The following is a 60,948-nucleotide window of genomic DNA, read 5'->3' on the forward strand; positions in this document are numbered from 1 at the left end:
TAAGATTTTCAGGTTCCATTTATTCCTGCAGACAAGTATGTGCTGGTGAAGAATGCAACATGATTGGGGCGCAGTTGCACACATTGTGATTTTTTTTCTCTTTTACCATAAAAAGACTTCCCTTACTGCACTTCTCTTTCCATGATAAAGATTCTAAACTTGAAAGAGAATCAACAAAACATGCATGCCTTCAATTAAGAAAGGAAGACAGGTTAAAATTCTCCTTCCTTATCAGAAGAGAACTAAAACAATTTTCAGGGTTAAAAACTGGAGATAATGCCTGATGGAGCGAACCATCCAAGACTCTACCTCTGATTCAAAGAAGCAAGTACAACCCTGACAATAGGTGAAGCAGAATGGCAAAAGACAGGAGTTGACAAATGTTTTCTGTAGAAGGCCTGATAATTAAATATTGTTCATATTGGGGGCCATAGTCAACTCTGTGGCTGCAGAATGAAAGCAGTTATGGGCAAAATGAACATGAATGTGCATGGATGTGTCTCCAAGCAAACTTTACTTATGGACACGGAAATCTAGATTTTATATAATTTTAACTTGTCACCAAATATTAATCTTTTGATTATTTTATATTATTTATTATTTTTTGTGGTACTGGGGGTGGAACCCAGGGGCTTTTCTACTTTCGGGCTATACTCCCAGACCTATTTTATATTTTATTTGGAAACAGGGTCTCACTAGGTTGCTGAGAGCCTCACTAAGTAGCTGAGGCGGCTTCGAACCTGTGTGATCCTCCTGTCTCAGGCTCCCAAACGCTGGGATTACAAACGTGCGCCACCACGCCCGACTCTTTTGATAATTTTAAACAACTTAAAAATATAAGAACAGGCCGTGGGTCCAGTTTAGCCTGTAGCTGACCTCTGACAGCTCACTAAACACTTTTGGTTCTTAAATAATTAATGTTAAATCAAAGTAGGAATTAACAAGGTAGAAATTAACATTAACTGTTGTGGGGTGGTTACTTTATGAGGAATGTTTTTAACTAATAAGAAAGGAAGGACACAAGTCAATATAACAACAATATTTATAAGTAGTAGTTTGTACCATATTTTTTTTTAATATACTTTGCCCCTATTCAGATTAGATGGAAGAATGTGGTTTCTCTGAGGATTGTCACAACCAGAAATACCAGAAACAAAAGGTAGAAATTCAGACATTAAAAAAAAAAAGTTTAAAATCAGTCAGAACAGTTCCTACTCCTCACAGTTTGCTGTAGTGGAAAGAGAATGTATTGGTGGGAAATCAAAAGAAGGTGATGTTTTAACATGCATCTCTGAAAGTGAAGATGAGGAAAATGTGTATTAATGACTGAGGTCTCATTGACAGCATGTAGAGTAGATGAGGCCCTCACCCCATCCCCAGAAATCCTATTGCTCTGGAGAGGCTCCAAATTGTCTGATATGAGGCTGAAGTAAGGGAGATTAAGTTCCTCCACATCTATAGAATGGATCCTTTAGGAATCATGTAAATTTGTGCATGAGAAACCTACCCACTTTACTAACTCAGCTCAAATGTCTGCTGCCTGACTGTCCTGAAACTCTCAAAGTTGTCGGGGTTACCATGTCTCCATCACATATGCAGAAGAAAACCTCACCACACTTAATGACATCGTCTAGGATCCTCCAAGGATCACGTGAAATAGAATCGTGTTTTTCAGTTATTTCCTGCTGGTTGAATTCTTCAAGAATTCACCTTGAGACTTCTCTTAATTCTAGCCTCTTTGGGACTGTTCTTTTTCTCATCCTATGTTACTCCCCAAGCACAACATGGCCTCTTTCTCATTATTTTTCTCAAACTCCTATAGACAGAAGACACCTATGTATGGTCAATTTTCACTGAAGATTTTGTTCCCAGGGGAAGGTAGGAGATGAGAAAAAGAAATTAAGCTTCAGTAAACATCTACAAAGTAAATCTTTTTCTCTAAAGATCTTTGACCTAGAACCCTGTCATCTCCACAGATTCTTTCTTCATACCCAATTCTCCATTCATGTGTCTTTTTTTTTTTTTTGTCCCTTTTGCTCTTGGATTGCCCTTGGAAACCCCAAGTTCTTCATTCATTTTTCATTAACAGGACAATTTTGTCCTGTTGATCTCACTTCTTGCCTTTTCCAGGCAGACTCACTAAGTAGTGAAAATAATCACTGTTCACCCACTGCTATACTAATTAGTATGACCTATTTTCCCAGCACGGAATTCTAAGAAGTTATGTCCTCTTTGAATGCTAGAAGTAATTGCATAAGACCATCAGTTATTCTGATTCACAGATGTTGTGAGAAGAAACTCCATATCCTGATATCACCTCCTTCAAAATTCCAGAATAGGGTAGGGGAGAGCTAACTCAGTTATTAGGGGACAGTCTTTAGTTCAAACCATGGTGGAGAGAAAAATTAAAGACTGTCCAGTTCTTTAGATGGGGTCCATTTTTGTTTGTTGGTTATATTCCTCTCATCTTGTCATTTTTTGTGTGTGTGTGGTACTGGGGTTCCTGGAAGCCCTTCTATCTCCGGGCTACACTCCCAGACCTATTTTTTATATTTTTGAAACAGGGTCTCTTAAACCAGTGCGGCTGGCTTCGAACCTGCGCGATCCTCCTGTCTCTGCCTCCCAAGCACGGGGATTACAAGCGTGCACCACCACGCCTGGCCATTGTCATTTTATTTAAAAAAAAAGTCTTACATGGTCTGGGGTCATCATTACCCTCCACATCAGCAATTTCTATTCTGATCTGATTAAAACAGCTCAGGGAAGGAAAAAGGGAGGGACTGTGTTCTGGGTGGAGCAGTTACACAGGATTGGGAAGATATGGAGAAAAGGATTCTCTAGCCGGGCCTGGTGGGCACGCTTATAATCCCAGCACTGGGGAGGCTGAAACAGGAGGCTTCCAGTTAGCGGCTAGCCTCAGCTACTTAATGAATCCCTTTGCAACTCAGTGAGACTCTGTTTCAAAATAAAAAATAGGGCTGGGGGTGTCGCTCAAAGCTAGAATGCCTCTTAATGCTATGCACCAAGCTCATCTCATGCTATTCTCAGCCACCACTGGCTTAGGCTTCCATCTGCCTCTGACACCACCCAAGGAGGCATTCACAAGAGCCAGTGAAACTGTGCTCTGCTTTTTATTTTTTTTATGATGACAAAAGAGATTGTCAAATATTTTTATACTTACCATGGGCCAAGCTCAGAGTAAACAAACAAATTGTGGTCAATATCTTCTTTGTTTTTACATCTAATTGGGAGGATTTCTTAAACTGGGTAGGACTGACACTGTGGGCAAAACCACTCTTTGTTGTGGTGGCTCTCTTGTGCCACTACCAACTGAGCCACATTCCCAGCCCTGTGTTTAAGATATCTTAAAAAATAAAGACAAAAGTGGTGACACGCACCTGTAATCCCAGTACTTGAGAGGCTGAGACAAGAGGATCAAGGCCAGCCTTAGCAACTTAGTGAGACTCTTTGTCAAAATAAAAAGGGCTGGGGTGTAACTTGGAGGTAGAATGCCTGTGGGTAATCTTTGGTACCAAAAAAGGGCAAATTTTAAATTCAAATGTGCAAATACATTTTTGTCAAATGTATATATATATATATATATATATATATATATACATGCATAATATAATAATTGTATATATGTCATATGCATAATTTTTTAGATAGAATCTCACTATCTTGTCCAGATTGGCCTCTAGCTCCTGGGATTAAGCAAACATTTTGCCTCAGCTTCCCAAGTATTTGTGACATTAGGCAGTCAACTGAGTATCTGGCTCAAATGTATATTTCAAAATTTTCTGCTAGAGCCAGGCATGGTAAGTACATGTCTGTAATCCCAGGATATGGGAGGCTGAGACAAGAAGATCACAGACTAGAGGTCAGTCACAGATACTTAGTAAAACCCTGTTTCAAAAGAAAAAATAAAATAGGGTTTGGGTCTAGCATAGAGGTAGAATGTCCTTGGGTTCAATCTCTAGCATCTATAAATTAATTAATTCACTATTTAATTTCTGCTAGAGTCCAGAAATTTTGCCAGAATGGCTAACAACCCTGGGGATTCTACCTTGAGATATGATCATAACCTTGATTAATCATTCTACCTTGAGGTATGAATCATCATGTGTTTTCCAGTTAATTGAATAAAATCTAATGCAAAGATAATGACTTAAGAATCTAAAAACTGCCGGGCATGGTGGCGTACACTTGTAATCCCAGCATTCAGGAGGCTGAGACTGGAGGATCGTGGTGCACAGACAGCCTCAGCTACTTAGTGATACTCTCTGAAACTTAGTGAGACCCTGTTTCAAATAAAGAATAAAAAATAGGGCAGGGGATGTAGCTTGGAGGTCAAATACCTCTGGGTTCCATTCCCAGACCTGAATAATATCTCTTAATGTCAAAGGACTTAACTCACCAATCAAAAGACATAGACTGGCAATGTGGATTAGGAAACATAATCCAAATATATACTGTCTGCAAGAAACTCACCTTACAGCCAAAGACATTCACAGGCTGAACGTGAAAGGATGGAAAAAGATATACCATGCCACCAGTGACCAAAAAAGAGCAGGGGTAGCAACCCTGATATCCAACAAAACAGACTTTAAACTAAAACACATCAAAAGAGACAAATCAGGGCACTTCCTTTTATTAAAAGGAACAATACACCAAGAAGATATAATGATAGCAAATATTTATGCCCCAAATATGGGTGCAACCACATTTGTAAAACAAACCCTTCTGGACATAAGATCCCAAGTAGACCCAAATACAATAATTCTGGGAGACTTTAATACGCCTCTCACACCACTGGATCGATCTTTAAGGCAAAAGATGAGAAAAGACGCTTTAGAACTAAAGGAAACCATAAACCAAATGGACCTAATAGACGTTTTCAGAGTATTTCAACCAGGAACTACAGAATACACTTTTTTCTCAGCAGCCCATGGAACCTTCTCCAAAATCGATCACATCCTGGGACACAAAGAAAATACCAGCAAATTCAAAAAATGTAATATAATTCCATGCATCTTTTCAGACCACAATAGAATAAAAGTAGAAATCAACAACAGGAAACTCGAAAGAAAGTATTCAAATTCATGGAGAATGAATGATACACTATTGAATGACGAATGGGTAAGAGCAGAAATTAGGGAAGAAATAAAGAAATTTATGGAAACAAACGAAAACAGAGACACAACCGACCAAAACCTATGGGACACCATGAAGGCAGTACTAAGAGGAAAGTTTATTGCATTGAGTGCCCACATAAAAAGGACAGAGAACCACCAAGTAAAGAACCTAATGACACAACTCAAGGATCTAGAAATTCTGCAACAGTGTATTCCCAAAGCCAGCAGAAGACAAGAAATCATCAAAATTAGAGCAGAAATAAATGAAATAGAGAACAAAAAAACAATTCAAAGAATCAATAAAACAAAAAGTTGGTTCTTTGAAAAGATTAATAGAATTGATAAACCCCTGGCCAACCTAACCAAAAGAAAAAGAGAATCAACTCAAATTATCAAAATTAGAAATGAAAAAGGAGATATCACCACAGATAGTGAAGAAATCCAAAATATTATCAGAAACTACTTTAAAAATTTATACTCCAATAGACTTGAAAACCTGGAAGAAATGGATAGATTTCTAAGCACGGTTAACCTTCCTACACTCAACCAAGAGGACATAGCAAGCCTAAACCAACCAATAACAACCAAAGAAATAGAAATGGCAATAAATTCTTCCACCAAAGAAAAGCCCAGGCCCAGATGGGTTCCCAGCTGAATTCTACAAAACCTTCAGTGAACAACTAATACCAATACTTCATAACATGTTCTGGGAAATTGAAAGAGATGGAACTCTTCCAAATTCCTTCTATGAGGCCAGTATCACATTAGTCCCCAAACCAAATAAAGATACCTCAAGAAAGGAAAACTACAGACCAATATCCTTAATGAACATAGATGCAAAAATTCTAAACAAAATACTAGCTATACGTATTCAAAACTATATCAAGAGAATAATACATCATGACCAAGTCGGTTTCATCCCAGAAAAACAAGGCTGGTTCAACATACGCAAATCAATACATGTTATTCACCACATAAATAGAACCAAGAACAAAAACCACATCATCATAGCAATAGATGCTGAAAAAACATTCGACAAAATCCAACACCCATTTATGTTAAAAACACTGCAAAAAATTGGGATAGAAGGAAAGTACTTCAATATCATCAAGGCAATATACTGCAAACCCAAAGCCAACATTATATTGAATGGGGAAAAACTGCAAGAATTTCCGCTACAGTCAGGAACAAGACAAGGATGCCCAATATATAGTCCTTGAGACTCTTGCTGCAGCAATCAGACAAGAGAAGGAAATCAAAGGAATTCACATAGGAAGAGAGGAAGTAAAATTATCCTTATTCGCAGATGACATGATCCTTTATCTGGAAGACCCAAAGAACTCAACCAAAAGACTTCTGGAGCTGATTGACAAATTCAGCAAAGTCGTAGGTTACAAAATCAACCTAAAGAAATCAGTGGCTTTTCTTTATGCCAACAACGAATCCACAATGAAAGAAACAAAAACAACAATTCCATTCACTATAACCTCAAAACCAATAAAATACCTAGGAATAAACCTAACCCAAGATGTAAAAGACCTCTACAACAAAAACTATAAAACATTAAAGAAAGAAATTGAAGAAGACCTTGGAAGATGGAAAGATCTCCCATGCTCATGGATAGGCATAATAAATATCATCAAAATGGCCATTCTGCCAAAACTGATCTATAGGTTCAATGCAATTCCCATTAAAATACCAGTGACATTCTTCAGAGACCTAGAAAAATCAATCATGAACTTCATATGGAGAAAGAAAAGACCTAGAATAGCCAAAGCAATTCTCAATAAGAAGAAACACGCAGGAGGCATTACAATCCCAGACTTCAAACTATACTATAGAGCAATAGTAGTAAAAACAGCATGGTACTGGCACAAAAACAGATATACTGACCAGTGGATTAGAATAGAAGATACAGAAACAAACCCACACATCTTTAGTCAATTAATCTTTGACAAAGGGGCCAAACACATACGCTGGAGAAAAGACAGCCTTTTCAACAAGTGGTGCTGGGAGAACTGGCTAACCATTTGTAAAAAGATGAATCTAAACCCCTATATCTCACCAAACACAGGAATCAACTCAAGATGGATCAAAGACTTAGAAATTATACCTGAGACTGTGAAGTTAGTAGAGGAGAGCATAGGTTCAACACTACAACATATTGGCACAGGCAGTAAGTTTCTCAACAAAACCTCCAAAGCTCAGGAAATTAAAGCAAGAATAAACAAGTGGGATAACATCAAACTAAAAAGTTTTTTCTCATCAAAGGAAACTATCATTAACCTAAAGAGGAAGCCTACAGAATGGGAAAGGATCTTTACCAGCCACCATTCTGATAGGGGGCTAATATCCAGAGTATACAAAGAGCTCAAAAGGCTCAACACTAGCAAAACAAACAACCCAATCAAGAAATGGGCAAATGAACTAAATAGTCTCTTCACAAAAGAAGAGATACAAAGGGCTAATAGATACATGAAAAGATGTTCTTCATCACTGGCCATCAGGGAGATGCAAATCAAAACTACACTGAGATTCCATCTAACCCCAGTCAGAGTAGCAAGCATAAAGAAATCAAACAACAACAAATGCTGGCGAGGATGTGGGGAAATAGGAACTCTTTTACACTGTTGGTGGGAATGCAAACTAGTTCAACCACTATGGAGATCTGTGTGGAGATTCCTAAGAAAGGTGGGAATAGATCTACCATATGATCCAGCTATACCACTCCTGGGTATCTTTCCAAAGGAGTTGAATTCAGAGAACTACAGCAACATATGCATACCTATGTTCATAGCAGCACAATTTTTAATAGCCAAAATATGGAACCAACCCAGATCACCATCAACAGATGAATGGATAGCAAAACTGTGGGAAATACACACAATGGAATTCTATTCAGCCATAAAGAAGAACAAAATTATATCATTTGCAAGAAGATGGAAAGCCCTGGAGAACATTATGTTAAGTGAGATCAGCCAAGCACAGAAGAGAAGATACATATGTTTCCTCTAATATGCCCAAACTAGGAAACACAAAGGATACCAGTGGGACTCCAGATATTGAAGGGGAAATACTAGCTAAGTTTGGATGGTAAGAGAGGAGAGGAGGAAGGCCGATCTTGATTAATGAGGGTCTACACCTGAACATGTGTAAAATTATGAATAAGACATGGTTAACCTGGACAACCATTGGTGGGAGGGGGGAAGGGAAAACGGGGGCGGGGGGGAGAGGGCACCAAATATAGTGTAAATGTATACTATTTATGTTCAATAAAAAATTGTTAAAAAATAAATAAATAAAAGAAAAAAATAAAAACTATAGGAAAGAGTAGAGATTGCATTTAGGTATCTGGAAGAAAATGATATATAGAAAAATTATCAAAGAAAGTAGAGACAGCATTACTGAGGGATAGAATGAAAGCAGATGTTTTATGTTACTTGTCATCTTCCTTGTTTCTAAAGATCTATCATCTATTATCTACCTATCTTCTATCCTCTTTATAGAGAAGACCATAAACCAATGATTCCCAACTAAGGATAGTTTTGACCCCCCCAGAACACACTTGACAATATCTGGATTCATCTTTTTTTTTTTCAGGTCTGGGGATGGAACCCAGGGGCATTCGACCTCTGAGCCACACCCCCTGCCCTACTTTTTATTTATTTATTATTATTATTATTATTATTATTATTATTATTATTATTATTTTGGGTGGCACTGGGGATGGAACCCTTCTACTTCCAGTCTACACTCCCAGACCTATTTTTATATTTTATTTGGAAACAGGGTCTCTTAAGCCAGCAAGGCTGGCTTTGAACCTGCACAATCCTCCTGTCTCTGCCTCCCAAGCATGGGGATTACAAGCGTGTGTTACCACGCCTGGCTGGATTCATTCACAGCTGGGGAGGTAGGGGCAGAGATGTCATGGCATAATGTGGATAGATGCCAGGAATGTTGCTAAACACCTCGCCATGCACAAGAGAGTCACCACAACAGAGTGCTTTTGCCCACATTGTTAGTACTACCCAGGTTAAGAAACCCTCCCAATTAGATGTAAAAACAAAGAAGGCATTAACCACAATTTGTTTGTTTACTCTGAGCTTGGCCCATGGTAAGTATAAAAATATTTGACAATCTCCTTTGTCATCATTATTTTTATTTTAAAAGGCATATTTTAAATGTGGTTTTAGTTAACAGGAACTCTTGTCTCTTCCCCCCCCACACACATGTCTTTATACAATATAGCTGAATTTATTCTTTATGTGCTAAGTGTAAAAAATCTGTTTCCTATTAGAATTTGACCTTTATCTGGTGGAAATTTAAAGACAGGCAAGCTTATGGGGTGATTCTTCTTTGATGAGAAAAATGTTATTGTTCAGAAGTATAAAATATATGCAACTCCAAAGTACTTGTATGTACATTAAAAGAAAAACAAACATTCTTTGGCCAGAGTGCTTTGTTAGTCTTTGAAAGAAAAAAATGTAATAAGATAACATGTTTTGCATTTTTCCCTATTAGGGAACCATTATAGACTTGGCTGTATAATCAGGAAAACAAAATCTAGATAGGTGAAAACCCTCTGAAAAGAAGGGTAATTAAGAAGTACATTATTTGGCTAGGAGTTTTGTGGAAGGTGAAGTTCTACATTTTGGGGGATTTGTCAAATGTCTATCAATATTACTTTTTTTTACATGCTTCATATAGTAGGCTTTCAGAGAGAGCTGTTAAGATTGAAGCAAGAACTTCCAGGAAGATGGCTACGGAGAAAAGCGGGGCTTACGAGCCCCGCTAACAACCAATCTGTATTACCACAAAATCAGCGCCTTTCATAGCCAGAAAACACCATCAGCAGAGAAACAAAAAATGTAATTACAAGGGACAGAGAAAAATAGGGCTGGAAAAACAAGACACCAGAAAGAAACCAGACTGCAGTGCTGTGGCTGGAGCCGTGGTGCGGAGCAGCAGGCGCCATCTTCCCTTGCAGCACCAGGCCCCTGAGAGGAGGGGGACTCAGAACGGAGCTCAGAGCCACAGAGGAGATACGCCAGCCTCATGGCCGAGGACACAGCAGCAGCGCCTTACTGCCGGCGGCAGTGGCGAGTTCACCGGATGGCACCAGACCAACGCACTCAACAGCCCACCAGGCTCCAGAGAGGAGCGGCAGACAGCGAGCCGAGGTGAGCTGCTGCGGAACAGCCGGGCGGATTTCGGCAGATTTTTTGTCTCAGGGAGCATCTAAAGCTCCCAGTGACTGGGCTCAGCACACTCTGCAGGAACTCAGAGCGGAGCTCAAAAGCAGAGAAGAAATACGCCAGCCTCACGGCCGACGGCGTAGCAGCAACGCCATATTGCCACTGGTGGCAGCAGCAGTGAATTCACCGAGTCTACTACAGCTCCATCAGTGCTCTCAACAACAGTGAGTCAAATTGCGGCTGCAGCCCCTAGAGAAGAAATCTCAGTACTGCACTCCCAGGGACTTGACCCAGTGCAGGAGTGGCAGTGGCAGAGATATCACACCATAGGAGAACGCCCAACCTGGCACCCCCCCCATGGTCTAAAGCAGCCTCAATTGACTCCCTAGGTCTGAGACTCTGCGATACAACCCAATAAAGGAGTAGTGGGGACTGAGATACCACAGACTCGAGATCCAGAGCACCTTAAGTGAAGTCGTAGTGACCCAAGGGAAGAACCCAGAGAAGGCACAAACTTCCAAAATCATGGGAAAGAGGAATAACAATGGAGCAATGAATGCCCACAACCCCACAACATCAGAACCCGATAAAACAGAAATTCAGAGATTTCTAGAAGATCAAGTCAGGAAAATAACTGTACAAATAATAGAGGTGTTTCAAAAAGAATTGAGAGAGAGCCAAAAAGAGATAAAGGATGCAATTAATGAAGTAAAGGCCTCAATTCAAAGTACAAACAATTGATTAGACCACATGGAGAATAGAATCTCGCTCTTAGAAGATGATCATTCAAAAAATAAACGCATAGTTTCTAATTTAGAAAAAAATATCCAACAGCAGCAATCTGACATTGAAGAAATATGGGCCCTTTTAAGAGAGCTAACCTAAGAATAATTGGAATAGAGGAGGGAAAATAAAGGTGAAACCAAAGGGATCAACAATCTCTTCAAGGAAGTAATAATAGAAAATTTTCCAAACATAGAGGAAGAGGTCGAAACACAGGTCCAGGAAACTTATAGAACTCCCTTTAGACAGGATCAGAGAAGAGGATCCCCACACCACATAATTGTCAAAATGACCAATGTGGAAGCCAAGCAGAGAATCTTAAAGGCAACAAAAACAAAGGGCCAAGTGACATTCAGAGGCAAACCAATTAGAATCACTCCAGACTTCCCAAACCAAGTCATGAGAGCCAGAAGGGCTTGGAGTAACATATTCCAAACTCTGAAAGAAAACAACTTCCAGCCAAAAATTTCCTACCCAGCAAAACTTTCTATCAAATTAGATGGAGAAATAAGAAGCTTCCATGACAAACAGAAACTGAAGGAATTTATGTCTTCAAAACCAGTGCTAGAGAAAATACTCAAAGAGATTAACTACAAAGAAGAAATAGGTAATACACACCAGAACCAGAGAAACAAGATTTTCTATCCAACAGACAACTAAGATTGGTTATCTGTGGAGATTCATTATTTATGTTAGTCTTTTACCTATCTCTAAATTGTATTGTTTGCTTTTATTGTTGCTAATTTTTAGGATTTTTAGGATTTAGGATTTCTAGTTGGAATATTAATATACCTTCAGATATAGCCTTTGGAAATATTTTATCCCATTCTATCAGTAAATTTTAACTCTGTTTACATTGTTTTTGGATATACAATTTTTTTATTTTTTAGGGAGTTTGTTTACCCTTCTGTTGCCTGTGCCATTGAAATCATATCCAAGAAATCACTGCCAATTTTAATGTTGTGAGCTTTTATGACCCAGATTTTCTTCTAAAAGCTTATAGTCTTAAGATTTATATTTAGGTCTTTTATCTATTTTGAGTTAATATTTGTATATGGTGTCAGGTAAGGGTCCAATTTTATTCTTTTTCATGTAATTATTATTTTTCAATAATATTATTTCCTCCACCAAATGTTTGTGGAAACCTTGTCAAAAATAACTTGACAATATATGGAAGAATTCATCTCTAAGCTTTTATTTAACTCCAATGGTTTATACATCTGCCTTTATAACAGTACTACACTGTTTCAATTATTGTAGCTTTATATGGTTTGAAATCAGAAAATATACATCTTCTAGCTTTGTTCTTTTTTGAGATTGTTTTGGGTATCTAGAGTCCATATTCCATATTAGGATAGATTTTTTTCTGAAAAATAAATAAATGTATGATAGTTTCACCAAAAAAAAAGAAAAAATATTTCTCTGGTAAGAAAGAAAACAAAAAGAAATATTGAAATGTTATCTTTAAGTCATCAAAAGCTTGGTATCAGACAAATGAAACTGTTATGTGAGATTATCATTGTTAATTTTGGATAAATTGCTATAATACTAGATGTCAACCACATCTAGAGGGACCCGGGTGGGGATCGGGTAGGGCTAATTGGGCAATGTGTGCATGTATGTCTACTAAAGTTTTTTTTTTAATCCCATTATGATGTATGAATACAATGCACCAATAAAAAAAAATTTAAAAAAAGATTGAAGCAAAAGTCAGAGGACTCTGGGAGGTTGCCAGGATACAAGGGATATTGAGAGAATTTCTTCGCTGGCCTTTAGCTTTTCTATTTGGGTGCCTCAGTTTAAGACTCAGAGTTCAATCAGAGAAGCAGAACCTCTAGGATATATAAGGAATTTGACTGAATGCAATTGTGGGAACTGATTCAATACTCTCAAAAGGCTGCTGTCTTCCCAAATGATGCTGGGCCTTAAAGTTTGCAGGACAGGTAAGTGAGAAGGGTGGATGGACATAGAGAACAAAATGCCAGAACTCATGAGGATAGACTCAAATCTGTGTCAGTTCTATGGCCTTTGGCTTTGGTAATATAGATGTCCTACAGAAGCCAGACTCTGCATGTGCTGAAGGAAGATCCAGGAGAAAATGAAGCCATTGCTAGCTGGCTGAGTCTTATACTATTGACATAAGCAACAGAACCTGTGGGCTACAAAGATGGCAACCACTTAATTTCTGCCCTTCTCATCTGCCACAGGAATCTTTCTTGTGGCTAGCCTAGTGGACAATGTAAAAGACAAGGAATTCTAGGAAATGGAGTTCAGCCCAAGTGACACACAATTAAATACCCCACTTTTTTTTTTTTTTTTTACTGTCTCCTCTTCATGAATCTTTACCCTTATTTTTTTTTAAGTCATACTGTCAGGAGTACATTTTATTTTATTTTGTTTTGTTTATTTATTTATTTATTTATTTGCGGTTCTGGGGATGGAACCCAGGGGCATTTGACCTCTGAGCTACACCCCCTGCCCTATTTTTTTTTTTTTATTCTTTATTTTGAAACCAGGTCTCACCGAGTTGCAGAGGGCCTCACTTAAGTAGCTGAGGCTATCCGTGAACCGCGATCCTCCAGGTCTCAGCCTCCCGAATGCTGGGATTACAAGCGTGCGCCACCACGCCCGGCTCAGGAGTACATTTTAAAATTCTTAAATGCCTGCAATGTCTGTATTTTACTGTCCCACTTGATTGTTAGGTTGGTTGTATGTAGATTTCTCATCAGAAAAATATAAATTCCCTCAGAATATTTGAGGGATTTTTCCTGTGGAAAAGTGTACTGCCACTCTGGTCCTTTTTCTGTGAGTTTATCCAGAAAACTTTTTGAAACTTTTTGCTATCACTGTTGTTTAAATTTTCATCATGATGTGCCTAAAGAGTGTTTTTTTTCTTCTTAATTTATTTTTCTAGGTACTAAATAGGTCCTTTCAACTTCATCTCCTTCAGTTCTGGGAATTATTTTTCTATTATTTCCTCGATAATTTACTCTCCATTGTTTTCAGTGTTCTTTTCTAAAGTTCTATTAGGTGGATTCTTGATTCCCTGAATTAAGCCTCTAATTTTCCTATCTTCTTCTCTCCCGTTTTTCATATCCTTGTCACTTTATTCCACTTTCTGAGAGGTTTCCTTGATTATATATTCTAATCCATTCAGTGATTTTCTTTAAAAAAAAAAGTTTGAACTATAATTTTGAGGGTTTTTTTTTTTCTTCACAAATTGTTACCTTTAAAAATAATAGTATTCTATTCTGGTCTCTTATTCTTCTGATAATATTACTAAGTATAGTTTGAGGAAGAGTTATCTTCTGTAAATAGCTTTCTTTTAAAAAAGAATAAATATAGCCAGACATGATAGTATGCCCCTGTGCTTCCTCCTACTCAGGAGACTGCGCTGTAAGAATTGTTTGAGTGCATGAGTTCAAGACCAGTAAGGGCTACACAGTGAGATTCTCATTCCAAAAAAATTTTTAAATAATAAAAAATTTTAAAAGGAATCCCCCCCCCCTTTGCGGGTCTAGGGATGGAACCCAAGGGCATTTGACTTCCGAGCTACACCCCTTGCCCTGTTTTTTATTCTTTATTTTGAAACAGGGTTTCACTAAGTTGTGGAGGGCCTCACTGAGTAGCTGAGGCTGTCCACAAACCATGATCCTCCGGTCTCAGCCTCCCAAATGCTGGGATTACAAGCATGCACCACCTAGCCTGGCTAAAATGCAACCTCTCTTTACCCCCTCTCCCCCCTTGTAGCAATATGGGTCTTGGACAGCCTCAGCTAATAGTGAGCCTCTCATCAATCTAGTGAGACCTTATTTAAAAACAAAAACCAAAAAATCAAAAAATAGGAGCTGGATGTGGTGGTGCACACTTGTAATCCCAGAATCTGGGAGGCTGAGACAGGAGAAAAGCGGTTCTTGGATAGCCTCAGCTACTTAGTGAGGCCCTTTGCAATTCAGTGAGACCCTGTTTCAAAATAAAGAACAAAACATAGGGCTGAAGGTGTAGCTCAGAGGTAGAATGCCCTTGGGTTCTATCCCCAGTACTGGAAAAAAAAAAAAAAAAAAAAAAAAAAAAGAGCTGGGGAAGTATAGCTCAGAGTCAGAGGTAGAATGTCTCTGGGTTCAATCCTCAGTATTACACACAGACACACACAAGAACCGCGATCCTCCTGTCTCAGCCTCCCAGATGCTGATGCCAGGATTACATGTGTGCACCACCACACTCAGCTCCTATTTTTAGATTTTTTTTTTTAAAAATAAGGTGAGAGGCTCAGTATTTGCTGAGGCTGTCCTTGAACTTGTGATCCTCCTGCCTCAACATCCCAAGTACTGGGATTACAGGTGTGCAACACCATGCCTGGAACCTTTTCTTAAAAAAAAAAAGAAAAAGAAAGTAGGTTACCTCATATTATTCTTTGGTTCAAAGAATAATATTATTCCTTTGTTGGCTTTCCCCATCACTCAAAGTAAAACTCAATTTCCTTTCAACAGATTAGGAGGCCCTCTGTGATCTGGATGCCCATAACCTCTCTGAACTCATGGACTGCCTGCTTCCTAGCTATTCCTTGGATATTCAGGCACTCCTGCCTCACGGCCTGCGCACCAGCTATTCTCTCTACCTGGACTCCTCCCCTCTCCCCTGTCCTTTGATATCCCCATTATTAACTTTATTTTCTTCTTCAAGAATTGACTCAAATGTGACCGAAGTTAAGTTTTTCTTGACCTACTCTATTTGAATTCTTATCTCCTCACTCTCAGCCACTTTATTTTCTTCTCCCTTGTCCTATGTCTTTTCACAGTATATGATATATATCACCTTTTAACATACTGAATATTTTTTTTCTAATATTCACATCCTGCCTCCATTAGAATGTAGGTCCTGAAAGGGATTTTAGATTGATTGTTTATTGCAATTGTCCAAGCAGCATTTAAAACAATAACTTTATCATATCGCAGATATGCAATATTCCATATTCCCTGGATTACCTGACCTTGTTTTCTTCTTCTCCTGTTTTTATCTCTATTTTTAGTTGGAAAAGTTAATCAGAAGTTTGCTGTGTTAGGGCTGTCTTCAAGGGAGATATCTAAAGAGCTAAGTGAAAGATAGTCTTATGTACATGGGTGATTTTGTAGACTGGTGAGCTTCAATGTATGATTTATTTTATTTTTTATTTTGTATTTTTTTGTTTGTTTGTTTGGTGGTACTGGGGGTGGAACCCAGAGGCTTTCTACCTCTGGGCTATACTCCCAGACCTATTTTATATTTTATTTGGAAACAAGGTCTCACTAAGTTGCTGAGAGCCTCACTAAGTAGCTGAGGCTGGCTTTGAACCTGTGTGATCCTCCTGTCTCAGCCTCCCAAGTGCAGGGATTACAAGCCTGCACCACCACGCCCGGCTTCAATGTATGATTTAAATGGTGAGCTTGCATATCTATGGAAGGACCAGTGTATGATTCATGTTATTAATTTTTCCCTTTGGGCCATTCCATTTCTTCAAAGAAGAATCCATAAATCTCCTGCCAGGCAGTATACACCTTCCTGACAGCAATCTGACTTAGAAAACATGGCTTGTCTCAGTCTTTATCAAACATGTTTTCATTTAATTTTCTTGTTTCTGGCTCCTACCTTCTGATGTTCCCCATATCCCCAAATATAAATTCTTTCCAGATCAAACTATTTTGGGAATAAAATAGGGGCAAAGAGTAGGCAGTGTATATGAATAGAATAGGAACACCATGGAGGTAGTGAAGGGGCCTAGGGCCCAACTATACTTTAGCATCTCACCAATGTCCCCATTTCATCCTTGACTAGCACCCTTGAATTTTGTGATTCTTCCAAAAAGTAGCTTCAGCCTCTTGTTTCCTCATGCTTCATTTCTGCTTTCTTTGGCATTGTTTTTCTAGGAGCTGGATGTGGCAGTGCACACCTGTAATTCCAGGGCTTGGGAGGTTGATAGGATTGCAGGTTTGAAACCAGTTTCAGCAACTTACCAGAAAAAAAATGGAAGAAAATAAGGCTGGGGATGTAGTTTGGAGGTAGAATGATTTTTTTTTTAATTTTAATTTTTATTTTTGGTGGTATTGGGGTTCCTGGAAGCCCTTCTACCTCCGGGATACACTCCCAGACCTATTTTTACATTTTTTTTTAAATTTGGAAACAGGGTCTCCTAAGCCAGCGCGCGTGGCTGGCTTCGAACCTGCGCGATCCTTCTTCTCTGCCTCCCAAGTGCGGGGATTACAAGCATGCACTACCACGCCCAGCTGGTAGAATGCTTTTGAGTTCCACCCCTAGCACCACAAAAATCAAATCAACCAATCAATTAAATAAAATGCTTTTCTGTAGTAATTGCCTTTGTATTTCTTTGATGCCATTTTAGAGGGATTTGGGGAGAAAACAAAAAGTGTGTGCTCAGTCCACCATATTTATTAAGAAGTTTTGATTGCAGTTTTAGTTTTCTTTTTAGCTAGGGGCAGACCACATTTATTGTTAGGAGGGAGGTTTTCCTTTTCTTGGAGAGTGACTTTTTTTTTTTTTTTTTTTGCAGGTTTGGGGATGGAGCCCAGGGGCATTCTACTTCCAAGCCATACCCTAAGTTGTGGAGGGCCTCACTAATAGCTGAGGCTGTCCACGAACTGTGATCCTTCGATCTCAGCCTCCTGAATGCTGGGATTACAAACGTGCGCCACCACGCCCAGCTGGAGAGTGACTCTTTAATGAGCTTTTATTGCACCAAAGTAAAGCCCAGATTATATTCTGAAATGCAAACTTTGTAGTAAAAGCAATATTCCTCCACATAATCTTATAAATGTTCATCTTTTGTGGTCATAATGTAGTAATCTCAATACTTGGAAAGCTGAAACAGGAAGATCACAGGTTCATAGCCATCCTCAGAAACTTAGGCCCTCAGCAACTAAGTAAGACCCTGTTTCAAAGAAAAAGATAAAATCGGACAGGGGGGTATCGTTCAGAGGTAGAACACCTCTGGGTTCAACCCCCCAGCACCGCCAATAAATAAATAATAAATAAATCTTTTTTGAAGTTTCCAGAAGTGCTTGTATTCAAGACTGGCTTAGAAGAAGGAAGGAAGAAGTAGCCTTTTCTCCATAAACTCTGCTACCTCTCAAAATCTACCTGACCCCAGCAATAGTACTTTAAGGAGCCAGGATGCTTCTAAAACTCCAGGAGTTGGCCAGGAACAGAGCAAATCAACTAGTGTTTTTAAAAGACAATAACATAGGCCTTTGACTTGATAACTATAACAGCTTTGTCGTTGTCTGCTTAGAGCACTGGGAACCATGAGAGGGATCCTCGACAGACAGTTCCAAGCCTTAGCTTTAGCCTAGATCACCTCCCCATTACACAGATCTGACAGTGTTGCCTACTTCTCCATATCGGTCCCCTTAACTCTGGTATAAAATTTTAATTCTCTTTCACATTATGGTCTAGGATGGTTTCTTATAATAAAACAAGCAAAAGGAATAATTTAGGAGTAGGAGTGTATCTTTGGAGTTATTTGGCTCAGTAACTTTATTTGGTAGATGAGAAAATTGGGGCAGGAAGGGAAATAAGAAGGAGATGGAAACTATGGGTTGGAGGACAGGTGATGACAGACCCTTGAAAGCAACACTGATCCATCCACCGATGGATTATTTGGTTCAGGATCTACTGATTTGACTTAGTATCTATTAACTTAAACTTTCCACTCGTTACATAGACAGAAATAGTTAGCTTGATTCCCTAGTAAGATTAGCTTTATTAGTTTTAAAATGTTTTTCTGGTAGCCAGGTGTGATGACTTACACCTCTAATCCCAGTATTTAGGAGGCTTAAACAGGAGGAATGAAGGTTTGAAACAGCCTCAACAACTAAACGAGGTTTTCAGCAATTTAGCAAGACTTTTCAAATTAAGAAGGAAGGAAGGGAGAGAGGAAGAAATAAAGTAGAGCTGGGGATATAGCTTAGAGATTGAATACTCCTTCCCCTGGGTTCAATCTCTAGCACCACAAAAATAAAATAAATAATATTTTTCTGTAGTAATGTCTCCAACTTCTGCTAAATGAGAATAAATTATGTGTCGTCAAGACTCTGCCTGAGATATCTAAACCACTCCTCCACTGGAGGAGGCTCTGTTAGTTATCTGGAATAAAAACTGTTTATAATGATCTCTTTCCTTAACACTTAAAAATATTCTGTTCTAAATATTATAATAAAATACAAGCCGGGCGTAGTGGCCCACGCTTGTGATCCCAGCATTCGGGAGGCTGAGACTGGCGGATTGCGGTTCTCGGACAGCCTCAGCTACTTAGTGAGGCCCTCTGCAACTCAGTGAGACCCTGTCTCAAAATAAAGAATAAAAAATAGGGCAGGGGTATAGCTTGGAGGTCAAATGCCCCTGGGTTCCATCCCCAGACCCGCAAAACACACACACACACACACACACACACACTTTAAGTTTAAATGTTATCATTTCAAACAAAGCACAATGTTCTTTAAGTCCCATATAAAGCGCACCCACTGGATTGGGAGTCAAGGTTGGAAAATACAATCATCAGAAATGCATCCTGATAGGATACACTAAAGGACATCTGATCAGTTATCTGAGTCTAGTTGATGATGAGGCTCAGAAAGGACAGGGTCACTGCTGCAGGTTTGAGTGCATTGGAGATGGAGGGACCTGAAATTAAGCCTTTGTGCTGAGACTGGGTCAGATCTCAGGTACTGGGCAGCTTTCCAACCTAGCAGGCACAATACAGCGTCCAGAGGCTTGAGTGACAATTGTGCTGTATCTTATGTATGAAGTAAAGAGTTCTCTGAATGAGTTTTTCCAAAAAGAGAAGAAAAGGACTTGTCAGTGATCATCTAATCTGTCCAGGAGCAGGGTGACCTGATCTTGATGAAACCATACCTGCTGTCCAGGTATGACTAGGGGAAAACATGTATATCTAAGTGCTTTAAAAAAAAAAACTCTCTAAATTATCCAATACCCTATATTCATGTTCTTTGTTCTCCAAAACTTCTTTTGTTTGATTTGCAATTTAGAGTGCCGTTACCCACCATGAGAACAATTTCCATGCAAAGTAACCTAAACAAGTAATTTTACATGGCATTTATCTTTTTGTAAATTAATATGTGAGCCTTTGAGAAATGAAGCATGGAGTCAGATTTCCAGAGACTAATCACACTTAGGGTACCGCGCAAAGTCTAAGCAATCACTCTTAGGGTAAGTGATCAAATATCCAACTTCTAGGCAAGCAAATACGAGTTGTGAATTTTAATGACCTCACAGTTCTGTTGAGTGAAACTCCTTTAAAAAGCCATGCCTTCAAGTATGCATCCTGATTCCTCTGTGTCTGGTCCATTGCCTTACACACGGGATCCAACCTGCTCCTCTCAGAGTCTTCTTTTCAGCCACTGAGCTCAGGTTTTATTTTTATTTTATAGCTTTGGTATAACCATGAAAGTTCCTAATTTTAGCCTTTTTTTTTTCCTGCAGTGCTGAAGATTGAGCCCATAGCTCACATGTGTTAGGCAAGTGCTCTACTACTAAGCTCCATCTCTACCCTGACCTTTCCCTCTGGAAATTCTCACACCATGTTCTGACAATGCATCTTAGACAGAGAAATAACATTACTTTCTGAAATTTCAGTTTTTGTATGCCTTCATGCAACACTGACCCTAGATGCTGATCTTACTCTCTGATTAGCTTTTTCCAGGTGCATCCTACAGCAGTGATCTCAACCAAGTCCTTGATCGACAGCATTATCTGTCTTTAATAGTGAAGAGCACAGATTCTGAGCGAGATTGCCTTTGAAGGCTTGGCTTCACCTCTTGCTGTGTGAACTTGGATAAGTCACTTAAACCTCTGTGTCTCTGTTTCCTCGTTTGTGAAAGAGAGATTGTAACAGTACCTAATTGTGAGACTGTTGTGAGTGAATGAGTTAATGTAATTACTAACCTGGCTGGGAGTATAGCTCAGTGGTAAAAGCCTTGGGTTAAATTCCCAATTCATTCATTCTCTCTCTCTCTCTCTCTCTCTCTCTCTCTCTCTCTCTCTCTCTCTCTCTCTCGTCACACACACACACACACACACACACACACCCCAAAAAAGAAATAAAAGAAATATATTTTATCTAGCACAAAATAAGTGTGCCATTTGTGTCATCTACTGCTATTATTATTATCCCTCCTCAAAGGAAGTGATGGCAGGGCTTATCAATTGTTTCAATGGAGAAAAAGCAACAGGGATACAAGGAGGAAAAACAGTTTGTATTTCAAAATATTTCATTTTACTGCAGAGATAATTAGCATGTTTGCCAAAACATTCCATATTTCACTTTTGAAATGTGAGTTCAGCAGCTTGAATTTTCTACCATTATGAGGGTATAATGTGTTTTTCTCCTGTTCATGTTTTTTCTTTCTAGTAAATGATTGGAGTTACTTTTCCCTTAGTAATTTTTAAATCTTCTAAGCTAATGGTAGAAAAATGTTTTACATGAAGGCCAAACACTGGTAATACTCTAGTCCAAAAAACAATGAAGACAGAAGGCCAAAACAACTTACATTTCACTGGAATCTGAGTTAATCAATAGGGACCACAGAACAAATAGCAAACAACCACTGGAATTACATCAGAATGCAAAACGAAATGGTGGACCTGGATTTCCAGGCAGAAAGAATCACACAATATGGTTAGTAGAGCTGAAAGGTCACCCATTACACATTGGAAACTCCTCTAGCAGGTTTCAAAATAACAGAAACAACCTTTTCAGGGTACAATTGATGTTTGTAGATAAATTTCACAATTTTGCACCTCAGAGAATGTTTTGGTTTTTCGTAAAGATAAAATGAACTCACCATTTTATCATGGAAATTTTTAACTTGCCACACTTTTGTGACAAAAAATTTTGGCCTCTTTTCATATTTTAGTGGAAATTTCACATTAATTAATATCTCTATAGGATAGTTTATTATCCTTGGTACTTAGAAAACAAAGCTTCATCTGAACTTCGGTTTTACTTAAATGATCATTATTGAAGTTAAATTACATAAATTCTCTATATGAGCAAAAAATGAGATGTTGAAATAAAAATAAAAATATAGCATTGGATCTTTTATTAAAAACTCATACAAATAGAGGAAAATGGGAAATATCAAAGTATTGAGATTTGTCCTTGAAAGTTTTTTCTTTCTTTTTTCTTTCCCTTTCTTTCTTTCTCTTTCTTTCTTTCTTTCTTTCTTTCTTTCTTTCTTTCTTTCTTTCTTTCTTTCTTCTTTCAGCTTTCCTGCCAGTTGAACCAATTTCTTCATGTTGTTTCTGGATTAAAGCCAGAGTCAACATTGTCTGAATTTCTAATCAAATAATGGATAAAAATGACAAATTCTGAAAGCAGCTAGAGAGTCCTGGCTGACAATGTGTCCGGATGAAGCCTATGCTGTGTCTCTGAATCTTTTCTGACTTTAGGCAAGTTACTTAATATCTATACTTTTGACTTTACTATAAATTGCTAATATATTTTACAGGTATGATAGTAACAATAAGAAATAACCATTGGCTTTTGAGAGAGATAAAGTTAATTTGGGAGAAGGCAGCTTCTACAACTTGGGAAATAAATTTAGAATTATATATCTTCTTTATATTTTGAATGATGAAAATTTGATATAAACGATAAGATTTGCCAGTTTCAACCTACAAGATAGAAAATAAAATGAACCATATTATAATTTTGCTTTACAAAGGTTTTTCATTATTTCATCTATTTGGGTGCCAAATAGGTTTTTAAGGCTTTCATTGGGCATAAATTCTTGGGATAAATAATAAAGATACAGTTATGTTCCATTTTCAGATAAAGGGCAAAAAATTGAAATAGGCTAAAAAGAATTTCTATGACTATGTTTACAGGTAAATGTTTAACTGTCATATTAAATTTAGCATTTGTCAATGCTAACTTACTAAAAATGTTTCCTTCAGTAACTTTTTTCTTTTTTATTTATTTTATATTCTATCCTTTTATAATGGCCCACTTAAAACATTGTTTTTGAAAGTTAACATGATACTAATATATTGTTTTATTTATTTATTTATTTTTTTCTTTTGGTGGTACTGGGGGTGGAACCCAGGGGCTTTTCTACATCCGAGCTATACTCCCAGACCTATTTTATACTTTATTTGGAAACAGGGTCTCACTAAGTTGCTAAGAGCCTCACTAAGTAACTGAGGCTGGCTTCGAACCTGTGCAATCCTTCTGTCTCAGCCTCCCAAGCGCTGGGATTACAAGCCTGTACCACCACGCCTGGCTATGATTGTGCTTTTAAAAGTTATATAGCAGCTATAGAACTTTTCATTTCCAAATATAATGTACCATAATTAAATATTTTTTTAAATTAGTGGGGAAGGAGTCAGAATTTGTAGCTTTAAAATTATTTATTAAAGTGCTGGGAATTGAATCCAGGGCCTACATGCTAATCATATACTCTACCACTTACACCCCAGCCCCCTTAAAAATATTTATATAAAATAATATAGCCCATCAGAGAACAGTCATTTGAAAATAACTTTTTTTTTTTTTTTTTTTTGCAGTACTAGGGATCAACCCAGGGGCATTCTGCCTCCAAGCTACACTCCCAGCTCTATATTTCTATTCTTTATTATTTATTTATTTATTTTGGTGGTGCTGGGGTTCCTGGAAACCCTTCTAGCTCCGGGCTACACTCCCAGACCTACTTTTATGTCTTTTATTTGGAAACAGGGTCGCTTAAGCCAGCAAGGCTGGCTTCGAACCTGCGCGATCCTCCTGTCTTTGCCTCCCAAGCGGGAGGATTACAAGCCTGTGCCACCATGCCCGGCCTATTCTTTATTTTTTGAAACAGGGTCTCACTGAGTGGCAAAGGGCCTCACTAAATAGATGAGGCTGTCCACAAACTGTGATCCTCCTGTCTCATGTTCCTAAATGATGGGATTACAAGCATGGGCCCCCACACCCAGCTGAAAATAACTTAATTTTATAATAATATTAATAATTATAATAATAATTTGAGACAGCCTAAAGCCAGAATATTATAAAAGAAATACAACTAATTGTAAGGGACAGAGTAATTTGATACAACTTTAGCACAAGCCAGATTTACAGAATAAAGAATTATTTACTATAATGAAAGATAAAGACCACATTTTCAAAGCAAGTTTGCTCTCTCCCTCTCTCTCCCTCTCCCTCTCCCTCTCTCTCTCTCCCTCTCTCTCTCCCTCTCTCTCTCTAGCTTTCTTTCTCTCTTTGTGGTACTGAGGATAGAACCCAGGGCTTTATACATTCTTCCCAGGTACAGAATGCTCCTAGGTTCAATCCCCTCAACAAAACAAAACAAAACAAAACACCACGCCTGGCTAATTTATTCATTTTTTAAATAAAGTATCGATCCCACAAATGCATAAAAGAACTTGATGAAACAAATAAAACATAACAAATTTCATGACTTAATATTTGACTCCTGAGTAGTTTATCTGATAGCTACAGGTAGATTAAAATAATAGTGATCTGTAGCTATAAGTCAGTTGTGGTGGCGCACATTTGTAATCCCTGCTGAGACAGGAGAATCGCACAGGTTCGAAACCAGCCTCAGCTACTTAGTGAGGCTCTCAGCAACTTAGTGAGACTCTGTTTCCAAATAAAATATAAAATAGGTCTGAGAGTATAGCCCAGAGGTAGAAAAGCCCCTGGGTCACCCCCTGGTACACCCCCCCCCCCGAAAAAATAAGATCTATGACATAAGAAAATGAGAACATTAAATTAACAACTGGTTCATGATCAGTAAAAAATTCACTAACTATATTTGTTCTTTTATGTTAGAAGAACAATTTGAATTGGAGTCACAAATAGATAATATTTCTATCATTTTTGTACTAATCGCCCAAATTAATGTGAATATACTTGGTGAAAGTATTTTATTCTGTAAGCAAACAATTTTCTTTCTTTGAGCCTCATTTTCTCAAGTGCTGACAGTATTTGCCTGGATGATCTCACTTCCTTTGATTATGTTTTGACTGTGTATTCTAACTTCATGAAATAATGCTTTCTAATTCTAAAATCTCTTTGTTTTCTTTTCTTTCTTTTTCTTTCCTTTTTTTTTTTTCCAGTTCTGGGGATGGAACCCAGGGACATTCAACTTCTAAGCTACATTCCCTACCCTTTTTGTTTTATTCTTTATTTGGAAACAGAGTTTCACTAAGTTGAGGCTGTCCTCGAATTGCGATCCTCCTGCCTCAGCCTTCTGAATGCTGGGATTATAAGTGTGTGCCACCACGCCTGGCTAAAATCTCTGTTTTATAAAAATATTTTTATTTTTATCTTAATTTCTTTTGATTACTTAAAACAATTGTTCTCATTTAAACATTAAAAAGCTGTATGATTAAGACTATGTAATTATATAAATATATACTTAGGACTATGTAATTGATTGGGTACTTAAACAATCTTCATTATTCAAAGGTATAGGAATTTTTTTTTACTTTTTGCTACTTGAACTTTATGATAAATTTTGAAATTAAATGATTAAAGAAGAGAAGTGCTCAAGAGATATTTTTAAAACAGTGGTGTATCTATTATAATTTTATTCAAGAAGTATATTTATTGCCAACTGAAAACATGAACCAAGCTAGTAATTAATTATAAAATATCTCTGATAAAAACTGTAGCCTATTGAGATAGCTAAATATTAAATATTTTTGGTATTGCATTTTTAGTATTTATTTTCCTTCAGGATTTATAAATATAAATCACTTTTAAAAACCCAAATAAGGAGCCAGGCCTGGTGACACAAGCTTGTAATCCCATCATTTGGGAGGCTGAGACAGGGGAATTGTGGTTTGAGGACGGCGTCAGCTACTTAGTAAGACCCTTTGCAACTCAGTGAGACCCTGTTTCAAAATAAAGAATAAAAAATAGAGCTGGTGATGTAGCTCAAAGGTAGAATGCCCCTGAGTTCCATCCCCAGTACTGCAAAAAAAAAAAAAAAAGCTATCATAGACCAAAATTTCATATTTATGTATTATGAAAAATCATGTAAAAAGCCTAGGCTGTATTTTCAGTTATTATTGAGAAAGTAGAGAGAATGTGGGGAATCCAACAAGGACATGTAATAAATTCAACAGACACCGAAGAATTTGATCTCTAGCATGCAACTGCAAAATCACAATAGAAACTGGGAAATTCTAAAATTCTAATTTGATTTTACAAATTTTCTTTTCATCCCTTCAACACGTATTTTGAATATCTGTACTAGGTGGAATGTTCTTCTTAATATACGTCCAAATCTAACTTCTATTGCCTGTGAATATGATCTTATTTGCAAACAGGGTCTTTGTATATATAATCAAGTTAAAACGAGGTCATATTGGATTAGTGTGAGCCCTAATCCAATAGCTGATGTCCTCATATGATGAAGAAAATTTAGTTACAGAGATATACAAAGGAAGACAAGCCAAGGACCTGAAGTATTATTGGTGATTACCAGAAGCTTGAAGAGGCAGGAATTTTTTTTTTTCTCCCAGAGACTTTGGAGGAAGCACTTTCCTGTTGACACCTTGATTTTGGTCTACTGTTCTCCAGAACTATGAGATAATAAGTGTATGTTGCTTTAAGTCATCTACTATGGGATAATTTTACAGCAGCTGTAAGAAATAAATAGAGTAGTACAGAACTATCTACCTAGCATTGGGATATAGCAGTACATTAATGAGATCAAGTTTTTCATCACTTGGCACCTACATTACAGATGGGTGGGAGGACCACATACACATATATATTTCATTATATTTGGTGATAACTGCTGAGGAGAAATTTAACCCATTTTAATAGAGATATGGAGTGTGTGGGAGTCAGTGGCTATTTTTTATGGGGTAGCGAGGGAAGGTATCTATAGCAGGAGATAGTTGAGCAAAGACCTGAAGGATGTGTTGGAACAAACCATGATTTTTAAGAGAAGAACATTCCAGGTAGAGGGAATGGCAAGTGTAATTCCGCCAAGAAATATGTGTATTTTATGTGTCCAAGAAATGCCAAAGCGGAGAATGTGGCCAGAGCACAGGCAGAGTAGCGGGAAAGGTGTGGAGGTGGGGGCCTTAGTCCACTTTCTATTGCTTTGTAGTAAATGCCACAGACTGGGTGGTTTACAAGAATGGAGATTTATTTAGCTCATGGTTCTACAGGTTGGAAAGTCTAAGAGCATGGCACTGGAATCCGCCAGCACCTGGTGAGAACCTTCCTGCAGGGTCATGGCATGGCTGAGGATATCACGTGGTGAAGCAGAGCAAGTTTGGCAGAAAGCTGACTTTCACAGTGAAGCCTTTCCTTTGATAATCCCTTAACCATGAATGGATTAATCCACTCAGGAGGCTAGAGCCTCCCAAAGATTCCACCTCCAAATACCATTAACATATGAATTGGGAGATTAAGTTTCCAACATATAAAATTTGGAGAATACATTAAAACCACAACAGTGGGTGACCTGTATGTCCTAGCTTGTGTAGGGAAGGCACAGTTTAAAATGTGGGCCAGCATATTCTCAAAAATGTCCTGGTTTGGCACAGTGGATTCTTCCAATATTAGCTTGGACCAGAAGGGGGCAACAGAAGTGGTTGAATGTTATATAATTTTTTTTTTTTTTTCCGGGTCTGGGATGGAACCCAGGGGCATTCGACCTCTGAGCTATATACCCCCTGCCCTATTTTTTATTCTTTATTTCAAAACAGGGTCTCACTAAGTTATGGAGTGCCTCACTAAGTAGCTGAGGCTGGCCTTGAACTGCAATCCTCGGTCTCAGCCTCCTGAATTCTGGGATTACAAGGGTGAGCCATGACGCCCAGCTGTTAAATAAATCTTGAGTGTAGTCATTTCTTAGGAAAGTTCTTTGCTTCTCTATTATAACATAAAAAGTAAATTGTAATTTCACTTCTAGAATTATCCTGAATTGTGTATGTGACACATGCTTGTATTCCCATTACTAGGGGAGGCTGAGACAGGAGGATCACAGGTTTGTGGTCGGCCTCAGCAACTTAGTGAGACCCTGTTTCAAAATAAAGATAAAACAGAGCTGGGGTGTAGCTCAGAGGTAAAATGCCTTTGGTTCTATTCCCAGTACCATAAAACAAACAAACAAACAAACAAACAAACAGGAAAGAATGATCCTGAAGATTGGTTTATAAAAGAAACATAAGATTTGAATCTATTAGCAATTTTTTATACATTTTAAATGGCACGGACATGAATGTGTTAAAAACAATTTGTTGCTAAATATAAATATTTTTCTCTATTTAAATAAGCCACAAATTATTTATTTTTACTTCTGCTCTTTTATTTTGTTTTTTATTGATGTATTATAGTCATACATCTTAATGGAGTACCAGATGGTAGAGGCATACATGCACACATCACTCACGTAGCCCTTCTCCAATCCCCCATCCTCTTCCCCCTCCCCCTTCTCATGTTTGGCTTAGTGATGGACTTTGATGAGTTTGTAAATGTCCATCATGTACATTAGGGAATTCTCCTCTCCCCCTTCCCATAACTCCCAGTTAGGCCCTCTTATTTGCTCATCTATGGTTTTTCCTCCTTCGTCTACAGTTCCTCTTATGACCCTTTTTCTTCCTAGCTTCCACATATTAGGGAGAACATCTGATTTCTTACCTTTTGTGAATTACTAATCTCACTTAGCTTAATGTTCTCCAGTTCCATTTATTTTCCTGTAAACTATGTAATTTTGTTCTTTTTTTACGACTGAGTAAAATTCCATTGTGTACATATCCCATAGTTTTGTAATCCATTCATCGGTTGATGGACATCTTAGCTGACTCCATAGTTTGACTATTGTGAATTGTGCGGCTATGAACATAGAGGCACATGCATTAGTTTGGTAGTTTGTTTTTCATTCTTTTGGGCAGATACCCAGAAGTTCTATTGCTGGATCATATGGTGGGTTCATTCCCATTCTTCTAAAAATCTTCCATACTGTTTTCCAAAGTGGTTGCACTAATTTGCAATCCCACCAACAATGTATTAGAGTTCCCACTCCTCCACAGCATTTGTTGCTGTTTTTGTTTTGAATGATTGCCATTCTAGTTAGAGTTAGGTGAAATTTTATGGTAGTTTGATTTGCATCTCTCTGATTGCTAATGATAGCATTTTTTTCGTGCATTTATTGTCCATTTAAATTTCTTCTTTTGTGGTGTCTATTTAGATCACTTGTCCATTTTTTGACTGGGTTATTTGTTTTCTTCATGCTGAGTTTCTTGAGTTCTCTGTGTATTCTACATATTAGATCTCTACTGGAGGAGGCAAAATTTTCCTCCTGTTGTCTCTCTGTTGAGGTTTTTGATAGTTTCCTTTGCTTTGATCTGCCTTTTAGTTTCGTGTGTCTTTGGAGTCTTTGTTGAGGTTTTTACCTGTGCTTATGTGTTGCAGTGTTGGACCTAAGTCCGGGCTGCAAGGCATCTGGTCTGATTTATGAGTCTTTGATCCATCTTGAATTGACTCTTGTGCAGAGTGAAAATTGGGGTTTATTTCCATTTTTCTTCATATGGTTAATCAGTTTTGGCAACACCATTTGTTGAAGAGGCTATCTTTTTTCCAGGGTATGTTTTTGGCCCCTTTGTAAAAAATCAGTTGGCCATAAGTGTATGGATTTTTTTCTTCTATTCTGCTCCATTGGTTTATGTATCTGTTTTTGTGCCAGTACCATGCTGTTTTTATTACTAAGGCTTTGTAGTATAGTTTGAAGTCAGGTATTATGAAATATTTTGGTACTCATTTTAGAATAAAAGTCTACAGTGATTTTAAGTGTAATCTTTTTATCTAACCAACATAATATACATTGATTTATAATGTATTAAATTGTCATATTTTAGCTAAAAAAAATTAAAAAATTTTAGAGTTTGGCCTAATGTATTAAAAAAGGACCAGCTAGGCACTAAGAAAAGAGGTTGGGAAGACTTTGAGGTATCCCTGGAGGCTGCAGTCTTTGGATAGTCACTAGGTGCACCTTTGTTTATTTCCTTAATTTCACTGTGAGCCCTGTGAATGAACAGAGTGGCCCATTACCTCCTGGTAGCATGTTTAGTGATCCTTTGACTCATATACAGTGCGGTTACTGGTGAGTATCTTCCTTTCTTTTCCAACTGTCCTGTTGGAGGTGAGCCCTTTTCCTCTCACTGGAACTTTGTAAGTAATACTTCAGCCTTGAAGAGGTGCATTCTATCTGGCTAGCTAATCTATTTTTTATATAATGCCCTAGGTGGTACATGCTGTTTGACATGTTTATATCTTTATGGGAGTAAACCCAATTAGATTTCCAAAGTCAGAGACATTGGCAGGGGCAGAATTGGGGGAGCACACTGGACCAATTCCAGGGAGATGGTAGTGGCCTCAGATACAATAGTTGGGGACACTGAATAAAAACAAGAGGGTGGTGGAAATGCCCAGAGTGGTGAGTGAGAACGTTGTTTTTCTGAAAAGGGAGTGTCAAGCCAATATATTTGTGAATCAATGAGCCAACTTTCACAAAAGGCCCATTGACTGGCAAATTTTTTATTTGCCATTACCAAAATACTATTCTTTCATTGTGAAGGAAGATACTAGAGGATGCTTCAGGTCAATAATTTTATTTTATTTTATTTTATTTTTTGGTGGTACTGGGGTTCCTGAAAGCCCTTCTACCTCCGGGCTATGCTCCCAGACCCTTTTTTTTTTTATATATACTTTTTTATTTGGAAACAGGGTCTCTTAAGCCAGCAAGGCTGGCTTCGAACCTGCGCCATCCTCCTATCTCCGCCTCCCAAGTGCGGGGATTACAAGCGTGCGCCACCACGCCAGGGCACATCAATAATTTTCTGGTGACAGAGAATAGAAAACTAGAGTCTATTTGATTCTTAAAACTTCACTTAAGAACAGTCACAAAATGTAAGTTGAAAAGTTCTCATTACAGTTTATTTATAACAACTTAGGAAAATTCTGGTATGTCATTCTATTATCTTATTAACTATTTTTTTAAAAAAGTAATCATATATTGAGTGCCTACTTTATGCAAGGTTTAGGACACTACTGCATTGCAAATGATGGCTTTTCAGCATAAATGGTGTCAATATCTTGAAGGAAATTATTTTATTTTCATGACAGTAGAAAATGCTATCTAGGAAAATTGTTTTTAAATAATTCTAAAATTAATTTATTAATTAGAAAATATCGATTGATGGCAAACCTACTCAATAATCTTTTTCTCTCAATTGCTCTGTTTCTTTGTAACTGTTCTCTCTCACCTCAGTCTACTCCTTATAAAAGCCCATGGGGAGGAAGGAGGAGGCTCTTTTATATCAGAAAAACACTTCAGCACCATAATGAAAGTTAATTTTCTCTATATTTTAATGCAAGCCAATTTTCCAAGATTATTAGTATAACTAATACGTTATATACTAAAACATCTAGTATACCTAGCATCTGACATAAAGTAGGCACTCAATATATGGTTGAATTTTAAGGAGAAATAGTTACCAAGATGGTAGAATGAAATATCAAATTTTTCCTAAATTTTTGGAACAAAATATAGATTTGAATGTATAAAAGATGATTTTTTGTTTTATAACTGCATTATAATTTCACATCATAATATAAATCATGTTGACATTGGCATACATGTACACAGTACTCGGTGCCCCCCAACCTCCCTATTTCCCTCCCTCCCAATACCAAGTAAGGATGATTTATTTTGTAAAATGAGTCTACAGACACTTAGAGCTTGCCTATAACAAACACTTATGTATATTCTTGTATTTTTCTCTAATTTCTTTGTCCATTTAGCTATGTAATTTACTTAGCACTTTACTTCTGTGTAAAATTTTGGTTATTTTGTTCACACTGTTGGGTTAAAAGTTAAGTCATACCAAGATTACTATACATTTTCATGGTAACTTAATTGCTGTTACATAGATTTCTGCCCAATATTGTGATATAGAAGTTAGGCATTTCTCTTCAGACTGTTGAAGTAAATCCTAACACAAAATTAATTGTAAAAAGCTGGGGAAATAGCTCAGTAGTAGAGTATATGCTTAGCATGCACAAAAGTCCTGGGTTCAATCTCCAGCACCAGAAACAGAGAAAGGAAGAAAGAAAGGGAAGGCAGACAGAAATTTTAAAATAAGCCTCCCTTCAGAGAGAAACCCTTCTTTGAAAGAAGCAAAATATTGTGCCCATACCTTTTCTGTGGGCGTAGATGAGGTTTGCCGACCAGTGGGCTTCTTTGGAGAATGGCCAGTCAGGGCCAAGTCTCTTTTGTTGGAGAATCCCCCAATGTCAGCCTCTGCAGATCCTTTCTTTGGATCTTTTATTTAGCTTTTCCGGGAGGAGTCCCATGTCTCTGGTGTACATAGTGAGGAGTATAGAGTGGGCTGCCTGGCATTAAGGGTAGAAGCATCCTGGGGGCTTTTCAGCTTTCCAGAACCTTGTTCCTCCCCTTCCCTCCAGCTACCATACAACTCAGAGCTTTTCTGGATCTCTCTCCATAGGAAGTGGAGAAAGTATGCACAAAACCACAGGTAATTAAATATAAAACGAAACTTTTCTTCTATACTTTCCTTCTTTATTCTGAAGGCACAGGAGAAACAGGAATCACCTGGCCGCTCAGGATACAGGTGAGGGTCTGGGGTCCCCCTGCTCCTGCCTTGAGCTGTGGAGGGAGGGTGGCTGGCTTCTCAGTTGCTCTCCCTGCGCCGCTGCTGCTCCCTGGTCAGCCAAGGGCTCTGCCAGCTCCCCCCAGGCTTTCGACGACATCTACAAACTTGTTGACTTCACACATCTGCTGTCTTCTTTCTCCCGTTCGCATTGACTTGGTCAGTTCGCATCTTTCACATTTTTTCTTTACTCCTTTTCTAGTGGAGTTCTGTGGGATGGAAAATAATCAACATGTGTTTCAATCCAAGTGAAAGTCTCTGTCTCTTTACACTTTACACACACACTCGGCTACTTGTTTTCCCAGAGAGGAAGAAAGTATGTCAGTATACAACAGACTAGTTTTATGGTAAGGAAATCACATTGTCCTCTCTGCAAAGCGTTTTGCTTCCTGGGGAATAACTTCGGCACTGGCAACAATTAAGCTTTTATGGGGATCACTGCTAATGACATGGTGGGGATGTATCAGTTAGCACCGCCTGGCCTTTGCCTTCAAAAACCTTATTCTACGGGACAAAGGGAAATAGTTAGGGAAAGACAAAACACTGGCCAAACATTAATTTCATTACCTGGAACAGGGCCTGGGACAGAGCTGGCACACAAACAGAATCCACAGGGTGAGCAAATGTTAGACTGGTCTATAAGTGTAATATTATGGGATCATAGTGGAGGAAGTAGTTAATTCTGTCTTGAGATGTTTTAGGGGAAAATTGTAGTTTTATATTTAATTACCTGTAGTTTCAGGTATACTTTATATTATCTTTAATTTCCATTTTACTATTTATTTTCATTTCTTCTCCAGAACATTAACTTCCGGAGGCAACTGTGCTTTATTTTTTACAGCATCTAACATTGTGCTGAGCCGGTAGCTGATGGCCAATAAACTCTTGCTGATATGACCCTTCCCTAGGGCTGCTTCTGCTTTTGTGCAGCTGTCTCCTCTCTGGCTAAGTTAACTAGATTCAGGAACAAATAAGTCAAAGCCATGCTCAGCAGTAGCAGTGACATTCGCTTGATAAGACAAAGTCTCAGGACTCCTGTGCAAACAGCCTTCCTGTGTGGAGCAGAGCAGAATGAGGAAGACCATGTCGAGTGCTAATCAGGCACCTCCGCCTCCAGGGTGGAAAGACTAACATTGTACATTGAGATCAACCCGTCTCAGAAAGTCAAAGGTCATATGGTTGTTTTTGTTTGTTTGTTGTTGTTTTGTTTTTATGTATGTGGAAGCTAGAGAGAAAATAGGAAAGAAAAGAGACTTCATGAAAAGAAGAGACCAGTAAAATAGTGGAAGAAAATTGGGGGAGGAAAGAAGAGAGAGGAAAAAGGAGGCTTGAGGAAGGAAACAGACCAAATAATGTTATGTTCATATATGAAGATATCACTATCAATCTCTAGCATGCACAGGAAAGGAGGAGGGAGTTAGTGGAGCGGGGTGCATAGGGAAATACACCGAGAGATGTTGTATACATATATAAATATATCACTTTAAAATTCCCTATGATGTATAATTACATTGCACCAATAAAATTATAAAAATAAAATATAAACATAAAATAAATAAATAGAGCTAGGTGTGGTGGTGCATGCTTGTAATTCTAGTACTTAAGAGACTGAGGCAGGAGGGTGGCCAGCCTAAGCTACTTGGTAAGGCCTTCTGATGTTTAGTGAGACCCTGTTTCAAAACAAAGAATAAAAAATAGGGCTGGGGGTGTGGCTTGGAGGTAGAAAGGCCCTGGGTTCAACCCTCAAGCTCCAAACACACAAAAAAGTAAATTAAATGTTTGTAAATGCATACCACAGTGCCGGGCGTGGTGGTGCATGCTTGTAATCCCCCCCACCCCCAGCTTGGGAGGTGGAGACAGGAGGATCCCACAGGTTCGAAGCCAGCCTTGCTGGCTTAAGAGACCCTGTTTCCAAATAAAAATATTTAAAAAAAAAATAGGTGTCTGGAAATGTAGACCGGAGGTAGAAGGGTTTCCAGGAACCCCAGTACCACCAATAAATAAATAAACAAATAAACAAACAAATAAATAAACAAACAAATAAATAAATGCATACCACAGTCTTAGGTAGATTGCCTTTTGTTTTGTTGTTTGTGGTACTGGAGATTGAACCCAGAATCAGTCTACTCAGACCTATACCCCCAGCCCTATTTTATTTTTATTGTGAAATAGAATCTTGCTAGGTTGATGACTGTCTCACTAATTGCTAAAGCTGTCCTCAAACCTGTGATTCTCCTGTCTCAACCTCTCAAGTACTGGGATTACAGACATGTGCCACCTTTCCTACCTCTAGGTAGGTTGTTAAAAAAAAGGTCAGAGACACAAGTGTGTGAACAAAATTATATAGTAATGTGTAGCAGACTATACCTCAGAAATGCACAAGTCTCACATATTCTAAAAATTCCTGTTATATTTTATAATGCTTCTCAAAGTAGCAATCTATGCTTTTTGCCACTGAATTCAAAGGATATCCCTCCTATTCTAAAACTGTTTTTGTTGGGCCTCGGGAGGGCTGAAAGCTACCTGTTTTGTTGGAATAGATTTTAAAAATATTCCATATGTGCTTAAATCATTGGTTACCAAACTTTTCTGAACACTGACATTTTCAAACATTGGGTTTAATTTTTGGTCATAGGGATTCTATTAAGTAACTGTGGTAAGTTTTTTTGTTGTTGTTTGTTTTATTATTATTACTATTTGGCAGCAGTATTGGGGCTTGAACTTGGGGCTTGAACGTAGGGCCTGGAGCATGCTAGGCAAGCAGTCTACCACTGAGCTGTATCTCCAGCCCATAGAATTTTTTTTTTTAAGTTGCCAAATGATCTTAGTGAGTAGCAAAGTTTCGGAAACATTTATTTCATTATATAAAAGTGAAGAAAGTGACTCATAAAAAAGACTAGTAGTCATGGGTTGTATAAGAATAAAAATAGACTAACAAATAAATATGCAGTTGATTTCAATTATTTTATTTATTTATTTATTTGTTTATTTATTTATGGTACTGGGGTTCCTGGAAACCCTTCTACCTCCAGGCTACACTCCGAGACCTATATTTATATTTTTATTTGGAAACAGGGTCTCTTATGTCAGCAAGGCTGGCTTTGAATGTGCATGAGCCTCCTGTCTCAGCCTCCCAAGCGCAGGGATTAGAAGCATGTGCCACCATGCCCTGCGTTGATTCCAATTATTTTTACACCAGAAACAGTAGGTATAAAATTTATTTAAAGAATGCACAGATATTTTTCTGTTCTTTTAGGCTCCTTAGTAGTTTCTAAAATTTATGACAGCTCACCATTGTGTCAGCACATAGAAACTATTCTAAGTATGAGCAAAAATTTTAGCAAAACTCATGGCCTTAAGATTGATTTAGAAATATCAGCCAGGTACAGTGGTACATGTGCCAGTATGGGGAATGACCTAGGAAGATTTGGGAAAGCTCTGATTATTAATATATTTCAAAAGAAAATAATTGGTATATTTCAAAATAATTGTGTCAAAATGGAGGCAGACATGGATAAAGAAAGGACTTGGTTTCGGCCTAACAACAGGCAGCTATTCCAGTGTAAATCAACCTAGCTCAAAGTACTTAACAAGTCAATAGAGGAGGCTAGGGCTTCCTCTTTCTAAAGACAGATCTACATGATCTAGGGGGGATGGGGCAGGGTTTGGCCTTGCCCTCCATGAAAGAAGACACCTCACCACACCTTGCTAGGGGAGGTACCTCAGAGCCACGCAAACAAGATGGAGGTCATGGATATAAAAAGTCTGGTCCACGTGTAAGCCCTTTGGTGTACTCATTCGAGTCATCCCCTCATGCCATCTTGGCATGGGGCTGTATTTCTATTTTCTGTATTTCTATCTTTCTAATAAACTTCTTTAAATCTTCAGCAGCTGTCCAAGCAATGAATACTTATTCTTAGCTTAGGACAAGAATCCACGGGTTTTTCTGTTTGTCTGTCTGTGTAGTGTGTGTGGGGGGGTTACTTCACACACACACCACGCACATTTCCCCCCCAACCTATCCCCCGCAACAGTACATGTGTATAGTTCCAGTACTTTGGAGGCTGAAACATAAGGATTGCAGGTTTTAAGGCCAGCCGCAGCAATTTAGTAAGACCCTCAGCAATCTAGCAAGACCCTGTTTCAAAATAATAAATAAAAGTTGGGTGTAACGGCACATGCCTATAATCCTATACATGGGAGGCTGAGACAGGAGGATCACAGGTTTGAGAATGGCCTCAGCAATTTAGCAAGACCCTATTCCAAAATACAAAATAAAATAGGGCTGGGTGTGTAGCATGGAGGTAGAATGCCCCTGAGTTTAATCCCCAGTACCTCCCTTCATGTGTGTGCGCGTGTGCACACATGCACACACACACAAACAATCTAAAAAAGTGGCAAGGTTAATTTTTTTAAGCAGGGCTTACCATTTTTACATTACCTTGATTGCTATTCAAACATTGAGAAAAACAATGAATATCACTGTTGGGAGCCGTCTCAGACCACATGCAGAGGTGTCCATCTTGGACCGGCTTGACTAGGTACATAGTACACAGTTAAGTAGAAATTGTCCCTATGCAGACAAGCTTCCGAGGTCCACATGAAACCGATAAGCAGTGTGGACTTTGATGTAACTTTTCAATTTCCCCGAAATGTTTAATCTTTCCTTCCCTGAGCTTATCCCATCACTACCTTGATGTTTTTACTTATTTTAACCTGAGACTGTTTTACTGTCTCTTGTGTTTAAGCATTTTTACACTGTGTTGTTTAAACCCTCAATAAAGGGAAAATTCTGGTTGCAGGAGAGTAGGAGACCTCTGCTTCTCCCCTGCTGACCCATTTCTCTGATAATAATTTTGAGTCTGAGTCATTCATGTGAGAGCACTTCTCATTTTATCAACAGCATCTGGCACATGTCACTTCCTATTTTTTTTTTATAACTTTCTTCCTTTAAACATAAAGAGTTGCATTCAGACTTATGTATTCAGACTCAGCTTGGCATAGTGGTGCATTGTAATCCCAGTACTTGGAGGCTGAGACAGGAGGATCACAGATTTGCAGTCAATCTCAGCTACTTAGTGAGGCCCTTCACAATTTAGTGAGATCCTGTTTCCAAATAAAGAATAAACAATAGGTCTGGGGTTGTAGCTTGGAGGTACAGTGTCCTTGGGTTTGATCCCCAGTACTACAAAACAAGCAAACAAAACCATAAGAAGTCGTCTGTATAAAAAATGAGTTACTGTTTCTTTGTCATTTATCATATGCCAGGCTACCTAAAAATATTATCTTCATGTCCACAGACCTCTAATGTAGAAATAAGAATTATTATTTCAATTTTACAAATTAGGAGCACATTAGCAAGTTGTCTATGCTCACCACAACAAGAAAGTAGCTCAGTCAAAATATGGCTTCAGGTCTTTTTGTTTACTGAGCTGGTGCCTTTTCCCATACTGTAATCCAAGCAGCACATTAAGGTCCTTCCAAAAGGTAGAGTTTCTTCTCTAGTTGTGTCATTGGTCAGGTTCTACTCTACTTAGGGATACACCATGCCTAATTTTGTGCAGCAGAGGCTGGGAAAGTCCTGGAGACTTTCCTCCGTGATTAGCAACTCAACATGACCTGGAACTGAATCCAAGCTCATGGAGCTCCATGCGTCTGAATGCAAGTCCAGTATCAGGAAAAATGTGAAGTTGGTAAGTTAACCAAATTCTTTTTGTTCTTTCAGTTCTTTCAATGAGGAAAATGATGAAGACACTCAGTTTCATCTTTGTTGTCATCCCTCTGATAATGGATGGGAAAAGCTGGGTAAGCTTACTGTGAATACTATTAATTGTATCTATAATGAGTGCGTTGACTCGGATTTCCTTTTTATTTTTTTGTCACTGAAAAAAGTTCTCTAGGGATGAGGAAATTAAAAAGTTTTGTGGAAGTATTTGACACATAAGTAGTACTTATCAAGTGTTAAAAATATTTCTGAATTATAAAGCAGTATTCAAGCTGGGTGTTGTGGTGCAAGCGTGTAATCCCAGGAGTCAGGAGGCTAAGACAGGAGGATCAGCCAGCATCAGCTACTTAGTGGAGCTCTCTGCAACTTAGTGAGACCTTTTTTCAAAATAAAAGAATAAAAAATAGGACTGGGGGTGTAGCTTAGAGGTGGAATGCTCCTGGGTTCAAACCCCAGTAAAACACACACACACACACACACACACACACACACACACACACACACCCCAAAAGCAGTATTCACAATAAATAAGTAATTTTTTTGTGTGTGATACTGGGGATTGAACCCAGGGGCATTCTACTTCTGAGTGTTGTTACGGATTGGGAGAATATGGTTTGGGGAAACTGTTTCCTGGGAACCCCTGCTAAGGTCTCAGACACACTTATCCCCAACCCATAACAAAACCCAAAATGACCAAAAACAGAAAAAGACTCTGGATTCTTGTCCTAAGCTAAGAATAAATATGCACAGCTTGGACAGTTGCTGAAGATTTAAAGAAGTTTATTAAAAGAGAGAAATATAGAGATAGTTACAGCCCTGTGCCGGAGAGGGGCACGGGGGGGGGGGGACAATTCGAATGAAAAATACCACCGAACTCCAGTTTACTAAGTGTTTTTATCCCGCCCAAGTCCATGGCAGGTCCTTTGATCTGTAGATATGCTAGCTCCCTATCTCTAGCCCTGGCTCTGCTGTCTCCAGGTGGATTTGCCCCGGAAGGGGGAGCAGCCCTGTCTCCGAACACCTTTTGTTCCATCCCCCAAGATGTATGAAATTGTTTCTCCAGGATCTGGGATTTCCTCCCATCTCTGGCTCCAGCTTTCTTTCCTTTTCTTTAGAAATGTAAATTACAAGTCCCTCTTTTCTGCTAGCCCTGGCTTTCTTAGTATAAAAGATATATTTTTAAAATTGGAAATCTTTTCCAATACTGATACATTAATACATTTTAAAACCTCTTCCCAATACTAGTACAAGTGTCACCCCAGCCTGTAATGGTTTAAAATGTAACATGGATTCTTGTTCTTAGCTAATTTAGAAAAAATACCCAGAATTGTACTGCTGCAAGCTTAAGCAAAGTTTTATTATTACAAAGGTAGAAAGAAGGGACAGAACAATCATAGCACTCTGCAGAGGGACACAGCAGAGTGCCTTGAAAGTAAGACACTAGAGTCTCTGAATGCATACATTTTTTATAAGAATTCATTATCTTCCCTTTCCCATATAGTCTAGCCAATAATCTTATTTCCCTAAATGCAGGTGCAGGCCTGCCAGTTATCTCTGCTGTGTAAGTGTATTCTGTTAGGTCACTGATCTAAATGTGCTAATTGGTTAGTAAGGTCAGGGGCTACATGATATATGGCCGCTTTGAAGTTTAAAGTATATATTGTCTACCTGAGTCCTTGGTGAGTTCTCCACTTTTCCCGTCTCTGTCTGCTAGAAGTTACTTTTTGTGTTGAAAACTTGTTTTATAATAAAGAAAAAAAGACACAGGAATATAGTGTTTTAAAGTATAGTGGTTTGGGGCTATAATCATTTTGTGTAAGTAGTAATTAATATTGGGCTAATATAGCTTTTTTATCTTTTAACTTTAGTCTAAACTATTGTGAGAATCTATATAATTCTTTTTCTAAGTGTAGGTGTTTGTGTTTTCACATACAGTGTCCAGCTGGGCTAACAGCTAACTTTTAGCTGACCAAGGTCAATCCTGGCTGCAGCCCTTGCCTGATAGCTTGGAGACAGAGAAAAGGATTTTATTGTTTTGCCTAAGTATGAAAACTTGTTTTTATTAGCAACTAATACTGCTCTTATTAGCAATCAATACAGGCTCAATCTCCATCAATCTCCATCACAACCCTATTTTTTATTCTTTTTAATTTGAAATAGTGTCTCATTAAGTTGTGGAGGATCTCACTAAGTAGCTGAGGTTGGCCCCGAACCTGTGATCCTCCTGTCTCAGCCTCCCAAATACTGGGATTACAAGCATGTGCCACCACACCCAGTTATAAATAAGTAAAATATTTTTAATGCACTGAGTTATTTTTTGTTTACATAATATTAGGAATTTAAAACTGGCTGTTGTAATCAGAATTGGCCTTGCCTCTTTCTGGTACTTAGTACTATTAGTGTAGACTACTCCGAATATTTAAAAGTAATTACAGTCAACTTGTGTTCTCCTCCACTCATGGGTCACAAAAGACAAAATACTCATTTGCTCAAAGTTTTTGGAAAAAAAAAACTCCTGTTTTAAAAAAGCTTACTAACCCAAACATAGAGTCTCATAAGGATTTGACATACTTGAACAGGACATGGGTGGATACAACTATAATCCTAGTATTAGGGAAGCTGAGACAGGAGGGTTGTAGTTTAGAGGATAGCCTCAACAATGTAGCAGGACTGTCAGCAACCACTGAGATTGTTAAAAAAAAATAATAATGGGGCTGGTTATTTATCTTTGATGTAGAATCCTTCTGGGTTCAATCCCCAGTACCAAAAAAAGTATATACTTGGCTTTAATCCCTTCAATATTTATTTAAATTGTGTAATGCACTATATTTAACAATATCATAATTTCTCACTATTATAAAGCAACACAGGATTTTGTCGCCTTAAAATGTTATTAATTTTGTTATTAATTTTTAGACTGTATGAATCAGAGGGACCAAGCAAATAACTATCAGAGAAGAGAAATCAAAGAGTGAAATGGAGAAGGTACTAAGAGCAAATAGGAAAGTCCTTGAACAACGAGACCTAGAGCAATGTAGGGAGGGGCTGTTATCACCGCTTCTCAGATGCTTCATGACTTTCAGTTTTAAGGCTGAATTTCTGTCCTCCTGAAGTATATAGTCTGAATTTATTTCCTTCTTAGGAAGGCAGTGTACCTCTATATCCACAGGAAGCTATCTAATTGTCCTGTTTTGAAGCTGGAAGTGGTGGTACACGCTTGTAATCCCAGCATGTGGGAGGCTGAGACAGGAAGATCCAGGTTCGAGGCCAGCCTCAGCTACTTCGTGAGGCCCTTTGCAACTCAGTGAGAATCTGTTTCAAAATAAAGAATAAAAAATAGGGCTGAGCTGGGTGTGGTGGCGCACGCTTGTAATCCCAGTGCTTGGGAGGCTGAGACAGGCGGATCGCACAGGTTCGAAGCCAGCCTCAGCTACTTAGTGAGGCTCTCAGCAACTTAATGAAACCCTGTTTCCAAATAAAATATAAAATAGGTCTGGGAATATAGCCCAGAGGTAGAAAAGCCCCTGGGTTCCACTCCAGTACCACACACACACACACAAAAATAAATAGGGCTGGTGATGTAGCTTGGAGGTAGAATACCTCTGGGTTCCATCCCCAGTATTGCAAAAAAAATTGTCCTATTTTGGCTCCTAGTGGAGCCTGGACACAGGAGGTCCTCATGTTTATTGGAATGAATACAAGCTTGCACAGAGCAATGGGAAGAGTAAATCATGCAAATAAAAAATCAGGAAATCTATGTGACTATCGTTGGATGACTGTTTTTGGAAACCGTCTGTGTATAAGGCTATTGCACACTAAAATCATAGTTTATCAGAAGCAAATATTTTTTTCTTATCAGAGGAGATCATGGCATGAGCTGCAAATAGAGATGTCAAGGGAAAATGGGAAAATGGCAAAAACTTGAGCCCTTTTCAGTACCTGGAAGGGGCCTCCCAGAATCCAGTACTCACTTTACCGCAGAGTCTAAACCTTAGTGGCTCTCCCTAGGAGACCTGTGCCTCTCCTTCAGCAGTCTCCTACCAAACTTGCTTGTACTTAAATATTGCCACTGCGTCAGACACCACATTAGAAAGGAGCTAACAGACTATTTTACATGCAACGCTGTAGGATATCTGCCTTTTCAGAAAAGATAAACGATATCAATGAACTAATCCAGGCTCCTTTCATCCCTTTTTGAAGTAGTAGAGAGAAAATAATTTACGTAAACAAGCCAGGTGTGGTGGCTCAGCCTGTAATCCCAGTACTTGGGAGGTGGAGACAGGATGATTTCAGGTTTGAGGACAGCATCAGAAACATAGCGAGACCCTGTTTTAAAAACAAAAAATAAGCCGGGCTTGGTGGTGCACACTTATAATTCCCACGCTTGGTAGGCGGAGACAGGAGGATTGCGCTGGTTTAAAGTCAGCCTTGCTGGCTTAAGAGACCCTGTTTCCAAATAAAATATAAAATAGGTCTGGGAGTGTAGCCCAGAGGTAGAAAGAGTTCCATCCCCAGTACCACAAATAATAACAATAATAATAATAATAATAATAATAATAAAATGGGGCAGGGAGTGTAGCTCGGAGGTAGGACTCCTCTGAGTTCAATCCCCAGAACAAAAACAACAACAAAAGAGTAAACAAAAAGTTAAAGTGTCTCTAGTAGAATTTCCAGCAACAGATAAGTGAGTGAGATATATGAAAGTCTAAATTAGCATCCCTTACAAAGGTGGTCATTTGACCTCAGATTATAAGTATGAAATTATGTTTTAAAATTTCATACAAAAAGGTCATTTAAAAACTTCATTTACTTTGGGGAGTAACATATTAATGCTACAATTAACTTCTGTAAGTCCCTTTACTGTATAGACAGAGTCATGCAGAGATGGAGAGCATGGTTCTTAACTGGAAAGTCCAGATTCCTCTTACCTTCTGGGCATTCATGAGGATATCTTCTCATCAGGATTGAGCCCATTGCCACCAAGGAATTGTTACAAGGATTGAATGAGACAAAAACTATAAATCAGTTAGCATAGACATTCTGATTACACTATTTCATTCTCCAGTTTAGGAGCTTTAGCATAAGCCATAACCCCTCCTTTGAAAAGCAGATAGTATTATGACCTTTCTTTCTTTTTCTTTTCTTTTCCTTTCCTTTCCTTTCTTTTCTTTTCTTTTCTTTTTTTTTTTTCTTCTTTTCTTTTGCAGTATTGGGGATGGAACCCAGGGGCATTTGACCTCCAAACTACATCACCAGCCTTATTTTTTATATTCTTTATTTTGAAACAGGGTCTCACTGAGTTGCGAAGGGCCCCACTAAGTAGCTGAGGCTGTCTGCGACCCGTGATCCTCCTGTCTCAGCCTCCCACTTGCTGGGATTACAAGCCTGTGCCACCACACCTAGCTAGTATTATGACTTTTCAAACCACTTTCTGGTTGGAATGGGAACTCCCATTTCTGAAATGGGAATTAGAAAACAGAATCATTTATTTATCTAATTTATTACTAGCACTTATTTTCCACGAAAATGAAGTGCACGTTGCTTTGCAGGCTCTCGAGAGCTGTTCCCAGGAGCAGGCGCGGCTCAGGGCCCAGGTGCGCCTGCTGGAGACCCGGGTCAAACGGCAGCAAGTCATGATTGAGCAGCTTTTGCGTGAGAAGGAAGTCCAGTTCCTCGATAAAGGAGAAGAGAGTAGTGTCATTGACCTCGGAGGCAAAAGGCAGTATGCAGGTCAGAACTGATTTTTCTCAAGTCTTTTGAGTAATTTTTTTCTATTCAAGTAACAAGCAACACAAAACATATAAATTTTAAATCTTTTTTATTATATTTTACCCTTTTGTCTTTATCTGTGCAAGGGATACTTAATATGAATGCTTGACACCTAGAATTTCTATAGTTGAATAAGAAATCAAGATAATCATTTTTAAATATTAGTACTTAAGTGGCAAGTTATAATTCTGAACTTTTATATTTGAGTTTTGGTTTTGTGTATATTTCCTCCTTATATTTATACAGTTTTTCCTTCTATTGTTCATTTGTTGGATTTTGGGATGGAGAAAACAGGATGGTCTGAACTGCTGGGCTCAAGGGATCCTCCTGCCTCAGCCACCTGAGTAGCTGAAATTTCAGGCACATACCACTGCTCCCGGTTTTCCCTTCTGAAATCTATTCACAGAGCCAAGATATGGATGTGGCAAATAAATTAATAGAGTGAAAGGACAGGAAAAAAAATCAACCACACTTATTAAATAGGAAAATAAAAGAATAGTTTTAAAAGCGTGTATATGATTTTATGGTTTGGTAATTTCCCTTTTAATTAGGTTAATATTTCCCCCTAAAAAGGAATGTTCTTAAATGGTCAGCACATCACACACATCAATGCAATATCATTATTCTCTATAGAATACTATCCATTTAGATAGAACTCAAGACTATTATATTGTGTACACCTAGTCCCAAAGAATGAGTAGATATATGTTCTTTCTTATATGTGGAAGCTAGAGAGATTTTTTTGAAATAAGAACAGCATCAGATAGATGAGGAGAGATACCAGGGGAATGACTAAGGGTGATTAGGGAGGGGAGGGGGTACTAAGTCATAAATGTATAGTAGAAATAATGCCAAAAACATTTACGAAATTGCCAAATCCAATCTCAAAGACTTGCAGGGTTAGGGTGGTGGTGGTGGTGAGACATGGTGGGGAGGGCTATAAGAGTTGTGTCCATGCATTTTTCTGATACTCTGTACCCCAATATGTTAAAGTATGTTTTTCAAAATTGACATGAAAGAAGAAAACTATACATTTTACTTCCTACAGAAAAGTAAAAGGCTTCTTTAAGAGGAAACAAACTGGTTGTCAGGAACAAAGAGAATGGTACCTAGAGCACTTTGGTCATGTTCTTTTCAGCACTACTATGATGTATTAGAATTTCTCTCATTATGGACTGAGGGTGTGGCTCGTGGTAGATATTTTCATAGCATGCCCAAGGCCCTGAGTTCAATCCCAGCACTGCAAATAGTAATAATAGTATTAATAATAATTTCTCTGCTTATGAGTCTATCTCGGTCAATTAAATGGACACTGTGTAAGATCTCGGATAATTAATGTACTTTACTCCTATTAACTGTTAGTGGCTTAAAATATTATAAACTTTCATATTTATGAATGAAATTGAGGTAAATAGAGATAGGAATAACAAGCAAATGTAAATTGGAAAATATATCTGACTACAACTGAAAGATTGTAGATAACAAAGAGATGCCAAGCTTATAGGACTAAAAACATACTTATTTTACATTTCTAAATATACTCACCAGCATAGGATATAAAGCTTGTAAGAACCAAATAACTTATGTTTCAGTAAAATGCTGCCTTTTCTCTATTTACCAAGATCCTAATCTCTCTCTTCTCAGACTCCTTGCCCTGAGCTCCTGACCCTTTGTTGAATAGCATCTTAATTCTTTACTCCTAATCCTTGGAGTTCAAATGCGTCCCCGGAAACCCTTTCTAGATCAGAAGGAGGCTAGAGCCATTGGCCTGCAGTACTAAAGATGGGTATAAGGCGAGAGTGGCCTGTTGCTTTGGAACACGGAAAAAGGAGGAACCAGAGACAGCTATTGAGAGAACAGGCCTGGGGACACAAAGGGATTGTCTCAAGCAGTCCCAAGGACAAAGTAGCAGGAATTGGAATAGGTTCTCTTAGGAGAACTACAGTGAAGATTAGGCAAGACAATAAAAGAAGGGGCAGGGCAGCAATTTAGCAGGGAGCAGAATCAATAGATGTTCTTGGAGCTGGGCATGGGGGTGCACGCTTGTAATCCCAGCATTTGGGAGGCTGAGACAGGAGGATCCGGGTTCATGGCCAGCCTCAGCTACGTAGTGAGGCCTTCTGCAACTCAGTAAGACCCTGTTTCAAAATAAAGAATACAAAATGAGGTTGGCGGTATCGCTTGGAGGTAGAATGACCCTGGGTTCCATCTGGAAAGAAAAAAAAAGATGTTCTTGGAAGACAGATTCTCAGCCACAGCTACTCATTAGAAGCACCTTGGGGATGATACATATAAAGTCTTTGCCATTTTCATTTGACACATCCTCCCACATGACCTTGAACTGTGATACCTCCTCCAGGTCATAGGACCTCCAGAGGGAGCAATAACGAGCTAAAGGCATGGTGGAGAGGGCTGCCCTGGCACAGAGACGCAGTGGCTTTGTGGAGGCAGCAGTGTATAGGATCAGAAGTATGCAGCAGAATATGATCCAGCAATCCCACGTCCAGGGATCCAAAGGAAACCAGATCAGTATATGGAAGAGATATCTGGGCTGCAGATACCATTACAGCACTACTCACAGAGCCAAGATATCAACCTAAGTGTCAATGGATAAAGAAAACGTGATATATAGACTCAGTGGAATACTACTTAGCCTTACAAAAAGGGAAATCCTGCCACATGGACAACATGTGTGAACCTGGAGGACTTTACGTTAAGTGAAATAAGCCAGACACACAAAGGCATGTGCTGCATGATTTCACTTTTTGTGGAATTTACAGAAGTTGAACTCATAGAGACAAAGAATAGAATGGTGGTTCCCGGAGACTGGGGTGTGAGGAATTGAGGAGATAATGGGAAAAAAAAATACGACATTTCAGTGGGACAGGAGAAATAAATATATTTGGACATTATCTGTTACTGTGCTTTTCTTTTTGCATGTTATATTTCAGGTACACTAAGTTTATATCAATTTTTCAATAACATCCTTCCTTCCTGAAACTTTGGAACTTTGCATAAGCCCTTAACTCTGCATGGAACACCTTTTCTCTTTTATCCCTTTACCCTGAGCTGACTCCTATTATTCATCCTTCAGAACCTCGTTTATCCCTCATTCCATCCAGGAAAATCTTCCTGACCCTGAAGCCTGGATGAGGTGCCGTGTCTGTGCACTCTCAAAGCACCTTTGCTTTTGTATCTTTGCACTTACCATGGAATGTTATCACTGAAGGTTTAACTGTCTGTCGCCTCTGCTAAACTGTCTAGTTTCTTGCATCTTCAGCACCTAACATGATAACTGGCATATAATAAACATTCAACACATGCTTAATTCATACTTTAAAAAATTAATTGGTGGATGTCAGACACAGTGGTATTCTCCTGTCATCCCAGTACTTGGGAGGCTGAGACAGGAGGATTGAAGGTTCAAGGACAGCCTCAGCAACTTAACGAGGCCCTGTTTCAATATAACAAATAAAAAAAGCTGGGGCTGTAGCTCAGATGTAGGGTGCCATGAGTTCAACACCTAGCACTACACATAAACTAATTAATTAAATAAATATAAAAATAAATTAATTGGTGGAAAAGATCACGTGAAAGAAAGTACAGGCAAACACTTCAAAGAGAATCCTGGTGTCAGACCAGACATTTATTTGAATAACAACTAGAAAGGAAAACAACAGGTTGGTCATTCGGGGGATGAGCATACCAATATGTGATTCCAGAGGTAAGCACAAAACTGATGGCTGCAAGTTAAGTTCCATCATCCCAAACTCCAAACCCAGCTCAAGTCAGGGTGTCTATTCAACACCATCTGTATAGGTTATTGATACAGACTCTAGGATCAGATAATGGCAGGAGGCAGGCAATTATTTTGCTTGTCACTGGGACCATGCACTTAATCATGGGAAGACAAAAGCTTAGGAGCTAAAACTCCAGGCCCTGTGCTGAGAGTGCTGGAGAGCAACTGATTTATTTTTATACTTATTTAATTAATTAATCTATGTGTAGTTTGTTCCCCAGCACTCTGTAGTTTGCTGGGGAACGAACTCTGTAGTCACAAGAGGTGACGGGGGGGGGGGGGGGCAAGAAATCAGTGACTGGGAATTTCAAGTGCCAAGATCAGAGAGAAATTGAATGTACCAATAAGAATTAGGTAGATGACGCCGGGCATGGTGGTGCACACTTGTAATCCCAGCATTCGGGAGGCTGAGACCTGGAGGATGGCGGTTGGCGGAGAGCTTCAGCTACTTAGTGAGGCCATCTGCAACTCAGTGAGACCCGGTTTCAAAATAAAGAATAAAAAATAGGGCAGGGGGTGTAGCTCGGAGGTCAAATGCCCCTGGGTTCCATCCCCAGACCCGCAAATAAATAAATAAATAAATAAATAAATAAATAAATAAATATAAAAATAAAAAAGAATTAGGTAGACAAGTCATAAGAAAAGGACCACAACAACCACTATGCCAGGTGTGAGAGTATGTGTGTATTATAATGACAAGCTAGATGATAGACATTCTAGATGACGTTTCTGGATATAACAGTTAAAATAAAACCCCAAAGTCAGTAGACTCACATTTGATTTTCTTCTTATATGGTGCAAGTATGAAAAAAGAGAACGGGAAAAAATCTGAAATATAGATACAGTATAATTGTAGTTTATTTTTCAGTCTATAAGCAAATAGTACTAGAGAGCCTAATAAAATATAGAATACATAAATTTCAATAAAATTGTAATGGAGCATAACATATGTACTATGTATTATTGCATAAAATTTATGATACTTCTCACATCAAAGTATGTTTTTGGAGTCCTTTAAATAAAAAGAAAACTATATGTATGATTTGTAGAAATATAAATTTTTTTGTTCTTATTTACAAGTTACTATATTATTACTAAATTAGTTATTTGCTGAATTCTAATTTATGGCATGGTAAAAAAACACCTAATTACAATACAACATAGCAATTTGCTCAAACAATGCACAAATCACATGATTTTTATGCAGCATATAATTAAGCTGTATCGTTTTTTAAGCATTCGGGTGCCATTGGATTATGAATTAAAAGCTTATAGTACCAAATTCACATTCATTGGTGACAATTGCAATAATCTGGCATCAAATGTGTTTGTCTAAGGAGAATACTTGCTCCACCGTGGCCCCTTCTGCAGGAGCCCATTTTTTGAGCGAAGGATATAGGTGTCTGCATTTGGTTTCCAGCTCTGAGCCACAGCCACCATTCAAAGACAACAGGAAAAAGCCCATTTTGGCAAGTGGGTCTGTTACTTTATGAAGCTTAAACATTCAGCTTTCCAACATGGCTTGCTGTCTGCATGATCAGAGAAAGTATTCACATCACCCAGTTCGATGTGGTATTTGTCAAAACAGAGGGCTGGAAGCCCAGGCTTCATTCTGGGATTATGTAAGCCTCTAAGAATCCTTATTTCTTTAAAACTCCCAGAAACACAGAGCTCTCTAACCTTGCTCTGCCCCTAGCTATTCTCCAGAAGACTGAGTGGGTCAAAGTATTTTGCAAATCACAGATTTCATTATCTAGTTCATATTTTATTTTTTGCGGTACTGGGGATGGAACCCAGGGGCATTCCACCTCCGAGCTACATCCCCCAGGCCTATTTTTTATTCTTTATTTTGAAACAGAGTCTCACTGAGTTGCAAAGGGCCTCACTAAATAGCTGAGGCTGTCCACGAACCGTTATCCTCCTCTCTCAGCCTCCCAAATACTGGGATTACAAGCGTATGCCACCATGCCTGGCTCATATTTTAAACTCTACATTGCTCTAACTTTCTGTTATCACAGTTTGACACATTTCCTCAGGTAGGCGCCTTGGCTTTTTTCTTACTATTCACAGTGGTTGAGCTACTGGCGATTATTATTTTTGATGTGTATTTATTTGATTTATTTGTTGTTTGTATTTTTTCTGTTTAGTTTTTTTTTCCATTCAAAGCTTTCCTCTGGATCTTATATTGTGTTTTGGTGTTTTTTTTTTTAATGAAAAGAATAAATGTTTAAAAACAAACTCAAAGTTGGCATAAAATAAAAGCAAATAGAAAATGTTGGCAGAAACCTCCATATTCATAAAGTTTTCCAAAGGCAAATATTGTAGTTAATCATTTCCATATTTGCCTGGAAAATAGCTTGAAACTTGTGAGTCTGTTTTAGTCTGATCTTTAGTAGGAGGTTAAATGTAAACAAGAGTGTTCCTTTCCAAACTTGGTTAAAATGTGCTTACTTAAATGAAAGTGTCGAACAATGTACTTAACCACAGATTAAAGCTTTTTGATAACATTGGGCTAACTTTATGCCATCATTTTTCCATTGATTTTTTTCTTGTGTAATTACCAAAATAGGATCCCTTCATAATCCAACATGCATGAGGAACACTTGTACTTTTTAATCTTGAAAATAAACATATGAATAAAGCCTAAATCAACACAAAGATGAACATCTCAACACTCAATATTCTGATTGGTCTCAGCCTGTGAGAGCTTTATAAGAAATACACAATCTATTTTTTTTTTTTTTTTTTTTTTTGGTGGTACTGGGGTTCCTGGAAGCCCTTTTACCTCCGGGCTACACTTTCAGACCTATTTTATATTTTTATTTGGAAACAGGGTCACGCCCGGCAGTAAAATAACTTTTAATAAAGGAAATAAAATGTTAAGAGTAAAATATGAAAGAGATGTTAAGTATTTTCATTCAAAAGTCATGGCTGAGCTGGGCGTGGTGGCGAACGAACGTGTGTAATCCCCGAGATTGGGAGGCGGAGTCAGGAGGATCATGCAGGTTCATAGCCAACTTCGCTGGCTTAAGAGACCCTGTTTCCACATAAAAATATAAAAAAATAGGTCTGGGAGTGTAGCCCGGAAGTAGAAGGGTTTCCAGGAACCCCAGTGCCACCCCCCCCCCCCAAAAAAAAAAGCCATGGCTGGTTATTCTTGAGACTGTCTGGGCTATACTCTCAGACCTATTTTATACTTTATTTGGAAATAGGGCCTCACTAAGTTGCTGAGAGCCTCACTAAGTACCCGAGGCTGGCTTTGAACCTTATGAGACTCCTGTCTCAGCCTCCCAAGCAATGGGTTACAAGTGTTCGCCACCAGGCCTAGCAACAACTTGGATAAAACAATACTTAGCCATATTCTCCAAGTCTGCACAGATCAGCCTCAGTGAGATCTGATATTATTTATTATTTTGTTCCACCCTCAAGTCACTTAAACAAATAGTACTTTTGTGTGTGTGTGTGGTACTGGGGTTCCTGGAAGCCCTTCTACCTCTGGGTTACACTCCCAGACCCATTTTATATTTTTATTTGGAAACAGGATCTCCTAAGCCAGCGCGCTGGCTTCGAACCTGCGCGATCCTCCTGTCTCCGCCTCACAAGCGCGAGGAGTATAAGCGTGAGCCACCACGCCCGGCCAAATAGTACTTTTTGATGACAAATTGGCAGCTATTTTACTGCACTGGCAGAAAGGAATACGATGGCAACAAACAAACAAACAAACAAACAAACCGTAAGGATGAAAGGAGTCATAGGAGCTTAAAGTTTTTAGCTAAAACATGTACAAATGAGCTGGGTGTGGTGGTGCATGATATAATCCCAACATTGGAGAGGCTGAGACAGGAGGAGCGCAATTCTCCGAGAGCCTCAGCTACTTAGTGAGGCCTTTGAAACTCAGTGAGACCCTGTTTCAAAATAAAGAATAAAAAATAGGCCTGAGGGTATATCTCAGAGGTGGAATGCCCCCAGTACTGCAAAAAAAAAAAAAAAAAAAAATTATAAATGTGTAAGGAATTAGAAATGTCAGTGATATAATAACAAATCTGATTAGACTGAAAGCTTATAAGAACCTAACAAGATTATTGTTTGGATTAATTTCCAGATATTCAGATGATTATAGGGCTCTAAATTAAGATAACACGTATTAAATGACTGGTTTGGTGATATTTCTGCTTTTATTTTTAGCTTCATGGGAGAAATAAATTCCACTGTGTTGTCTAACAAAGCTGTGAGTTCCACCTAAATATAATTAACTAAGCACAAATTATTTGTTTTTAAAATTGTTTTCTACAAAAATCATCAATAAGAAAACAATCCCTATTTTACTTCCCCACCCCTTCTGCCAGGATCATATCAAGGAGTCAAATGATAATTAAATCCTAGGAAAGGAAATAAGACTTTCCTAATATCCATTGGGAGATAAACAAGATGCAATTTTATAAGATGGTTATTTACATCTTGTTTATCTGTCTCCACTGGTATTAAGTAATCTTATTCAGAGGCTCCCTTAAGGGAAAACAAAAAGACACATAACTAATGTTAATTATCTTGTTTTGCAAACAGATTGTTCTGAGATTTTCAATGATGGACATGAGCGCAGTGGATTTTACAAAATCAAACCTCTCCAGAGCCCAGCAGAACTCTCTGTATATTGTGACATGTCCGATGGAGGAGGATGGACAGTAATTCAGAGACGAACTGATGGTAGCGAGAACTTTAACAGGTATGCTAATTACAACAGGATGTGATTTGGAGTAAGAGATGTGAGTTTTCTTCATTATCTTCTTTTTTTTTTTTTAACCTAGAGACATTCTACCTCTGATCTACACTCCCAGCCCTATTTTTTTTAATCCCTATTTTTTATTCTTTATTTGAAACAGGGTCTCATTGAGTTGCGGAGGTCCTCACTAAGTAGCTGAGGTTGTCCGTGAACCGGGATCCTCGTCTTAGCCTTCCAAATGCTGAGGATTAGTGCACCAGCACGCCCAGCGTTCCTTTTTTTTTTTTTTTTTTTTTAAACAGGGTCTTGCTAGGTGTTAAGATTCTTGCTAAATTGCAGAGGCTGGTGTCAAACCTGGGATCCTACTGTCTCATCTTCCCAAGTTCTGAGATTATAGGCGTGTGCCACCACGCCTGGCTCAACAAATGTACAATTTGTAGATTAAAACTTCTTAATCATACATGAAATTTATTAACTAGACAGAATTTTATTCTAAGTAAAAATACTAAGAGTGAGCTACTAGGAGAGTGAGGCCCTGATCACAAGTTTGAGGCCAGACTAGGCAGTTTAACAAGACTTCATCTCAAAATTAAAAAAAGACCTAGGAGTTCAGGTCAGAGGTAGAATGCCCCTGGGTCCAATCCTCAGGACTCCTCCCCAAATTAAAAAATAAATACAAAATAAAAATTGCCCAGGGATGAGGCTCAGTGGTACAGTCAGGACCTGCATTCAATCCCCAGTACCAAAAACCAAAAATAAAAACAACCCCTCCCCTGAGAGTGATAGTGAATTAACTAAGAAAATATTGGAGGTTAGGGTTGCAGGGAGACACCTTGGGTACTAAATATGTCTATTTAGACTTTGCTAAAATTAATGTTCATTTAAAAATTTTAGAGGCTGGAATGACTATGAAAATGGCTTTGGGAATTTTGTACAAAAAAATGGTGAATATTGGCTGGGTAATAAAAATCTTCACCTATTGACCACACAAGGTAAGGTTTGTTTACGCTCAAACTCACTTGAAATACAGTAGAGACAACACTAAAATGTTTTCCACTAAACCAGGTGCAATGGAACTAATTCAGTAACTACTATGATATACAGATGGTAATAATACCCATTGATCATAATCCCTTTTGCAAAATATGGCTGCTTAAAATTAGGAAAAGAGGGAAAGAAATTAGAACAAGGTTGGGAAGGGATTGTTTTCTCACACATAGTTTGCATTCTCATCATATTTGTTACCCTAATTTAAAAGTCTTTGCCAGATATGTTTTTGTACATTAATATTTATTGATAAAATAATATTAATCTGAAGTCACCCTTGGAGCCTTCTAAGTGTATAAAGTCTAAATTTTATAGCCTTAAATATTTTAAACTATTATCACGTACATTTTTACCCAAATGAACTTTGCTACCTTTCATTTTCACTTATTTGCTTATTTGTTGAACCCAGAGCTTTGAGCATGCTAAGTACATATCCTACCACTGAGCTACATCTCTATGTCCTGTTCCTTCCTTTTCTTCCTTCCTTTCTTTCTTCCTTCCTGGAGATTGAACCTAGGGGCATTCTACCTCTGAGCTATACCCCTAGTCCTATTTTATTTTTTTATTTTGAAACAAGGTCTCATCAAGTTGCAGAGGGCTTCACTAAGTTTCTGGGACTGGCCTTGAACCTGTGATCCTCCTGTCTCAGCTTCCCAATTACTGGGATTACCAGCGTGCACCACCATGCCTGGATCCTTATTTTTTATTTTGAAACAGGGTCTCACTAAGTTGTGGAAGGCCCCGCTAAGTTTCTGAGGCCATGAACCTGTGATCTTCCTGTCTTACCTCCTTAGTACTGGGATTACAGGTATGTGCCACCATGCCCAGCTTACTCTGTGGATTTTTATGATTACTGTCTCCTGATATTATGAGCTAATTTCAAAGAAAGGCTTTCAGATATCAACCAGGATTCATATTTCTTCCTCAAATGGTCTTTAAAGTGTTTGTTGGCTAATCTTTTATACTGCCAGGAAAAATAACAAAGCTCATACATGTGCAACAGCAATAATGACTATATTATGAAACATAGTAGCCTGGCTGCTAGAGGTGATAGGATGCCATTAATGATAATTCTTTAGCCGGGGGTGGTGGTGGCACACGCTTATAATCCCCGTGCTTGGGAGGCGGAGACAGGAGGATCATGCAGGTTCAAAGCCAGCTGCGCTGGCTTAAGAGACCCTGTTTCCAAATAAAAATATAAAGAATAAGTTTGAGAGTGTAGCCTGGAGGTAGAAGGAACCCCAATACCACTACTACTACTACTTCTACTACTACTACTACTACTACTACTACTAATTTTTTATTTTTAATATCAAGATTCTTATTGAAATTTTAAAAAGGAACAAATATGAGCATTCTTAAAACTTTTTATCCTTTCATTATTAGAGTTCTTAAAGTATAAACTAGAAAATGACTTATTTTCTGTTCTTTTTTTTGGTGGTACTGGGAATTGAACCCAGAAGCATTCTACCTTCGAGCTACATTCCCAGACAGATTTTATTTCTTATTTGGAAACAGGGTCTCACTAGGTTGCTGAGAGCTTCACTAAATTGCTGAAGCTGTCCTTAAACCTGAGATCCTGAGATCTTCCAGTCTCAGCCTCCCAAGTTCTGAGATAACAAGCATGCACCACCATGCCTGGCTTATTTTGTGTTGTTCTTTACCAAGTGAAATGTATTAGCTTTTAATATATGATTGCTTTAGTAGAAATTTTCTGTTTATTATTGTGTCCCTTATTAAAGAAAACAACAAAATGTTTATATTCTAAATACAATAGTCATTTTCTTTGAAAATTTATTCTTGACAAAAGGAAATGATAAAAATAAAAATAGAGCTATAAATTACATTTTTAACCTCAGTAGTTAATATTATGTTACATATTTAAAAACTATAATTACTTATTTTTCAGGAGACTACACTTTAAAAATTGACCTTACAGATTTTGAAAAAAATAGCCGATATGCACAATATGAAAATTTCAAAGTTGGGGATGAAAAGGTATTAACATTTTCAAATAAGTAATACCGTGAATTAATACTGAAAATGTAAAGTGTAACTTTTAAGTCAGTAAACCTAAAATATAAAATAGAGCCTATTTTTTTATTAGATAAATGTTTAAATGATAACCACTGAGAGTACAACTTGCTTCATTTCCTGTAGAATTCCTATGCCTTGAATGTTGGGGAATATTCTGGAACAGCTGGAGACTCCCTTACAGGGAATTTTCATCCTGAGGTGCAGTGGTGGGCTAGTCACCAAAGAATGAAGTTCAGCACGTGGGACAGAGATAATGACAACTACAAAGGGAACTGTGCCAAGGAGGATCAGTCTGGCTGGTGGTTTAACAGGTTTGACGCTTTATAAACATGGTTGTAATGGCGTTGATGATATCTCACTAGTGGCTATTAATTATAACCTATGAGGTAATGTTGATCTTATTTGTAATATGAGCATTATTAAGTAATCCTTATTAGGATTCTTCAGCAATGAAGTATTCTGGAGGATTTGTTCACTCTGTACGTTAGTGACGTTTGAAAGACGTGTCATAGAAATAATTCAAATGACTACTTCTACAAAGATCGTTTGCCAACTGTATGAGGGATGAGTTATAAAAAGAAGGGCGTATGGCCATGAAGAAATAAGAAATATATATACACATGAGAAGTATTTGTGGTATCTTAATAACCATCCAGTGCTTCACTTTCTCTATCATACAGACAGCCATTGTCATTGTGCTTTTTCTATATAGGACTAGCTTTCAATCACTATGACTCTCATCAGTTCATTAAATCCAAGCCCTCCCGATGCAGAAATTTTTGCTACAAGATTCATGAAACCTCGGACTAAATACTTCATTACTTGACCGGCAACCTACTCTTCCTTCCTTCCTTCCTTCCTTCCTTCCTTCCTTCCTTCCTTCCTTCCTCCTTTTTTTGTACTGGTGATTGAACCCAGGAACATTCTACCTCTGAGATGGAATGAACCCAGCCCTTTTCAATTTTTTATTTTGAAACAGGATCTTGCTAAGTTGCTGAAGGCTAAGTTGCTTTTTTTTCAGGAGACTACACTTTAAAGTGTAGACTCAAACCTGAGATTCTCCTGTCTTAACCTCCCAAGTACTAAGTTTACAAGCACGTGCCACCATGCCTGGCTTATTACATATGTTTATCTTGAAACAAGATCTCACTAAGTTGCAGCGGGCCTTTTATGGACCTAACACTGATCTTCTTATACGTTCCTGGGTTTTTCTCAGTAGCTACAGGATAGTTGTAATTCCTTTTCAACATAACTTCAGGCACTAAATGAGAAGCTATTTACTGGATTCCTCAGCATTTTCTCTTCTCTGAGCCAAATATCCCTGATTTCTTCAAATATCTGTACCTGATATCATTTCTAGACAGCTCCATTTATTGGAATCACAAATTTAAGGGAGGAATGGAAACTTTTCTGTGCAGTGTCTTCCTTTAAAATGACCCAATAGGCCTGCTACATCTAAAGCAGATGTGCCGCAGAGCACTTGTTAGACAGCGCTCAAGCTTCAGAGCCTTGTTTTCTAGTTAGAAGAAGGTGAGTCCAAGTTTCTGGACGTTTTAACTTCCCATTATAGAACCTTTGAGATTTCTGGAGTGTCAAATTTTCCATATAATTGAGGACTATTTAAATCCCACAATTCAACCTTTGACTCTTTTCCTTTAGTATAAGTAGTTTTAAAGCATTTTAGAATCCTTTATCCTCTTGAGTAGAGACATACAAGGCACACGTTAAAATCATGGAAAGTCTTCATTGTAACATAAGTTATCATGTGCTGATTTTAGAGTGGTACGATTCAACGTAAACACAAAGAGTTGAAAAGAGTGTGGCCTGTCAAAGTGAAAACAAGTAGTTGTAAAAATAGTTTTTCTAGATTTTGCTTTTTAAAGTTTGAGTCCATATTTTGCCATTTGTTTGGGGAACCCGAGTTTATGCAGCAATATGAAGAAACAGAGAAACAAAGTTATTTTCTCTATTTTGCAAACGGAGGTGATGGTAATCTTTTCCCCAGTGGCTTTTCTGTTTAATAATAGTAATAGTCACTTTCCCCTCCTCCTCCTTTTTCTTCCCCTCATTCTTCTAAGTTAGTGTTAACACCTATAATACACCAAGTTGTCTGCAAGCATCAATAGTATTACCATGAGATCTAAAGCGTGTGCTGTAACTAGCTGGTTGACTTGTATTGCACCTGAATGACAACTGACACACATATCAATGTGGGCAAATAAGTGAGTTACCTTAATTTAGAGATCTGAGTTCAGGAGTAAACAAAAAAGGAAAGTCAGTAGTTGGAAACACCAAAGAAAACTCACAAAATCTGGAGAGCAAGTAAATTGTCCTAGAAGTCTGGTGCTCCTTTCACCATTTGTGCTACTGCTTTAGTTTAACCTCATTTTTCTCTTTCCTTCTTGGACTTTGTTTTCCCTGGCTCCTGCTTCTTCTAATTTACATGAAATGTTGGCACTTCATAATTATTTCTCACATAACAAACCGATAGCTGGGCATTGCTGTCTTTTCTGCCTTACTGACAAAGAAGCTCACTGAGCGCTCACCACCACAGCTTAGTGTGAAGTCCACGCTGCTCTAGGCACTGAAGGATGCTGGAGGATTGGTCTCAGAACACTAAGGGGTTGGCCACAGAGTTCGTTTCCTAATAGGCTTTAAATCATAGACCCAATATAAAAGTATATGTAGTAGATGTCTCTACATTAGGCCCAAAATATTTATTCTCAATTTAACGTTTTCTTCTTTTTTTGTGTGCTACTGAGGATGAACCCAGGGGGCATCTACCTCTGAGCTACACTCTCAGACCAATTTTATATTTTATTTGGAAACAGGATCTCACTAAATTTGCTGAGAGCCTCACTAAGTAGCTGAGGCTGGCTTTGAATCTGTACAACCTCTGGTCTCAGGCTCCCAAGCACTGGGATTACAAGTGTGTGCCACCACGCCCGGCTCATAGTGTTTTCTTTTTTAACATTGCCTTCCATGGTGTCTTAAAAACACAATAGATATCAGATGTGGTGGTATGTGCCTGTAATTCCAGTACTTGGCAAAGTTAGAAGAATTGCAGATTCAAGACCAACCTTAGCAACCTAGCATGACCCTGTTTCAAGACAAATAATTCAGTAAAAGGGTTGGTATGTATGGATGTCCCTATCATTCTGAACTACTTTATGATGTGAGACTACAATGCACCAATAAAAATATATTAAGTAAAAATAAAGTTGAGGGTATAGCTTAGAGGTAGAAGGTCTCTGGTTTTAATACCCAGTACCTTAACAAACAAAAACACAGTAGACTCCTGATACTCACAGATTTACCACATGTGGTTTCAATTAGTCACATCCACTTAAATTAAGAGGACAGACAGGATGGTTCATAAAAGCAAATTACTAAATTAAGTGAGCTAAGCCTGTTACTTTGCATTGATGGATAAAATCTCATGCTTTTTTTGATTTAATAAGTTAGGTTCTTTCCATAGATTTTTTTTTAGAACTACTTGTGAATGTCCTTTTCTCCTAATGCCTGACATCTTTCCGTTGGTTATAGCGATAAAGAAACATATAGTAATTAGTATCACAAAAACAACACAAAATAATTATATACTCTTACATGTAAATTATACATACCAGGGACAAATGTACAGACTCCAAAGGAGGAAGAGAAACATTTAAAAGGTTTATGACAGCCTAGCAAGCATATCTAAATTGGTACAATAAATGTAAAAAATTAACTCAGTAGATCAGACAAATGATTACTGATGGCTGGGAAAAATTTAAGTGATAGTTTAGGTTTTGTTTGCTTACCTTTGAGATTTAAAAAGTTCATAAGCACCGGGTGTGGTGGTGCACGCTTGTAATCCCTGCGCTTGGGAGGCAGAGACAAGAGGATCGCGCAGGTTTGAAGCCAGCCTCGCTGTCTTAAGAGACCCTGTTTCCAAATTAAAAAGTATAAAAATAGCTCTGGGAGTGTAGCCCGCAGGTAGAAGGGTTTCCAGGAACCCCAGTACCAAAAAAAAAAAAAAAAGTTCATAAACTAGCTATTTAATGAGGAGGAACTGAGTTTGTGTTACAAAAGCCACATGTGGGCAGCAGATTGATCAACCTCAACATGCAGGCAATCTAGGGAAGCCGCAATAGAGCTCCTTGACCCTGTCTTGCACTACTAACTCACTCGCCATGCTTGCTAAGAATGAGGTTAATGCTATTCTGATCAGGAAGACAGAAGGCTGGAGGTTACTAGGTCATTTTTTTTCTTTGCTTTGGTTGTTGCTTACAGGTGATTAAGACCTGAAATGAATGTTTTCCAATACATTACAAAGGGCCTGGGTTGAATTCTCAGATTTCCTATGGCCTGTTTTAAAAAAAATTTATTTATTTGTAAAAATGTCTAACCTTTTGGAAACTTATAAATATTCTCTTGTCTAAGAAATGACAGAAGTCATAGTTTAAAAGAATTGGTCATCGGCTACAAAGAAAGTTTCTGAAGTTTATTTTTGCAGTCTGATGGCTGTGTTTTCCTTTTCTCTTCCACTAGGTGTCACTCAGCAAACCTGAATGGCGTCTACTACAGGGGCCCCTACACAGCTGAAACAGATAATGGGGTTGTGTGGTACACCTGGCATGGGTGGTGGTATTCTTTGAAATCTGTGGTTATGAAAATTAGGCCAAATGATTTTATTCCAAATATTGTTTAATTATCTCTGGTGAGCTCTCATTTCTGCACTTTATCTTGGTTAAAATGATTTGAAAAATAACAGTTGTAAACCTATGCCTATACGATAATGCCTATGTGTGTACTTTTCATTCTTACTTTTATCAATGTATTTTCAGTGCAGAAATACAAAATATTTAACAAATAAATGTAGATTGTGTTCATATTTGTTGAATTCCTATGTGTAAGAAGCGATAGGTGATAAGAACATACATTGAACTGAAAAACAGAATAGAATATATACCATGACTTGGGAGATATATATGCACAAATGCTTAATAAAGTATGAATGGCAGATGCTTGATAGAACACATAACAAAATT

The 60,948-nt window shown here is 38.2% G+C and overlaps 1 protein-coding gene across 1 annotated transcript; it reads left to right on the forward strand.

Annotated features, from left to right (window-relative positions):
• Nucleotides 1-38,457: 38,457 nt before the first annotated feature.
• Nucleotides 38,458-60,608, forward strand: FGL1 (fibrinogen like 1; the record flags this gene model as incomplete). The annotated part of the gene is made up of 8 exons (XM_080710241.1): nt 38,458-38,511; nt 40,077-40,104; nt 44,052-44,273; nt 52,675-52,834; nt 53,726-53,823; nt 55,788-55,876; nt 56,039-56,226; nt 60,449-60,608. 8 exons carry the CDS (start codon nt 38,458-38,460, stop codon nt 60,606-60,608), a joined length of 999 nt encoding a protein of 332 aa, XP_080566367.1.
• Between the last annotated feature and the right edge of the window lie 340 nt (nt 60,609-60,948).

This window comes from Muscardinus avellanarius, assembly GCF_963383645.1.
Source record: "Muscardinus avellanarius genome assembly, chromosome: 14".
Taxonomy (NCBI): Eukaryota; Metazoa; Chordata; class Mammalia; order Rodentia; family Gliridae; genus Muscardinus; species Muscardinus avellanarius.